The 72,089-nt window shown below is 41.4% G+C and overlaps 1 protein-coding gene across 1 annotated transcript; it reads left to right on the top strand.

Moving 5' to 3' along the window:
* Nucleotides 1–48,442: 48,442 nt before the first annotated feature.
* On the top strand, nucleotides 48,443–49,138 carry LOC145401272 (uncharacterized). Its single transcript, XM_080273600.1, has one exon. It carries the CDS (start codon nucleotides 48,443–48,445, stop codon nucleotides 49,136–49,138), a length of 696 nt encoding a protein of 231 aa, XP_080129726.1.
* The last annotated feature ends 22,951 nt before the right edge of the window (nucleotides 49,139–72,089 follow it).

The following is a 72,089-nucleotide window of genomic DNA, read 5'->3' as shown; positions in this document are numbered from 1 at the left end:
GATTCGCCTTTTTTTAACAGATAATAAAAAAAATATAATTAAGACAATTGGTGTCAGGCACAACAAGGCTTACCTGATAGCAGTTATTTTATTGCAGTTAAATACTGATTCGCTTCTCCCATTAGTGTCAGCGTACAATTAAAGTCTAAGATAATGGCACAAATGTTTTCAAGTTATGCCTACTGAAAATCCGTGATCTTGCATGTGACCTTTCAAGGTTACTCAAGGTCAAGGTCATGCTGCCAAATGAAAGCCCATATGAGAATTCCAAATCTTGGTAACATTAAATATCTCTATCTTCAACGAGTTTCGAGTTATAGTCTCCTGGATATCCGTGACCTTGAGTTTGACCTTTCAGGGTCACTTACTTTGACTTTTCAAGGTCACTTACTTTGACCTTTCAAGGTCACTTACGGTCAAAGGTCAAGGTACCAATTAAAAACCCATATGGGATTTCCTTTATGTTGATTCATCCATCCATTATCCAGTCCTACGTTGCCCCATGAGGAGCGTAGGAGCCCGGGGCTAGGCAGTTGGTCCTGATATTTAAGATGAGAATGACCAACCTCACTCATCCCTGAGAGGCATACGTGAGCAATAAACCCCAACCACCCCTTGGATATAAACCTTCACAGGCTCAATCTGATTGGAACACAATAATTACCCACTAAACCACCAGGCGCCAAAATTTGGTTATATGGTTACCACCCAGCATAGTAAATAGTTTCCTGGTGTACAGGAAACCATTTGTGTTTTCACTCAGTGTATTGTCACCCATAGGCAGAAGAAAGAGGAAAGAATGAAGGAATGAAAGACAGAAGAGGGAGTGTAAAGTCACCCGTAGGCAGAAGGATGAAGAAAGAATGAAGGAAAGAAAGATGGAAGGAAAGAAGGATGGAGGAGAGGACAGGGTAGACACCCAAGAGCAGCACTACACTGATGTTGATAATAGTAATTAAAGTCTAAGGTACTGGCGCAAATGGTTTCAAGTTAAACTCCCTCAGAAATCCATGACTTTGAGTTTGGTCTTTCAACGTCACTTATGGTCAAATGTTAAGATACAAGTTAAAAACCCATATGCGATTTCTTTTAATATGACGATAATAGTAAATATCTCTATCTTCAACCAGTTTCATGTTATAGCCCCCTGAATATCCTTGATCTTGAGTTAAACCTTTCAAGGTCCTTCAAGGTCAAAGGTCTTGGTACCAAATGAAAGCCCATATTACGAGTTCCTATATGTTCATAATAGTAAATATCTCTATCTTCAACAGTTTTCAAGTTATACCCCTTTGAAAATCTGTGACCTTGATTTTTACCTTTAAGGGTCACTTGATTACCCCCATAATTTAATCACTTTTGGGGGGAACCAGTGCCCACATATTCTGTAAGTTTCAGAATAGAATATTCTGGTCAACTGGTCAACTCTCAGTTCTTTCAATAATAACTTTAACAAGTAATCATCCATTCCTCCACTAAAATCTTCAGATGGTAACATCACAAATGACCCACGTAGGAAAGCAGATATCTTTGCCAGTACATTTGCCAGAAATTCTACCATAGAGAAAGTCAGCCAGAACGTCCCAGTACTAGAACTTGACTCCCGAAATTGTTCCACTTAAATTACAGACAAGACACGTAAAATCCATCCTAGACTATTTACCTACCAGCAAAGCTCCAGGCCTAGATGGAATATTTTCCAATTTCCACTCAGTTAATGCCGGCATGCCACAGGGATCAGTTCTGGCACCAACCCTGTTCCTGGTTCATACTAATGATCTCTTATCTGTCACCCATGGTCCCATCCATTCATATGCAGATGACTCAACACTTCATAGTTCATTCGCACTCAGAACCCATTTACGAAGTCTAATATCTCTACTCTCAACTCAGCACAGCCATCTCCATAAATCAAGACTCATCTACGATCAGTGAATGGGAACAAAACAACCTTGTCTCATTTATTGCTAGAAAAACCAAATATATCCAGATTACTAATAGACAGATGTTGCCAAATTCGTATATTACCTTCAATGCTACTAATTTTCCCATCTTCAAAAATATTGAAATTCTCGGCATCCCACTTAACAATGCCCTCAGCTGGACATCTCATGTCAGGTCACTTGCTAAAACCGCTTCAAAGAATCTTGGATTATTATGCAGAGTCCGTAACTTATTCACTGACGAGCAGTTAGCCGTAATTTATAAGTCATGTGCACTCTCAGCTTGAATATTGCTCACCCTTGTGGAATGAATGTGGAGAGGTTGCATTAAAACAACTAGATAAAATTCAGAATAAAGCTGTTGGAATTATTAATAACCCTGCTATTATAAATAAACTACCTCCCCTACAAGTCACAAGGAATGTTGCCTCCCTTGCATTATTTAACAGATATTTGTATGGCAAATGCTCAGATGAAGTTGCGTCCATGGTGCCACCTTTCCATGCCTTCCCTCGTGCTACACGGGCATCTGGTAGCACTCATGACTGGAATGTCACTCAGCCATATTGCAGAACTTCTGCCTATCAGAATTCTTTCATTCCCCGAACTGCATTTCTCTGGAACTCACTTCCCAAGAGTTGTTTCCCTCCAAACTTCAACCTACAGCTGTCCAAGTCCAGCTGTTACAGATATATAATGAATGGAGGGCACAAGTAATCTGGTGTATGGATACTTTTTTATTCTTTTTTTTCTTGCTCTGTTCTATTATAAAAAAATCATTACAGCCGTTTTTCCGTAATGTTGCTAGCAAACAAAGAAACAAACAAACACATACAAACAAACAAACATAGAAACTCGACCAAAACAATACCTCGTCGGACTCCATCCGGGCGAGGTAAAAATTAACGAAAATGTAGGGATATCAGTGTGCCAAAAACCATGGAAGCCAGGTCGAGGCGGTAAAACATGTATTTTCATTCCTAAATCTTCTTCTGTGATACTTTTGTGTCCTGCATGGGACTTAATATTTATGGTAGGGCTGGAATTACTTATCATTTCACTGCCTTGACCTTCTTCCAGCGGTTCTCGGTGCACTATCATCGTTGCATCACCACACATTTTTTCTCAATACTTATTATCCTGATTTTCAAAAAGCCTCTACGTAAGAAAGCTCTGAAGGTTTTAGCAAATTTTTAACAGAAGGGCATCATAGTATTGATGAGATTAACGAAAGTTGTGCTTAACCCACCCCAATTTGAAGAGTCACTCTGGAGATGAATTAAATTTTCAAGAGGAAATAACGAGATAAATCACCGAGAGAAGGCAGCACCCACGTCTTGCTATCATTCTACTGTATGACAGAACTTTTGCGTAGCTCTGTGACCTTGGTTTTTGAACGATTGTCCCCAAACTTGAAATACTTCATCCTTACATGACCATAAACCCTTCATTAACTGTGGTTCAAATTGGATCAGAAGTGTTTAAGTCGACCAGGCTTAATGCCCTTGACCTTTGTCCTACAGTTCTCGTTACTGAGAAATTTACCCTGTGGCTAACCATAATTCTTTCCACCAAGTTTAATCCATATTGACGAATAACTTTTTGAGTTAGAGGGCCGACAGTTTGGCACTGTCCTGTTACCTTATATTTTGACCCTCAGATTTAAAACATTGCCTTTTTTCCTCATTACACCTGCCAAGTTTGTCTAAATTGGATACAAAATGTAAAAGTTCATCTATTCCCAGCTTATTACCTTGGACCTTTTTCAGACAAAATCTAACACACACACACACACACACACACACACACACACACACACACACACACATCGCTTGTACACGCAACGGGCCAAACTTTGAGTGTGGCATCCGTAGACTGTCACAGACCACAGGAAGTATCGGCTGATGTGAGGTTAGGTTAGATTAGTTTAGGCTGGGATTGGTTGGATTAGGTTATTCTAGGTTGGGTTGGGTTCAGTTAGATTAGTTATACCCTGATTCGGTTAGACTGGGTTAGAACATGTCGGTTTAGATATATTTAGGCTGGGTTATATTACGTTAGGGTAAGTTGGGATAGGGTTGATTGGATTAGGTAATTTTAGGCATGACTGGGTTTACTTAGGTTAGGTATGGTTTGGTTAAGTGAGACTGGGTGAGATTAGGTCCGTTTAGATATGATTTGGCTGCGTTTGGATAGGTTAGTTTAGGTATGGGGAGATTAGGTGATGTTATGTGAGGTTAAATGTAATCAGATTGGGTTAGGTGAGGATAAGTTAGATTACGTTGGGTTAATTGAGGTAAGATTAGGTCATTCTAGGTTAGGCAGGATTCAATAAGGCCAAGTATGGGTAGGTTTGGCGAGACTTGGTTTAATTAAATAGGTTTAAGTATGATTAGGTTGGGTTAGGTTAGGTGAAGCTGAATTAAGTTAGGTATGGGTAGGTTCAGTGAGATTATTACTGATTAGACATGGTTAGGAGGGATTCGATCAGGATCGTGCGCATAACACTGAAGACACACACACACACACACACTCACAGACACACACACACACACACACACACACACACACACACACACACACACACACACACACACACACACACACACACACACACACACACATTCATGATCCCAACCTTTTTTTCATTTCAGCATCCGGCTCTCCCCCGACGAAATGTACCCACCCACCCACTCACTTTCCCACCCACTCTCTAACCCACCAGCACACCAACAGAGGTATCAATTTTAGGCCAGGTGAAAGTAAAAAGAGTATAGGAAGCCTGCTATGGTAAGGATAACAGGCAATAGCGTTCGTTCACTTTACCTTATGGTGTCCGCTCCACCAGGTACCGCCCCCCTAGTTGTTCATCTCCACTGTCTTCCATACACGGTACAATAGTCTTTCCATATAGCACTTTTTCGTGACTAGCATCATATTCTAGTTGTAATCTGTAGTAACAAACCAACTTTCAAGATGAAGAGAGGGCAATTTTAGGCCAAGATTGAGTAGAAAGAGTATCAGAGCAACCACTGTCGCAGTTCCTATAGCACTTCTTCGTGATATCATCAATGCAACGATGCAATCCATCAACATAGCACTTGTATTGCAGACACTTTCTGTCAACGCGTGAGAGCCAGAGAACGAGAGGACACGGGCCCGCCTCCTCCAGCACACCAAGGACGAGTGGGAGTTGTTCAGACAAAACCAGCAGACCATCAAGAACATTGTTTCCTCGGTACAGCGATGACTGCAAGAGGTTATTGAGACAGGAGGCCACTAGACTACTTACTAAGACTTTCCTGGTTACTTTGGCTTGACCACTGTCGGTAAACATTGACATAGCTATATTTGGGAATTTGGGTAGGATTTTGCTTCATTTTCCTTCTAAGAGATTATGAGAGATATCGCTATTATATCCACCCATGTGCAGACATCAAATTTACCTTTCATGCACAATTATTTTAAATAGCCTTTTCATATAGAGAAGCCATAAACTAGTTGACATGATGGTTATTTTATATATGGAGTACAGTATATTGCTGAGGATGATCGTATTTACTGTGGACACAGCCGTGCCAAAGGTTGTATATTTTGGTATTTAGTCCAAAAATTTAATTACAGATAATGGTTGAGGACGTTTCATATATAAACATTTACGGAAGTCAAAGCCATCCAGATTCCATTCTGCATCCGAAGTCAAAATACACGGATAAACACAATTATCTGGCTCCATACTTATGTTTGATCTGTCAGGTCAGTATTTTTCTCTCACGAGCCAGCCCTTGATATCACCACCTATCTAAAGCTTGTTATGTGACGCCACTATACAAGGTGTAATGCAGCATTATCTACCGAATATTAACTCCTTTATATCATGCCCTAGATGAAAGAAAACAGACAAATAATGAGACCACCAATTAGCATTTCATTCTCCCTCCCCTGCTAACCATCCCTTCCCTCCCTCACCCCAACCCAGCACCATCGCTCGTCCTCCCACCCACTTTGTCTTCTCTTTCTGGCCTCTCCCTCTCAGCCCTTCTTACTCCACTGTGACTTGCTGCGCATAAAGGAGCCAGCCTGAGGCACGGGGTACCGGAGGATAGGTGATTATTTATGGCCACGACCGTACGTAGCGTTCACCTGTTTCTAGTTTGACGAGGTTGCATCTTACTTTTGTGTATGAATTAAAGTGCTGTATAATTTCCAGTATAACAGCGGACATCCATAATCGGCTGTGTTGTCAATATTACCAATTAGTTCTTCGAAATAGCAAAAGTGATGCATCATTGTACTCACAGGTGGTGGGTAGTCGAGATTTTATTTGTTGTGAACTTTTATGTTGATCTATGAGTTGTCATGTGATGACTAAATCGACATGTATTAATTTACGAGTCGTTACAAACGGCACTGGTTATAGTTGGTAGAGATATGACATGTAATATCGCAAAATGTTATAACTTGTGACATCTTCTTGTATGTTATGCAAAGCCTGTTTATGCACCAACATGAAACAGGAAGTAGACCACGAGACCAGCATGCTAGCGTGAATCAGACTGGAATAATCTTATTGCTTCTAAGGAGACAAATATTAACTCAGGTAACCCGTACAGTCTAATAACAACTTTGGTTTTGCTTTATTCTTGTTACCTTCGGACAAATACTACTTAAATCACGAAGAGAAATGGGCAGTTTTGGATAATAACTTTTAAATCATTCAGCAAAAATGGGCAATCCAAAAAATATTTAAATGGTCTTTGGTGGATAGAAGATATCGGAAAATTCATCATCGGACTGAAGGACTATTCTATACAATGTTAATCCTTTCCATGAGCTAAACGTAATCATCTGTTATTAGTATTAAGTGGGTTTGTAGAGAGTAAAGGGATAACTATAACCCTGTAATGATGGTAATGATAATGCTGTGCGTAATAATAATAATAATAAAAATAATAATAATAATGATAATAATCATAATAAAATTACTACTACTACTACTACTACTACTACTACTAATAATAATAATAAGAAGAAGAAGAAGAAGAAAATAATAATAATAATAATAATAATTATTATTATTATTATTATTATTATCATCAACATAATCATCATCATCACCATTATCATTATCATTATCATCATTATCATTATCATTATGATTTATTATTATTATTATCATTATTATTATTATTATTATTATTATTATATTATTACTACTATTATTATTATTGTTATTGTTAATTATTATTATTATTATTATTATTATTATTATTATTATTATGATTATTATTATTATCATTATTATGATGATGATGATCATTATTATTATTATTATTGTTATTATCATTATCATTATCATCATCAACACCATCATCATCATCATCATCACCATTATCATTATCATCATTATCATTATCATTATCATTATGATTTATTATTATTATTATTATTATTATTATTATTATTATTATTATAAATATCATCATTATCCAATCACTTATTCATTAATTTTTTGTGTCCCATCAAAGGAGCCTACAGGCCTGGGGTTAGGCTTCCCAATCTCAAATTGTATATCTAAGGTGACCTGCCTCACAAGCCCCTGAGTGACATTATGTGGACAAAAATCTCAAACCAGCCATCAGATATAAACACTTACAGGTTCAGTCCGGTTCAAGCACTTTAGCATAGCACACTATCAGGCGCCATTGGTTATACGAGTATGGTTAGCACCATTTGGCTTGTCATTCAGTGCAAAGTCACTCGGAGGTAACACTACATTGAGTGAGTGTCTCGTGGGGTGCCCCTATCTATCACAGTACCAACAACAAAAACAATAAAACAACAACGGTAGTAGTAGTAGTAGTAGTAGTAGTAGTAGTAGTGGTAACAGTAGTAGTAGTAGTAGTAGTAGTGGTAGCGGTAGTAGTAGTAGTAGTTGTAGTAGTGGTAGTAGTAGTGGTAGTAGTAGTAGTAGTAGTAGTAGTAGTAGAAGTAGTAGTAGTAGTAGTAGAGGTGGTGGTAGTAGTAGGAGTAGCAGGAGTAATAGTGTACGAGTAAGCAACCGGATGTTTTGTGCAGAGGCATCTGTGGACTTCCCGAATCAGGCTGAGGCCAGCAAACCTCTTGCAAATTCTGCTGGAGAGATAGTTCTATCTGTAAACAGCGTAGGGTGACACTGGGCAACACACACGGAGGAAACTCTCTACTTGTGCTCCGAAAGATTGTATGAGAGTTAGAGATCAACTGCACTCCGTGGGTGTAACATCTAAGTTCCCAGTAAAGCATCCAGTAGTAATGCAGAGTCCTCAGGATCACACTGAAATCATGATTGTAACTCTATGGGCTCACATCTCACAAGAGCAGTAGTAGTAGTAGTAGTAGTAGTAGTAGCAGCAGTAGTAGTAGTAGTAGTAGCAGTAGTAGTAGTAGTAATAGTAGTAGTAGTAGTACTGTAGTTGTAGAAGTAGTTGAAGAATGTTTGGATGCCCATCACCTATTCAGCCAATGTAGTGCTGCCTTCGGGTGAAGGGTTTATTCTCTCCTACAAGCAGGGTATGTTTTCACTCTTGTTTGTTTGTGTGTGTGTTAGCAGGATTACCTAAAAACTGAAAGAGAGATTTGGACCAAATTTGGTGGGTAGATAGCTCATGTCCCTGGGAACAATTGATTAACTTCTGGGATCGATTCGGATCGTATTAAAGATTCTGGATTAGGAAAAACTTTTTGCGAAACACGAAACCCTAGCCCATTATGAAAAGTGGTTTGGAAATTACGCTGCTCTTGTCGGAGAGATGTGCTCCACTGAGTGCCCGTTTAGTTGATGGCTATATAACCTCTCCAGTCCGTAGTCTTACCAAAGCTGAGTATCACTTTCCAGAGACAGCAAGAGTAAAATATAAAGTACGTCATAACATGGCGCGCGCGCGCGTCCGTGTGTGTGTGTGTGTGTGTGTGTGTGTGTGTGTGTGTGTGTGTGTGTGTGTGTGTGTGTGTGTGTGTGTGTGTGTGTGTGTGTGTGTGTGTGTGTGTGTGTGTGTGTGTGTGTGTGTGTGTGTGTGTGTGTGTGTGTGTGTGTGTGTGGAATTAAATTCAGATATAAATTTAGATCACATTATCCAGCACCCTTCCTCTTTCATCTCCGGTGTGGTTCCTTACCCTGCCTGATTGCCCATGTCATTAATAATAGTTATCTGCTCTCTTATTTTCCACTGCAGTGCATCATAAGCCTACGGCAGTTACATTATATATGACTCCTGATGAAGTGGTTGTAACACTTTAACCGGAGTGACAGCTTTGCATAGGTTGATTTCCATGAGGTGACTGATGGTTTACGATATTGTAATGACACTCAAGGAGCTAAGTTGGGTTTCTTCCCGAAATATACTTGATTTCGTTAGCCATATCTTGGACCCCTACTCTGATAAGTTGATGGAATGATTAACTTCTTTTTTAAGACTATAATTGAGCGTATGAGCGTGAACACAATCCCAATTCCTAAAATGTTATTTATGGAATACCGGTAAGTGTAAAAAGTGATAAATTTTCACCCACATGAATAGTTTAATCACCAACAACATATAAAGATGAGACGTATTCTGTTATCATCACATCCCTGGGAAATTATCAAAAACTAGAGGCTTGCCGACACTGTTGCTCTCAAGTTTTGATAACATGGAAGGCTTCGGCCATCCCGGAATAGATAGTATGCTTGGTTGCGAGTTGAGCGTATTGATGAATTCAGAAAGGTACATGCAACTCAGTATGATAAAAAATTACACATCGAAATTGATACCCTCGAAGAATATTGTTCAGAACTTTCCTTTCGTCGAGTCTGTTGTATGAGACTCTAGGGCCTGTTCCCACTGAAGCCAGGAAAGGATATATTCTAATGCACAGGATCCAATGGATAGGTCGGGAAAACAGTTGGAATAAGAGTACTTTTATCTTGACCTATTCGATGAGATTCTTTACTTGAGAATATGTCCAGTTTCACCCTCATTCTAGTGAAATTCTAAGAGTGTTTTTTTTCTGGTTTTTAATAATACTCCTATCAACTGTGAATTCAAATTACATAATATGTTCCTGTATTTTGTTCAGAAATATTTGCACTTGCCGCGAAAGTTGTACATTTTATTTCAGCTTCTTCAATAATCCCTCTCTCTCTCTCTCTCTCTCTCTCTCTCTCTCTCTCTCTTTCGTCCATCTTCTCACACATTCACCCTCTTCCCCTTCCCACCTAATTTCACATTCACCCCACTTCCCTTTCCTTTTTCTGTTTCCTATTTCTGTCAGATACCCCCCTCTTCTTCAAATCTTATCCATCTCTCAAACACGCCCTCCACCTTTTAACTCTGTTTTTCTTGTCCTTCGCTCACTTTATATCTCGTATTACCCCTCCCCCATCCCTCCGACCCATCCTACGGGCTCAAGCGTCACCACACAACTGTCTGCATAAGGTATCTATCTCTGTCTAGTCGTTTGGCTTTTGCCTCAGTCTAACATCTATATATATCTCAGCTTAAAATAATATTATTTTCTTGTCTTGATTATTCTCTCTCTCTCTCTCTCTCTCTCTCTCTCTCTCTCTCTCTCTCTCTCTCTCTCTCTCTCTCTCTCTTCATGAAAGAAAAGGAAAAAATAGTACTTTAAGCTGAGATATATAGATGTTAGACTGAGGCAAAAACCAAACGACTGGACAGAGATAGATACATTATGTAAACGATTGTGTGGTGAGCCTGCAGGATGGGTCGGTGAGAGGAGGGGGAGAGAGTAATACGAGATATAAAGTGAGCGAAGGACAAGAAAAATAGGGAGGCAAAGGGTGGATGGTTGTGTTTGAGAGATGGACGAAATTTGAAGAAAAAAGGAATTCTGACAGAAACAGAAAACAGAAAGAGGGGAGTGGAAGACGGGTGAATGTGATATTAGGCTGGGAGGGGAAGATGTGAATGTGTGAGGTGAAACATTGCTCTCTCTCTCTCTCTCTCTCTCTCTCTCTCTCTCTCTCTCTCTCTCTCTCTCTCTCTCAAGATAATATTGACTTGGATGGATTCATCCTATGCAGGCATTCTGTACATTGATCTTTAATTTCGATAGCGTTGCATCAAAGTCATGTCAGTCCCTTACCCTGCTGAAATATGTTTAACTACGTTATGCATATTTTACTACTGAAATACAATATGCCCACAAGGTACATAATGTGCAAAAACAGAACCGTTTTATATTTAAGGAAAGGATTAAAATTATCCCGATTCTCATGACCTAAAGAAAGCAAATGTATGGAGTGTGAAGAAGATAGTACTGTCAAGGGGAACAACAGTACGGACATTATTAAAACATCCTACCAACAAAGAACAGTTCATAGCCGCCCTCCCTCCGGTTGTAAATATTTTAACCTGTATGCAACAGTACGAGGGTGAACAAGAGGGGGTAAGTCAGATTTATAACGACTGACTGCCTTTACCATTCTTATTGATGTTGAATTAAGACAAGGTTTTCAAGGGGCTCCAGTATCGTAGTCTGGTACAAGTCTGGTAGAAACATAAACATTTTCTAGTCAAGACACTTATCCGGATGATCGCAAGTTCTTTGATGCCATTAACTCTGACATGACCATTAATGCTCTTAGTGTCATTCGCCCTGGTGTACTAATGAAAAGAAAAGTAAAGAAGAAAGGAAAGTATTAAAGAAATGACAGTCAACGATTGAATGCAACCATTTCAAGGCACACGAGTTTTAACTTCAACTGAACCTTTATCTTTTACTCTCACAGACGTCTTTTACAGAAAATCCTTTTAATTTCCATGTCCAGACCCATTATACTGTACTTGATATCCGTAGAGTGCTACGAGGATTCACAGTTTCGATGAAGATATCACACTAATTCCTCATGCTAAAACCACCATCTCTGGGATCCAATCCGCATTCACATTAAAACTGTACTGTTGATTATCTACCTTGCTGACTATAGTCAGACGCCTTAAATCCGGAATGGGGTTAATTGTCTCCCACGTTTCGCCTCCATGTCGCCCTGTCCTCCAATTCCTTTTCACACCACTTTCACATTCTCTCTACTCAGAGCTTTCTCCTTGTCTTCGGTCTCCCTTTCCTCTCTCCCTCCACCTCACCCATACTGCATTCTGTCTCACAGTCAAACTTGCACACTCCATTCGCCCCACAAAGCCAGACCATCACAGAGTATCACTCCCGACACTATGAAGCACATCCATCTTAACACCGAAAATTATCAAGTTTCCTCAATCGTTTGTCTGAATTTTCATATAACACCATAGCCTGATTTCAGAAGACTCACATTCCTCTCACATTTGTGGGGGGGCGCGGTAGCACAGTGGTAGCGCGCTGGACTTGTGATCGGGGGATTGCAAGTTCGAGCCTCGCCCGGGCTGCCGTGCCGGGAGGGGTAGCTCCCTCCTGTAACCCTAGCGGGGCTATATAGTCCAATACAGGGCTTAGCTCGGAGGAATTCCATTTCTCCCATTTTTTCTCACATTTGTGTCTTCCTCCCAGCAAAGTTCAAGGATTACTTCCATACGTTAACGTGGGGATTACAAAACTGTCATACAGCAATTCAGTCATTTCCACGTTCACCTTTATTTTATTCTCATTCAGCCTGTACTTGCAACCTACCTCCTTGATTACTCTCTCTCCAATTTCATCCTTTAAATTTCATTCTTGCTCCTCTCAGTGTCCAGATGTTTGAGGGCGCATAGGTCCAGAGTTTTCTTACCAATCATCCTTGCTACGCACTGTATGTCTTTATTCTAAAAAAAAGAAAAAAAGAAAAAGGAAAAAAACAATTCTTTCCTATGTTCACTTTCATTTTTTCAACTACACACTTCCAGACACACTCGCCAAGTCCTGCAACTCTTATTCATCTTCACTTAAGGGAACTGTATCATCAACGAAATATATAATAATAATAATAATAATAATAATAATAATAATAATAATAATAATAATGATGAGGATGAGGATTGCTAACCTAAGCACTATAAGTAAAGCTAGAAAATCACAACCATTATGAACTGAAAATACTGTAGGCAACTCCAACACGCTTATTGCTCTGTGGAAAAAAAAAGATGATGCTGTATGAATAAAACATGAATAAAAGTAAACAAAAAGGAAAAACGGCGAACAGAAGGGGAGGCTACGTATTGTCTACTTAATAAAAATGTATCGACTCACATGTTAATACTGGTCACACCGCACACTGCAAGCTCCTAGTAAAGTCTGAGAGTCAGTGGAGGAGAGAGTGAAGTACCTGTAGTTGAGAAGGAAGGTGATCCTCATAGTGTAATGCGTCAGCAAACAGAGAGTGACTTGGAATGGCAGAATACTTAAAGCATCTTGGTGTGGTTATCGTAACATGTGGAAAGCAGAGATATGTCGAGAAGGACGTAAAGTGGCGATACAATTTAGACCTTGATGCCGGACTGGGGAGTGAATCCAGAGTCTGCAAGATATTTGTCTGAAGGTGTGTCTGTTTTCACATTAGAATAGAGACGTATTGTAAGGCCAGACTGGGAACAGTGGTATTGGAGCTTCAAAGACCACTTAAAAGTTCGTAAAAAACATGAAGATTCGTAAAGGATGAGCTGCCTTGTAAGGTAGTTTGTTGATGGAACGGTTGATACTCTGCTCTGAAATAGTATGGTGACAGGGATAACGTGAGACAGGAGGCACCATGTGGACAGGAAGGCCTAGACCTAATGACAGTTCTCCATGCATTAGGATCTTCAATAAAGTACGTAAATATCCATGTCTCCACCTACATCTCACATTAAAAAAACAAAGTAACGTCGTTCGAATGTATTGCGATGAATACCATGTATCAATAGGTTATGACAGAATATGTAATTTGTTACTACATACTGTCCTAGGTACGCCAGCTAGACGTGACCGAGCGATATCAGGACACTAAAATATCATAACACACTACATAACAGCTAGTAACGTATATATTGTTAATATGTAATATTGAGGTTAGACGAAAGTCGTGCCTAAGCAAGAGATCTAGAGGAAACAGCACTGCACATCTTGCAGCTGGGGAGTTCCGCACACAGCACAGTATGACACCTGATGGAAACTTGCACAGGCTTGGAAAGTTCCACGCACGTGCCCATATGCATGACACAACCAGTCATATACAGAGGAAATGGGAGAGACAAGGCAGAAGAGGTTAAGAGAGAGAGAGAGAGAGAGAGAGAGAGAGAGAGAGAGAGAGAGAGAGAGAGAGAGAGAGAGAGAGAGAGAGAGAGAGAGAGAGAGAGAGACAGACAGACAGACAGACAGACAGACAGACAGACAGACAGATGGAAAAGTCAGGAACAAAGCACACAAGTTAGCAAGTATAAAAACACTCTCGCCTCCTGTGAGATATTACCTCTGTAGAAATAAACTGCATCCCAACCCCAGACTCATCTTAATCTTTCTCCTGGCATCCACGACAAGAACAACGAACAGTCTCTCCTTAAAATCCCTACAATCTAGCACACTTTTGGAAATGCTCTGTGACAGCTACGATACATGATTGGGGATTGGCGAACTCATTGGGTACATTTCATTCACTGAAGGTCATGGGTGCAAAGGTCAAAGGTCACTGGGTACAAATGGTACAAAGCACGGTCATTGCACTTTCAAAGTCATCACGCATGAGTCATAATGTACTCTGCTTATTGATGCTACTTCCAGACGATTTTAGTCATTTTAAAAAGATATATTTATTGAGTGAGTTAATTAGGGCTGTATCTAGCCTCTCCATTTCCAAATATAGCTTCCAAATCCGAATAAAATCGCCTAGGGATAACAAGAAGAAACGAGTACATTAACTGATTAAGAATTAATATGTTATGCATATAAAATACATAGTTATAATGTGCCGCTAGTTCTTTATGCCAGTAGCTTCCATTAGCTTCTGACTGATTTACTCAGCTTTTATTATTTATCGCAGGCATAACGAAAAGATGTGGCGAAAATGAAACTCCCTTTTGAACAGTTGGAAACCGGCAGCTAAGCAAGGACGAGCGTTTACTGAAAATCCTCATCATCTTGGTAATGGAGATTGCATTTCAGATCCACTCCGGGTCGGAACTGTTACTAATTTCATGGTCACACCGAATATGACAGGAACCGAGAATACCGATCCGAGTGGATGCAGGAGATAATTAAAAGTTACTGAATGAATCCGTGAAATGCGTAACACGTGAGGGGTGATGGCTCGGAGGGAGACAGGTTGTGGCGAGCAGGGAAAATGTCAGGGAGTAACAACCAAGAACTGAGTAGATGATGATAAATAAGAGAGTGATTGAGTTGACTATGATGTTATAAACGGTACATAGACCGTCAGTTTTAAGGGTTCTTATTATCTGCATTACACACTCACACACACACACACACACACACACACACACACACACACACACACACACACACACACACACACACACACACACACACACACACACACACACACACACACACCACATTACCTTTCAATAGTGTCAGCTGGAGATCTGGGGATTATAAGGTGAAGCTGTGGTTGTTCGGATCAGAAAAATATATTTTCAGAATTTTCTCTGAGCTGTATTCTTGGCACAGGAAACTCCTTGGCACTTCTGTCTTAGCCATTTATTTAGCATATTCCATCTTATTATATCTTTGTATTGTATTTCTTACTCTAAAATACAGATATCAATTTGCAACATAATAATGCAAGATGGGAAGAAGGGAAATAATTCGCTGCTGAAGAGGTGTTACGAAACCAGGTGAGAAAGCGAAAAATAAAAAGTCCTCCTCTTTCTTATAGCTGCTACAAAAATTCGTTGAGTCAAGGACATAACTATGCCTAACACTCCACCTCACACTTAAGCCGCTTTCGCACGAGGCCACCGGTAGCCGTCACCTGTGGCCTTAACTGGTGCCCCAGTGTGAAGAGGCCGGCAACTAGCGTAGCCGTATGAAAGCTCCGATTAGAAAAAATGCTTTACAGCGAGTGGCAGCAACCGCCAGTAGCGGACACTAGTTGCGCGAGCGAGCCACCGCCGGGAGCTGGTTGCCGGCCGGGTAACCGCAGTGGCCTCGTATGAAAGGCTTCATTGAAAATTATAGGAGGCAACTAATTGCGGCCACCGGTGGCCTCGTGTGAAAGTGGCCTTAGGGCATGTCCGTCACCCTCCTCTCTGCCATATACAGGCAACATCATATGTGGGTAGAGAAGCGTACTAAGTCTCAGTACAGGAATTCGAATTTTTGCCCTCGTAGGAAGATGTGAGGCAGATGAGGTGAAATTACAGTTGTAAAGCATCTGTAGCCCCCTCAGTTTATTAATTACTCTAGTATTTTACTGCAGCAAACTGTCTTGCGGAACTAAGAGTAAGTCCTAGAAGCATTGAAAGAATGAAGCTGAGTTAACCTTCGCGACTCAAGTGAGCCCAGATGATTGTACTACCAAATAAAGGAAGGAAGAAATTAAATATAGAGGAGAAATACATTACTTTACAAGACTGTTTGCTACTTAAATTCGTAACTCCGTTAAAGAATCCGTTAAATTCGTTATTTAAAGTTGATAAACATTTCTATGTTGTCTTCATAAACATAAAGAATTTGCTGATTTCCTGTAACCCTTATATCTCATACTCTGACTCAGATGTGAAGTATTCGTTAATAGCAACATCTCCGCGACTCGTAACTACTTCACTCACAAGGACGTCAAAGTAGGATACAATCTTTTGGCCATTTCCAGACAATTTTATTCAAATTAAGTGAGAGTAACTGAACTAAAGACATTAGACATAGTCTTCATTAATGACTTTCAATACTAGAGATGCATCCTGAATTTAATTAAATCGTCTGGCAACAGCAAGAATGTGTTATTGATGACCCCAAGGGGCATTTTTTTGTTTGATTCCCTCCCAACCATATTAACCCTTTCAAACTGGGTATATATTTATCGTCCGCCTTTAGAAGGTGGAGCGATAATGTTTTTGCCTGTGTGTGTGTGTGTGTGTGTGTGTGTGTGTGTGTGTGTGTGTGTGTGTGTGTGTGTGTGTGTGTGTGTGTGTGTGTGTGTGTGTGTGTGTGTTCCCATTATATCTCATGAACGGCTTGAGCTATCAACATGAAACCTTCAGGGTATCAAGATATGGCCTAAATCTTGGACTTGGTCAACAGCATCTTCTGTCGGGCGATCAGCATTCGGTTCCCCAATGCTTTTCTTTCATTTTATTTTTTTTCTCTTTGCCGCCAGACGATTCTGTTCAAATTGAGACCAGCTTTTCAGACAGGAGGGGTTAGACGTATAGTTTTCATTAACTCTCTTCACCATTTGGGCATTCTCGTAATCTAAAGCAAATCACCTAGTGGCAGAAAGAACATAAAGACTTATACATCATCGGACTGAACTAGTTTGACGTGCTAATAATTCATAAGCAGAGGCAGTACAATTACCTTTATATATATATATATATATATATATATATATATATATATATATATATATATATATATATATATATATATATATATATATTTATATATATATATACTGTATGTTTTTTTTTTCTATGTTTGAGTTCGGGCATAGGGAGTCAGTTCCCTGATGCCCATCAGTCATCGTTCGAAGCACAAAGCTTCATACATTACTGTTCCGGCATTAATACCCACTATTCATGCTTAAGCGTCTACAGTACAGCTCAGCTGCCTTATTCAAAACTGGTGTGATGGTATTAGTGAGTGTGTTTGCGGGACATGTCAGTCCTGCGAAACTTAACCCTGTTTTAACGAACCTCACATTCACAAACTGTTCCCTGGCCCAGGCTTAGATGGATCTCGTGTTGTTACCGAATTTATAGATGGGAATTAAACATAAAAACACCCGATTGCGACAACCACACATATACTTCCGATAGAAAAAGTGTCGGCGCTCATTCTGTTTCAAACGATCTAGCATTACCGACTATGAATGTTGCACAATGTCCGGTATTCCTAGGCCTGCCTCGTGCACAATATCACATCATAGAGGCATTTTCTGTCACTTAAGGTAAGCATAGTAATAATTTTTAAATAGATTAAAAGAGATGAGCCTCTTCAATCCATGAAATGTTTTTTTTTTCTTTACCAATATCGTTGTAGATAATCCCAGATGACTTTTTTTTTTTTCATCTCAGCAGAAACTGGGCAAACATGAGTAGTTGGAAAGAACCTCCCCTAACTCCTTCAGTACCGTGGCACTCTCCTAAGTAATATCGCCTGCAGAAAGCCAGAATTTTACAAAGAAGTAAATCATTGGATGGATGGAATTAACACACATTTGGAAGTCAGTAAATGTATTGCTCATTTACTATAACTACCATCGTTTTTGCGTGATCCTGTTTTGATCGTAGGTGCAACCAAACTCTCTTCTATCTCACACAGCCGCCTTCAGCAGCGTCACCGTCAACGACCAAACTTAAGCCATTTGATCCTCGTTATGAACCAGTTGCCTTCCAAAAAGAATTTACGAAAGAAGCCAAGCGAGAAAATAATGAAGAAAAATCGAATAGAATCTTAAAACTTTCTAATGCGATGCCTGTCTGTCTGACTGTCTATCTGTCTGTCTGTCTGTCTCTGTCTGTCTGTCTGTCTGTCTGTCTGTCTGTCTGTCTCTCTCTCTCTCTCTCTCTCTCTCTCTCTCTCTCTCATGGTACCTCCAGAGGTGAAGACTCAAATGTCTCAGATTGATTAATTTAAACTGAAAATGTGATGCATAACACTACCAAGTCCGTTGGTAGATGTTCTGTCGCATCCCTCTCTAATCATGCTTTATGGTTGTGATTCAGCGTCACTAGGCAGTAGTTTGGAACGGTGACTAAATTCATTCCTAAATGCCTTCCCATATCACAGGGTATCACTAATATGATTCGAGTGTGTAATAAGCTATTACTTCATGAGGGTGACTCGAGACTTGTTAACTGCAAGAGACGTAAACGCCAACTTCAGCTGTCACTACGGACACCGTGTCATGTTTCCCTGAGACTGATCCTGCATATAGTGTAATATCAGAAAGAGGTGACCTGCAGTGGTGGAGATCAAAGGAAAGTAATGATACTTATGGCTGAAGCAAGCCAATCGTCTTTGCTAGGAGTTACTTGGAATGGGAAGAGTTGTTGCCTGCTGAACTGGCGAGATTAATCCCTACCGGTCGAGTCAGAGGGTGTGTGAAGTTAAGCTCCGTGACGATGCGATGTCCGCCCCAAGTGAATGTGTGTGTGTGTGTAAGCATATCCAGACGATTGTATACAGCTCATGCTAGACCTCTTGAATCGGAAGGGATAGATAATGCTTTGTTGGACCCCATCAGCACTACCCTTCCTAATGTGTACACAATCGTCTGGACCTAGCAAGAATAAAATGAACTTGATATTCTTGAGCCAAAAGGTAGAAGCTTATTCAAAGGACTGCAGGTTAATAGAGTCTAGTACAAACAAAAATCACGGAGAATATGTTTGAAGGACGGAAATTTGGAGAAAAGAATTAGGAAAGGGGAAAAAAAGACAAAATGAATCTTTGTTAGTCACACCCAACCCAACCGTACCCACCACACCAACACATCCCAAAAGGTGTAATTTGTTTCGAGATTCACACTGTCATGTCATCCCAAATGTATGTTTCATTTAGTACTACTCCACAAGCCTAGTTTTCTATGAACCATTGAGTATGTCAAGAGGATCGAATCTCACCCTTCAGAATTAAGTGTTATTATATCGATTCTCCTTTGTGTTATGTTAAAGGATCAAGTGTGTTATGTCACATATATTATTATGTCACATATACTGGAAAGCGTGCCCGGCCTTGCCGGTCTTGGAGTACAACAATAAAGGAAAGATGTAATGGATTCCACGTGTTTAGCTATACCCAAGGCCAGAGGCGGATCGGCGACGAATCTGGGATGTTAGCCAGCACCTTAAGGATGCACCTTGTCTACTACATATTCGTTGGTTTGCAGGTGAGTTGAGTTTGTGTCAACCCCCAAAACACAACAGTGGCGACGAATCTGGGATGTTAGCCAGCACCTTAAGGATGCACGTTGTCTACTACATATTCGTTGGTTTGCAGGTGAGTTGAGTTTGTGTTAACCCCCAAAACACAACAGTGGAGACGACGAGTACGGCCCCAGGCAGCCAGGCACAATAGTGGAGGCAAGAGGCATTTTCACTAGGAGCCACGAGGTCCAGCCTACCAAGTAACCTAACCCGACCGCCGGCCAGTTCAAGATGCCTTTGGACGTCAGTCAACCGCCGGCATTCTCCATAACGGAGGAACCCTCTTCAGTAGCCATCAGGTGGAATAAGTGGTATAGTAGTTTTGAGTATTATTTAGCAGCCACAGGTGTAACAGCTGATGGTCAGAAGAGGGCCCTATTGTTGCATGTATCAGGCCCAGAAGTGCAAGAGACTTTCAGCACATTTACAGGTACCTATGACACTTTCCGTGCAACAGTTAAAGCTTTGAATGCCCACTTTGCCCCAGAGACAAATAAAAGGTATGAAAGAGTATTATTCAGGCAGATTAACCAAGAGCATGGTGAAAGCTCGGATAATTTTGTAACTAGGTTATGAAAGTTGGCTGAAACATGTGACTTTCAGGATGTGGAGGATGCTATACTAGATCAGTTCATTGAGAAGTGTTATTCCTCAAAATTAAGACGTAAATTACTCCAGGAACAAGACTTAACGATGGAAAAGCTTCTGCAAATAGCTCGGTCAATGGAAGCTGCAGATAAGCAGGCAGATATCATTGAAGGTGCTAGTAAGAACTTGAACATGGGTCTGTTAGTGCCAAAAGTAAATCATGTTAAGCAATGTTCCAAGTATAACAAACCTTCTCAGAACCAGAAAAAGAAAGACAATAATTTCAAGTCCAGATCAGGAGCAAGTAGTGTCAATAAATCCCAGGATGCTGGTAGTAAGAATTGTACCCGATGTGGTAGACTAGACCACAACTATGCTCAGTTAGACAAGTGTCCCGCTAATGATAAGAAATATTCTGTATGAGGGAAGAAGGGTCATTTTATGAAATATTGTAGATCCCGGAATAAGGTATTTCAGGCATGTGAATCAGGGCCAGATTTCTCATACATACCGGTACAGCCACCATCAGCAGACAAGGAAGTGTTTGATGACACTTCAGACTTTACTTTCAGAATAAATTCAGTCACTTTAAAAAAGACACGAATCATGTTGGACGTATCCCTAAATGGTAAGCATGTTACTATGCACCTAGACACAGCTTCGGATGTCTCAGTGGTGTTTGAGGTAGTGGCTGATTCACTGCCCAATGTCAAGGTCATACCTACAAAGAAGCTTTTGCGAGATTACAACAATCAGGTAATCGATGTAGTAGGCACAGCAGAAGTGGATGTAGAGTATAGCAACAAAACTTACCAAGGACTACCCCTTACTGTAGTGGCAGGAAAAAGGCAGAGTCTTTTTGGGTTAGACTGGTTAAGAATCATTCCCCTTGACTGGAAGTATGTTTTGAAGATCTGTTCTGATGTCCCAAAGGAAGATTTATCCATATTGTAATTGCAGTATGAGGAGGTGTTCAACGAAGAGTTGGGTACGGTCAAGAATCCAGCAGCTACCCTACAGCTAAAACCGGATGCTCAGCCAAAATTTTATGCACCCAGACCAATACCTTTTGCACTGAAATCCCAAGTAGATAGGTGTTGCTGAGATTAGTGGATAATGGGTCTCTAGAGAAAGTAACCTACTCAGATTGGGAAACTCCTCTTGTACAAGTAGTTAAGGGAGACGGTAATATTAGACTGTGTGGTGATTATAAGGTAACTCTCAACCCTCAGCTACAAGTTGCTGAGCATCCCCTACCCAAGCCTGAAGATATGTTTGCTGCTCTAGGTGGGTGTCAAGTATTCTCCAAGACAGATTTGAAACATGCCTTCCAGCAACTTACCATGGACAGTGATTCTCAAAACCTGTGCACCTTAAGTACCCACCTAGGACTGTTTAAACCAAAAAGATTACCATATGGTGTAGCAAGTAGTCCTGGATTATGGCAACAGGTAATGGACAAAATGTTTACTGGTATGCCGGGAACATTTTGTTTTGTGGATGATATTCTCATTGCAGGCAAGGATGAAGCTGAGCATTTAGCCAGACTGAAGGCATTTCTGAAAACCATCCAGGAGAATGGGTTAAGAATCGGCAGACAAATGTCGGTTTGCTGTAGATTCAGTAGAGTATTTGGGTTTTAGGATAGATGGAAGTGGTATTCATAAGACCCAAGACAAAATTCTTGCCATTCAGAATGCTAAAGTGCCAGAGAATGCTGAGGAGCTGAAATCTTTCATGGGATTAGTTACATTTTACAATAAATTCATCCCAAATCTGGCCACAATAGCTCATCCTTTATACAATCTCTTGAAGAAAGATGTTAAGTGGAAATGGACAGACAAGTGCCAAAATTCTGTCACAAGGATAAAGGAAGAAATTTTGTCTCCCAGATTTTTAACTCGCTTCCGGTATGACCTGCCGGTCAAGCTAACATGTGACGCCTCTTCGTATGGTATAGGCGCAGTGATTGCTCATGTAATGCCTGATGGTTTAGAGAGACCCATAGTGTTTGCCTCGCGCTCACTTAATCAGGCAGAGAGAAATTACTCACAAATAGAGAAAGAAGGTTTAGCTTTATTGTATGGAGTTCAGAAATTTCACCTATACTTGTATGCTAAGCCTAGGTCCATAGTAGTTACTGACCACAAGCCCCTTCTTGCCATATTAGGTCCCAAAGCAGGCTTACCTACATTTGTGGCAGCAAGATTACAGAGGTGGGCAGTTATTCTATCAGCCTACTCATATGACTTAGAGTATAGTTCTTCCAGTAAGATAGGTAACGCTGAGGCCCTATCGAGTCTGCCTCTAGAGCCAGCACCAAGTGGTAATGAATTAAGTGTCATGTTAATTGAGAGCCACAATGTCCCTGTCACAGCAAAAGAGATAGAAAATGCTACTAAACAGGATCCAGTCTTGTCTAGGGTTATTCAAGGGTTGGTAACAGGGAGATGTATTGTCAGTAATGATGGGCTCAAACCTTATGTAAATGTTTGGTCAGAATTAGCAGTGGATCAAGGTTGCATAATGAGAGGTGGTAGAGTAGTTATACCAAGTTGCCTCAAGGGAAGGCTCTTAGATGAAATTCATGCTGACCACCAAGGTATAGTGAGATCCAAGGCAGTAGCTAGAACTTTTATGTGGTGGCCAGGCATGGATAAGGATATTGAGAACCATGTCAAGAAGTGTATGTCTCGTGCCCCCCACCAGAATGATCCAAAACCCGCATGAATGCACCCTTGGGAATACCCAAGTCATTCCTGGCAAAGGTTGCACTTAGATTTTGCAGGACCATTCCTAAATCACTTATTTTTAATAATTGTTGATGCTTACAGTAAGTGGCCTGAAGTAATACCTATGTCATCAACATCTGAAGCCACAATTTCAGCATTAATGCCAGTTTTTGTTACATATGGTTTACCAGTACGTGTTGTAACAGATAACGGTCCTCAATTTTGTTCGGACGAATTTGAAGAGTTCTTAAGAGTCAGTGGGATTCAGCATACTAAATCAGCCCCTTACCATCCTAGTACAAATGGTGAGGCAGAGCGCTTTGTGCAGACCTTTAAGCACAACATGAAGTGCAGGGGTGCAGTACTATCCAATGTAATTTCTCATGTCAGTAAATTCCTGTTGTCATATAGAACCACTGAACATAGTGTCACTGGGCAGACTCCTTCACAGATGCTTATGAACAGGAGGATTAGAAATAAATTTGATTTGCTTTTACCAGATTTTAAGACAAAACAAAATAATCGTCAGTGGAAACAGGTGGAAAAACATCAAGAAGTAAATCACTGTGAGAATTCTTCGCCAGTGATGGTCCGCTCATATAACACACCAAATAAGTGGGTGCCAGGGTACATTGATAAGCCCATTAGTCAAATACATTATGATGTCAATGTAGATAGCATAGTATCGCGACGTCATGTTGATCAATTGCGACCATATGCAACTGATGTAGAAAACACAGTACAAGCTCCACATGAATCTCAAGCTAATGCAGTACCAGGACTTAGCCCGAGTTTGCCCAGTAAAACTGATATCCAAGTTGAGGATAATCCAGGAGAGGATCCAGAAGTTCTTCCCCCAAGGAAGACTAGAGGAATCCCTCCGATAAGGTTAGATTTGTAAGGCATAGGTTAAGTAAGCAGTATATATATGTATCTTTTTACAGGGGAGAGGAAGTGTCATGTCATCCCAAATGTATGTTTCATTTAGTACTACTCCGCAAGCCTAGTTTTCTATGAACCATTGAGTATTTCAAGAGGATCGAATCTCACCCTTCAGAATTAAGTGTTATATCGATTCTCCTTTGGGTTATGTTAAAGGATCAAGTGTGTTATGTCACATTTTTTTTTTCTTTATGCGAGGAAGAAGGAACCAAAGGCCATGAGCCCGCAGTAACAGTTTCCTTCAAGAGAAAAACAAAATACAATATAGAGCCAAATTCAAGATCCGATCATTTTGAGATGCCTGGACACACTGCGTTTGAAAGACTGGAGATCATAGGCAGCAGGAAATACAGACAGAGGGAGACAGTTCCAGAGTTGACCTGTTGCATAAATGAAAGACTGGGAGTAACGGTTAACTCTTGCATTAGAGAGTTGGACAGAAAAGGGATGAGAGTTTACTGCCAGACGGGTGCTACGCAACAGTGCGGCAAAGAGACAGAGGTTGAAGGGAGTCAGTAAGAGGACGAGAGTTAATGAGACGAATAGCCTTTGACTCCACCCTATTGAGAAGAGCTGTATGTGGGGAGCCTCCCCACACATGAGAGTTGTACTCCACACAGGGGCGGATAAAACCCCTGTATAGAGTCAACAATTGTGCAGGGGTAAAGAAAGAGCGAAGTCGGCTTAGCACACCCAATCTCTTGGAAGCAGATTTTACAAAAGATGTAATATGATCTTTCCAAGATAAGTCCCGAGTAAATGAAATCCCAAGCATGTTCAAGGATGATGCAGGATTAAGCTGAATATTATTAAACATTAGTGGGTATACCTGTGGAAGATTCTGTCGGGTTGATAGGTGTAAGAACTGAGTCTTAGATGCATTAAAAACAACAAGATTATTTTTACCCCAGTCAGAGATACGAGCCAAGTCAGATATTAGGTGTGCCATAGCCTCATCCCTTGCTTGTTGAAGTAACTGCTGAGATGGGCATTGCGGGAACCGAATGGAAAGGTGAAGGGTGGAGTCATCAGTGTATGAGTGGATAGGGTTAGATGTACAGCTTAGATCATTGATGAATAAAAGGAAGAGAGTTGGTGATAGGACAGAGCCCTGAGGAACACCACTGTTGATAGATCTAGAAGAACGAAGGCCGTCTACAACAGCAGCTATAGAACGACCAGAAAGGAAGCTAGCGATGAAGGCACAGATAGAAGGATAGAAACCGTAGGAGGGTAGTTTGGAAATTAAACATTTATGCCAGACTCGATCGAAAGCCTTTGAGACGTCAAGTGCAATGGCAAAGCTTTCGCCAAAGTCCCGAAAGGAGGATGACCAGGAGTCTGAAAGGTAGGTGAGAAGATCGCAAGTGGAGCATCCCTCACGGAACCCGTACTGATGATCGGAAAGAAGGTTGTGATAGGAAAGATGCCTTAAAATTTTTTATTGAGAAATGACTCGAAAACTTTTGAAATATAGGACGTTAAAGCAATTGGACGATAGTTGGAGGATTGGGAGTGGTCACCTTTCTTTGGGACTGGCTGAATGAGAGCAAACTTCCAGCAAGAAGGAAAGGTACAAGTTGACAGACAAAGGTGGAAGAGTTTGCCTAGGCAGGGTGTAAGCACAGAAGCACAGTTCTTGAGAACAACAGGAGGGACCCCATCAGGCCCATATGCCTTGTTAGTACTGAGGCCAGTGATGGCAGAAAATACATCAGCTGAAGAAATTGTAATAGCCATGAGGAAGTCAGAGGGGGGAAGTGATGGAGGAACAGCACAGGAATCATCTAAGGTGGAATTGGAGGAGAAAGACTGTGCAAAGAGATCTGCTTTATCAGTAGAAGAAATAACTACAGAACCATCAGAGTAGAAAAGAGGAGGGAAGGATGATGAGGTAAAGTTGTTAAAAAGGTTTTTGGCAAGGTGCCAGAAGGAGCGGAAAGAATTCTTGTTGGAGAGTTGAGAGCATTTAGTATGGATGAAATTATTTTTAGCAGAGCGAAGAACAGACTTAGCATGATTCCGGGCAGAAACGTAATGATGATGTGATTCAGTGGTGGGTTGGCTTCGGCACCTTTTGTAGGCCCTCTCCTTATTGCGGACAGCATGAGAACAAGCGTGATTAAACCAAGGCTTTCTTGCATTAGTCAAAGGATATGAGAAAGGAATGTATGCTTCCATGCCTAGAGAATAACCTCCGTAATGTGCAAGGCACACTTAGATGGCTCACGGCCATGGAAGCAATAATCATTCCAGGGAAATTCAAAGAAGTACTGCCTGAGGGCCTCCCAGTCCACGGCTCCAAAATGCCACAGACGACGTTTCCCTGGAAGGTCCACAGGCCGTACCAGAGTGATAGGACAGGTTAAGGTGATAAGGTTGTGATCGGAGGAACCCAACGGAGAGAAAAGATTAACAGAGTAAGCAGAAGGATTAGTTGTGAGGAAGAGGTCAAGTATGTTGGAGCTCTCTCCAAGGTGGTCAGGGATACGGGTAGGGTGCTGTACAAGCTGCTCTAGGTCATTAAGGATAGAAAAGATGTAGACTTGTTCACCAGGTGGATCAGTGAAAGGAGAGGAGAGCCAATGGTGGTGGTGAACATTGAAATCTCCTAGAATGGAGATTTCTGAGAAAGGAGAAATGGATAGAATGTGTTCCATCGTAGAAGATAGTCGAAGAATTTTTGATATTAGAATTAGGGGATAAGTAAACAGCACAGATATATTTAGTTAGAGAATGACAGGAAAGCCGAAGCCAGAGTGTGGGGAATTCAGAAGAATCGAGTTCAGGAACACGAGAGCAAGATAAGTCGTTGCGTATCTATACACAACAGCCACCTTTGGCTTTGAAATGAGTATAGAGAAAGTAGGAGGATACAGAAAAGGATTTGCTGTCAGTTGCCTCAGACAGCTGAGTCTCAGTTAGAAAAAGAAGGTGAGGTTTAGAGGAGAGGTGGTGCTCAACAGAGCGAAAGTTAGAGGAAAGGCTGCGAATGTTGCAGAAATGAAGAAGACGTGAGTCAGACAGCGGTTCCAGGCACCTTGAGTCGTCACCGGGAGAGGGGCGGATGGTGGGGGCATTTATGGTCCCCCCCCCCCGGGGACTCCAAGGCTTGGTGAAGAGATGCCATAATTTTTTACATTTTGGAAAGGGAAGGGTAGTGTGTACTGTGCATGTAGTTTGGTGTAGATAGTTAGAGAAATTTGTACTGGAGAGCATGCTGGCCTACTCTCTGTGTAACTGAGACACTGAAAAAGTTCAGCAAAGGGGGATGGTCAGGAACTAGTCCTGAGGGCTGATGAAACGGGAGCTCCAGCACTCCCTGTCATCAGCTTTCCATATATTATTATGTCACATATACTGGAAAGCGTGCCCGGCCTTGCCGGTCTTGGAGTAAAACAGTAAAGGAAAGATGTAATGGATTCCACATGTTTAGCTATACCCAAGGCCAGAGGCGGATCGGCGACGAATCTGGGATGTTAGGCAGCACCTTAACCCGTCACGTCCCGAGCCTTTCCGCACCTATGACATCCCCCAGTCCCGAGCCTTTTTGGAAAATTTTTTTTTCTTATGAAACTTCCGCTTAGGTCGAGAAACTATGGAAAATCTTGAAGAAAGTGGTCTCTGCAGTCTATAAGTGGTCTATACAGGTGCGGTTTCCCCCCGCAGGTATCGTATTCTGTAATGGGCTGGATATGCGTAAACGTTTTCTATGGTAAGGAGTAATGGGACAAACAACACACAACACCTCTACATTTATTGAATTTGTACTAATAAACAATAACAGTAACAATATAATGTATTTCAGACACATATATAGGAAAAATAAGCATTGTACCATCGCGCGAGCATAGCGAGTTAGGTCCGAGTCGTATCATGCTATCTGCTAATTTTCTGTTATGAGTCTACCGATCATTTTTTCTACTTGTATACTTCTGTTTCAATGACAGTTTACTAATTACAACTGTTTGTAAGTGATTTCAGATGTTTTCATTCATTTTGATGACATGCAGCATAAGTTTAGCGCACATCAGCTTAGTAAGCGCACTCGCTATGTCTCGTATTTCAACATACCAAATTGTTTTATCACTTTCTAATTATTTTCCCATTTACATAGAACCTTTCCCCCACCACTGTGAAGGTTTTCAATTGTTTTCATTCATTACGAGGGCATTTAGCGATATGCTAGCGCCTATTCACGTAGCAACCACGATCTCAAACACTCGTGTTTCATCATCTACTTTATTTATTCACTCCAATTATATTTTCCCACTTACATTACACACATTTACACCCCTCCAATGCACTGTACATACTTACTGCCATTATTTATTCAAGTGAGCGTGAGAATATCGCCTGAAAATACCCTCGCAAGGAATGTTACGTCATACATAATACTCACACACTTATATACTAATTCACGCACACACTTATATACTAATTATTCACTTTATCACTTGCTGACTTTTATTTTGACTAATACGTGCCTTATTCATTCGACTAGGCGTCAGGAAATCTTATCTTTATAGACACGCTATGAATATTTGACTTAGGAAATACATCATCATATACAATAATTTGAACTTATATTATACCCGTAAGAATGTCACATAATAGAAAATATATAATAAGGGGCCGTATTTATTGCACTGAGCGACAGAATATCGCATCAAACAACCCTCTCTATGTAAGTTTCAACTTAGGGCAGATTTATATACTTACACCCAATGTTTGCACTTATGTTCTACCCGTAGGCACTTTATACTAATATTTGGCGATCCACATGACTGATATTTTCACAGAGCGTCTGTCTGTCGCATGTACATCATAATTTCTGCGTCCTTTCGCAATCACACCATGCTAAAATTGCAGCAACGTGTGGTATTCACTAAAACATGGGTGAATACACAGACCCACGTCACACTGCACGCACTCATAGCGGGTGTCCTTCCTCTGTGTCGTGAGTCTCACCTGGGAATGACTGCACACGTGACACCTGCGCTGGGGCCTAGGTCTGTTGGGCTGGGGCGGGATAGGAGTGGGGAAATGGCGGGCGGATATTCTCTGGGGAGTGTGGGTAATAGGGGCAGTGCGGGGGCGCTGTTGGGGCCTTTCAACCGCATATTTTGCAAAGATTTCTCGTGTGAGCTCCCTCACAAACCCTTCAAAGGTTTCCTGAACTCCTGTGGTCATGGCGTGAAGGTGGTGGCAATTCAGAGCAGTGATATCTAGCAAGTGAAAGAACAGTTTCTTATACCACTTCATCGTGGTCCTGGCACACTCTACCGTCGATATCATGGAGTCTGACTGGTCCACGAGGCGCATGTTTATATTATAGTCCATGACACATTCAGGTTTCCAAACACGACGCCTGCTCTCGCTATGGTAATCAACAGAATCAGTACGGTGCATCAAGGGGCGGTGAACCGTGGACAAGAGGCTTACTTCTCTGTTGTGGTTCCACATTGTTGCAAGGATGTTTGCTTTGAAGAAGACAACCTCACTCCTTGCAAGTTTCCGCCCTACCTTGACCATGTGACGCCGGTTCACCTTTACGGTTCCACAGACTCCCGTTTCATGTCTGTGAAGATAACGAGCGAGAAGAGGGCTAGTGTACCAGTTGTCGAGATAGAGAACGTGACCACGATGAAGGTAGTCTTGTATCATCGTCTTTACCACTGCTCCAGAAAGTCCTATACTTCGATCTTCTATTATGTCTGTCTGTGCACCGGTGTACAAGACTATGTCTTGCACGTATCCAGTCCTACAGTCACACATAACAAAGATCTTGAACCCAAAACGGTGCCTTTTGCTGGGTATATACTGTCTGAATGAAATATTGCCTCTCCACAACACGAGACTCTCGTCTATGACGAGATCTCTATAGGGATAGAATGAGGATCGAAAGGTTTGCCTGAGGTGATCAAAGACCAGCCTAATTCGCCTCATTTTGTCAGTGTTGTTTGCATTTGCAGGGTCATTAGCATCATAAAAATGGAGGCGACTTAGAATTTGTTGAAACCGATTACGGCTCATCACTTGACCAAATATGGGGGTAAACATAACAGGGTCCCTAGTCCAGTAAGCAGGAATTCTATTTTTTCTTATTATACCCATCAAAAGGACAAGGGCACAAAATAAGAACATTTCTGGAATGGAGACAGGGTAATCATAAATCATTGAATGCCTACTCCTTGTTCCCAATCTTTCACTTTCTAGCCGCTGGCCGCTTGCAAACAGGTTTGTTTGAAGCACGATCTGATCAACGAAGGCCTCACTGAAAAACAGGTGGAAAAATCCAACCTGCTTGAATTACAGTGAATACCTGGTGAAATGCAGCCAGATCGCCCCTGCTCAGTGAAGGGGTGAATGAGGGAGAAAAATCACTCCCATCCTCCCAATCCCACGACACAAATCCCTCGTCCCCATCACCGCCTTCGTCTGGGTGGGGAGGAGATCCTGGTTGGGGAGGTTGGGGAGAAGGAGTACGGAGGGCTTCCCCACTGTCACTCCTCTTCCCTCTGCCTTTACCCTTTCCCTTTCCCTTACCCTTACGGCCTTGAGGAACATTAGGGGGCTGTGGGGATGAAATAGTTTGATATTGGGGAGCAGAAGACGTGCTGGGGAGTGGTTCCTCCCCACCTTCCCCCTCCATTACCACACCACGTGCTCTCTCACGCAACCTTGCTCGACCACGTGTTAGGGGATATTGGGGAGCATAAGACGTGCTTTGGAGTGGTTCCTCCCCACCTTCCCCCTCCCTCACAACCCCACGTGATAAGGAACGCACCCGCACTGGCCCACGTGATCCACTCTGCCGCCTCACACTGCGTAGGGAGAGCAATGACTCACCCACCTCACTCTCACTTTCCCTAATCCCAGGAATGTCCATTTCACTCCCCACTCCCTCCACTTCACTTCTTACCGCCCCAAACAGAATGCTTGGCCCATACCTGCTTAGACGACGTGGTGTGCGCTCTGGGCCACGATGCGTAATCACCTCCCGCCCATACCACGTGGCAGCACGTCCCACGTCTCCGTCCTCGTCCTCGTCCTCGTCCTCAACCTCGAATTCGGCTTCTAAGGCACGCTGGGGATAGGGATATGATATACCACGTGCCTTCTTTGCCTCCTGCCCCTCTCTAGCAGCACGGTAAGTCACGTACTGCCGCTTCCTTGGTGACGGAACTTCCTCGTCACTGCTGGTGGTTTCTTCCTCCTCTGGCTGCACATAATCTTTGTCCATCTCCTCATCATCCAGTGGGGAATCACTGTCGCCGGTAAAGGTGTCCAGGGCGACTTGAATTTCGCTCTCTGAGAGACCTCTCTTAGCCATGTCTGAGCAGGACCGTGGCTACCAGGTGAGTGGACGAGTGGCGGGCTAGCGCGGGTCGCGCGGGGTCGCCGAGTGTCCCCGCCTGGTGGCAGGTAGAGGAAGGTCAGGCGAGGGTACGTACCGCAAATCAAGCGCGAAATTTGAAAATTGTCGAAATTATGCACATTGCAATTGCACGACGTACTAGTACGTCGCCGGGACTGGCAAATGCAAATCGTGGTGACGTACCCATACGTCGTCGGGACGGGGCGGGTTAAGGATGCACCTTGTCTACTACATATTCGTTGGTTTGCAGGTGAGTTGAGTTTGTGTCAACCCCCAAAACACAACACACACCACACGCACCTTGGACACATCCCGGACTTACACCTGACACACCAACTGTATCCTCATTCCTCAGTACAAATACTCTTTGTGTTTTAACTCTACATGTGCAAGTTACCCTACAGTATTTTGTTTTTCAAATTACAGTGATACAGTGGGTGAGTGAATAAGTGATACAGTTACGGAAACATGATGGATTTGGCCGTCCCTATGGGTGCTGGAAATTAGAGGAGGGATGAAATGACGGTTATGAATGAGACGAGGAAGGAATACCTATCAACTTACGCTAAGTCAATATTTAGCATAGAATAGATTAGATAAGACTAGTTGAGTGTTATTTTTTATGCGAGGAAGAAGGAACCAAACGCTGAGCCAGTAAAACAGTTCCCTCCAAGAAAAAAAACAAGAACAATACAAAAGAGAGTCAAATTCAAGATCCGTTCATTTCGAGATGCCTGGACACACTGCGTTTGAAAGACTGGAGATCATAGAAAGTAGGAAATACAGAGGGAGACAGTTCCAGAGTTGACCTGTTGCATAAATGAAGGACTGGGAGTAACGGTTAACTCTTGCATTAGAGTTGGATAGAAAAGGGATGAGAGTTTGTTGCTAAACGGGTGCTACGCACACGTCGTAGTGGTGGAGGGATGCAAGCACGCAGTTCAGAGGAGCAATCACCATTGATGTAGCGGTAGAAAAGACATAAAGATACAACAGTGCGGTGAAGAGACAGAGGTTGAAGGGAGCCAGTAAGAGGAGAGTTAATGAAACAAAAAGTCTGATTCCACACTATTGAGAAGAGCTGTATATGTGGAGCCTCCCCACGCATGAGAGTTGTACTCTAAACAGGGGTGAATAAAACCCATGTATAAAGTCAACAACTGTGCAGGGGTAAAGAAGGCATGGAGTCGGCTTAGCACACCTAATCTCTTGGAAGCAGATTTTACAAGAGATGCAATATGATCTTTCCAAGATAAGTCCTGGGTGAATGAAACCCCAAGTATGTTCAACAATGATGCAAGATTGAGCTGGATATTATTAACTCGCCCCATCCCGGCCATTTTTCCACCACTGACCCCCCCCCCCAATCCCGGCAGATTTAGGATTTGTGTGTTTTTTTTTTTTTTTTGGCTCAACCCTCCGCTCTTGGTGGGAAACGATGGCAGATCACAGAGAAAGTGCTTATCTGAGAGTAGAAATGGTCAAAACAGGTGAGCCATCATGCACCTGGTACCGGGTTCTGTAAAGGCGCGCGACTGCTGTCCCATTTTCTATGGCTGAGGTACGTATTGGAAATCACTCAAAATTGGTAGGTCTTTATTAATTTGGAACAAAATAGCATGTAGCACAAGAATATATTGGTTTTCACACAGAAATATAGGCGAAATAAGCATTGTTCCATTGAGTGAGCATAGCAAAATCGCCCAAATCTGTCACATACGATTCTCTATGTTGTTTCAACATCCATTTCATTTTCTCTACTTACATAATACTTTTCCACTAACATTATACTAGTTTCCACTTTGTAGAATTATCATCACATATTTTACAGGCCTTACGATTATATTTAGCGTAATATTGGTGCATATTTACATAGTGAGCCAACTCTCTATGACTCCTGTTTCAACTTACTCTTTTTTCAACTTATATTTTACTTTTCCACTAACATTACACCTGTTTCCACTTTATAGAAATGTAATCACATATTTTCAGGCCGTACGATTATATTTAGCATAATGTACAATGAAAGAAAAAACTGTCTTCCCAGTTCGGTCCAAAGATAATTTACACCTGGCGAAATACAATGAAAACCCAATCTCTACTACTGCATGTTTCAAATGGTTAGATTTTTCCACTATATGTTTGTCAAACTTTGGGAAGATATTTGTGTCTGTACGTAGTGAGTGATCTTGCTATGACTGTTGTTTCAACTTACACTCTATTTTTCAACTAATATAATACTTTTCCACTAACATTACACCCGTTTCCATTTATATAATTGTTATCACATATTTACAGGCATTACTGCTATATTGAGCGTTATATTATCGCATATGTAGGCTACAATGAAAGACAAAATCTTTCCAATTCCGTCCAAATATAATTTACACCAGGCGAAATACAATGAAAACTCAATCTCTACTACTGCGTGTTGCAAATGGTTCAATTTTTCCACTATATGTTGGTCAAACTTTGGAAAGATAGCTGTCTCTTGTAGGGGGAGGGCGATGATGGTTTTGACATATTTTTTTTTAATATAAAAATTCAGATTTAAGCAGGAGTGTAATCTGGTTTATGTTAAAATGTTGCCACATCATTTGGCTCTTTAGGTTGGTAATATGAAATTCTTAGCTCTTTTCAGCTTTAAGCTATATTTAACGAAACACAAGTGACTAAATCGTCCGAACCATCCCTTCCAGTGGTGATGATTCGGACAGTAGGGTGGGATGGTTCGGCCAAATGTATTACTCAGCATATTCTTAAAATTATGTTAGTTATATTTGATAAAAGCAAATATTTAATAATTTTAAGATATTTCATTTTCCTAAAGTACAATATTGAACTTCAGAATCCAAATGAACTGCTTGATATATGTTTAAAATATGTATATAACTGAAATAACCTTCACCAGATTTAATAATAAGTGATTTAACCTCTTACTTTCTGCTACAAAATGATGCGTAATTAGCCTCTTTCTCTCTCTCTCTCTCTCTCTCTCTCTCTCTCTCTCTGGAATATTGACTTCACTTTTCACTGTCTAGGCCTTATTTCAGACGGACTAACTTGAGACTTTTAATGCATATTGTAGCCTGCAAAACTGAAATAGAAGTTGTAATACCCCTTCCTTCTTTTAACATTTTGAAGAATAGGTTAAACAAACAAAACTATTAACATAAATTCCATGATAACTATTAAGAATGGTGTTTCACTATGTGTTCAGATATAAATGATCAAAAGTAGCGTTATCATTTGATAAGGTCATGACTTGGTAGTAGTGGAGGGATAGTTAGGACTGTGTGAACCATCCCCCTCCTCAACTGTCTGAATCATCCCAAACCTATGTAATTAATTGACGGGTACTCTCAAGTTTCATCTGAGAGAGTTTAACATTCGTTTTTCATAGCAATATGTTCTACATGCAGCACAGATTCACCGTGGTAATGCACAGTTCAATGTTTGAAATATTCATAAAGATAGAGCTTTTGATAAACACTCAAATTATTACATAGGAAATGCAAAAAAACATAAAATCTGACCTGCATCAAAAAGAGAAGGGTTACGAACTTGGAGGTTCTGTGTGGGTTAAGTAAACAAACTCTTCCACTTTCACACAAGATGACACGGCCCTAGGTCCCATAAGTTTCTCAGGGAATGCACTGTCGAACCATCCCACTGTCCGAACCATCACCACCCTCCCTTACAGTGTGGGTGTACTCGCTATGACTGTTGTTTCAACTTACACTCTATTTTTCAACTTATATAATACTTTTCCACTAACATTACACCTATTTCCACTTTATATAATTGTTATCACATATTTACAGGCCTTACTATTATATTGAGAGTCATACTGTACATAGTGAGCGAACTCGCTTTGACTTGTTTAAACTTACACTCTATTTTTCAACTTATATAATATTTTTCCACTAACATTACACCCGTTTCCACATTATATCATTGTTATCACATACAGGCCTTACTCTTATATTGAGCATCATATTATCACATATGTATAAGCCTTACTTTTACAGTGAGCGTCATATTATCGGAAGTACACACAGTATCAGTAATGTACAGTAACAAGGTGTGATATTCCTTGTCAGGGTGGGAAGGAGAGGGTGGTGGGGGAGGTTGGGGAGGTGGAGAGCAGCGCCCTTCCCCCCTCACACTCCTCTTCCCTCTCCCTTTTCCTTTCCCCTTTCCCATCCCTTTCCTTCCATTCCCCACATCACGGGGCTGTGGGGAGAAAGTGCGGGAATATTGCGGGGCAAAAGACGTGCTAGGAAGCGGCTCCTTCTCGCCTGCATGCTCCCCACATACACCACGTGCTTGCACTGCCACCCTCCCACTACCACTTTCCCTTTCACCCCTCACTCCCGCCACACCACTTGTGCCTTCCCCAGACAACACAGAAGGACCATACCATATTTTCCCTCTCACCACACCTTGCCTGCATATACGCACCAAAAATTACATGCAAAATTTGAAAAATGTGCAAATGACGGACCTTGCAATTGCAAAACGTATGGATATGTCGTCGGGTGTCACCATGACAAAACGTGGGAACTTATCCATATGTCATTGGGACGCCTTAGGTTAAACATTAGTGGATACTCCTGTGGAATATTCTGATGGGTTGGTAGGTGTAAAAACTGATTCTTTGATGCATTATCCCGAGACGTCCCCATCAACGTATGGATATGTTGCAACATTTTGCATTTGCCAGTCCTGTCGACGTACTGGTACGATTTGCAATTGCAAGTTGCATAATTTCCACAATTTTCAAAATTCGCACGAGATTTTTGGTACGTAGCGTCACACGACCTTCCCCTACCTGCCACCAAGCGGGGACACTCGGCAACCCCGTGCGACACGCACTCACCTGCGGCTCGGTCACTCACCTGTTAGCAACGGTCCTGCTTAGACATGGCACATAGAGGTCTCTCGGAGGAGGAAATTCAAGCCGCCCTGGATGCCTTTACTGGTGATAGTGATTCACCACTTGATGATGAGGAGATGGACAAAGATTATGTCCAACCAGAGGACGTGGAAAGCAGCAGCAGTGATGAGGAAGTCCCGTCCCCCAGGAAGCAGTGCTACGTGACTTATCATGCTGCAGGAGTGGGTCAGGCTGCACAAGAACAAAATGTAAGATCCTCAAGCCAGCCCCTACGTGACGTGGAGCCTGATTTCGAAGACGAGGACAGAGCCGTGGGACGTGCTGCCAAGTGGTATGGCCATGAGGTAATTACTCATCGCGGCCCAGAGCACACACCACATCGTTCTAACAGGTATGGGCCTAGTGTTTTGTTTGGGGATGGCGGAAGTGGCGTTGAGGGAGTGGGGAGTGAAAGGGAAAGTGTTGGGAGGAGTGTGGACAGTGAGAGTGGCGGGAGTGAGTCATCGCTCTCACGTGGTGGTGTGAGGCGGCGGGGCGTATCACGTGGGGCAGTGAGGGTGGGTGGTGAATCACGTGGTGTGGTGACGGAGCAGGGAGGCGAGGAGGAGCCACTCCCCAGCATGTCTTATGCTCCCCAGTATTCCCGGGCTTCCTCCCCACAGCCCCCTGATGTTCTCCAAGGCTGTAAGGGTAAGGGAAAGGGGAAGGGTAAAGGCCGAGGGAAGAGGAGTGCGAGTGGGGAAGCCCTCCGCACTCCTTCCCAACCTCCCCCACCATCATCTCCTCCCCACCCCGATGAAGGCGACGATGGGGACGATCGGGACGAATTTGTGGCATGGAATTGGGAGGATGGGAGTGATTTTACTCCCCTCATTCACCCATTCACTGAGCAGGGGCATGCTGGCTGCATTGCTCCCGGTATTCACCCTAATTCTACCAGGCTGGATTTTTTCCACCTTTTCTTCAGTGAGGGTTTTGTGGAGGAAATAGTGGATCAAACAAACTGGTTCGCTACCAGCCAGAGCCGTGAGAGTGAAAGACAGGGCACAAGGAGCAGGCATTCTATCCTATATGATTACCCAGTCTCCCTTGCAGAAATGTTTTTGTTTTTGGCCCTGGTACTGTTGATGGGTATTGTACGAAAGAACTGAATTCCTGCATACTGGACAAGGGACCCTATTATGCTTACACCAATATTTGGCCAAGTAATGGCCATAATCAGTTTCAGCAAATTCTAAGCCGCCTCCATTTCTATGATGCTGATGATCCTGCAAATGCTAATGACACAGATGAGGCGAATTAGATTGGTTTTTGCACAAGAAGAGAAACACCAAAGCAGCAACGAACAGCATCTTTATTTGTAGTACCAACGTTTCGGCACAGAGACTATGCCATTATCAAGGTTTACTGAAAGTTAAGAAAAGTGTGCTACAATAAATAAAGAACATATTATAAAAAATTATTAACACTGCAAATTTATGCTATGTACAGTGGGCAGGCTGATGTATTATTATTTAATCTGGGGGCATATTTCTTGATGTAAAGTGACTCTAAAATCCTAATGTCAGTATTGGAACAAGAATCTAAGATAGTAAAATGATCTTTTTTCGGAGGCACATCACACTCTAACAAGTGCTCCCTTACTGCAGAGTGAGGAGGGACTAGCAGAGGGTGACCGGTCCTGCTCGACTGGCCCAAGTGTTCATCTGTCCTGATTTTATAGGCTCGCCCTGTGCTGCCTATATACCCCGTCTGGCAACTGGAGCAGGTGAACTTATAAATGGCAGATGACCTTAGGTCTGTTGGCAGGCGGTCCTTGAATTTAAAAAATGAACCTATTCTAAAATTATTGACAAATACAAATATAAAGTCGATCTGAGGGTAGAAGGAACTTAATTTATTACATAGGCGATGTTTCGTCTCCGAGGAAGCATCGCCTAAATAGGGCAGTCTAAAGAACATAGATTGTTTCGGAACCGTATGAACAACAGGCCTTTGCTGGTACCTCATATTCAAAAATTTGTAGACTAAATTATCAAAAACATGTGTCGGAAAGCCATTCGTTAAGAAAAAAGATTTTAAAAATTTTATTTCATTGTGAAATCTGTCATAGGTTGAAGTTAGATTATAAGCTCTATGTAGCAAGGTTTTGATGGCGTTTATCTTGAATTTATGACAACAATAACTAAAATAACTAATACCAAGTCCTGCGAATGTCGTTTTACGAAAAATACTAAATTATAGTTTACCGTTATATTTTTCTATCATAAAATCCAAAATAGATAGTTTACCATTAACTTCAATGTCTATAGTAAATTCTATATTATTATGTTGTTTATTAATATACTTCAAAAATATATTTGCTTGACACTTATTTTCAAAAATGGCAAATGTATCGTCAACATATCTGCGGTAAAATAATGGTTTAAAATTATCCGGACAATAAGGCTGCAGTAGTGAGTGCTAAGGCAGTGCATGCAGAGGAAATGCAAATGTTGGGCTAGATGGATAATTGAGAAACTATGCTAGTTAAGGCTGAGACAAGGCTAGATGACAGTAATGGCTTCCAGCCAGTTAAAAAAGGCCGCAAGGCTATGGCAAGTAAGAATAAGTTTCAGGAACTAAAGAACGAGGTGCAGGGTAAGCCTAGTCCTTTACTTGTCGGGGAGTAAGTGATCAGGTAACAGGAGAAAGAATTTTATACTAAGAGTTCTAGAATGAAGAATTTTTGTTTTCCTGGTTTTAGGATACAGGATGTGACTGATACAGAAAATGACCTAGTCAGCTACACGTCAGAGGACTCAGTCTTTGTTACAGTGGTGGAGAGCAGTAGTGTAGCTTCAGGCAGCTCAGAGGAGACACTTAGAAAGTATAGGGACCCTATGAGGTGGTTCAAGGAATGACATAGGAAGGTAGTTGTCTTTTTTTTTTTTTTTTTAAATAACAGAACTGAGGAAGGAAAACAAATGAATAAAAAAAATAATCCATACACCAGATTACTGGTGTTCTCTGTTCATAAAATATCTGTAACAGATTTGAACAGCTGCGGGTTGAAATTTGGAGGGAAGCAACTCTGGGGATGCGAGTTCCAGAGAGATGCAGTTCGGGGTATGAAAGAATTCTGATAGGCAGAAGTTCTGCAATATGGCTGAGTGACATTCCAGTCATGAGCGCTACCAGATGCCCGTGTAGCATGAGGGAAGGCATGGAGAGGTGGCACCATGGACTCAACTTCATCTGAGCATTTGCCATAATAATACCTGTAAAAAATGCAAGGGAGGCAACATTCCTTCTTACTTGTAGGGGGAGGTAGTTTATTTATAATGGAAGGGTTGTCAGTAATTCTAACAGCTTTGTTCTGCATTTTGTCTAGTTGTTTTAATGCAACCTTTCCACATCCATTCCACAAGTGTGAGCAATATTCAAGCAGAAAGCACACATGACTCTTATAAATTATAGCTAACTGCTTGTCAAGCGAAGAAGTTTCGGACTCTGTACAATAATCCAAGTTTTTTTTAGGCGGATTTAGCAAGTGATCTAACATGAGAGGTCCAGCTGAGAGCATTGTTAAGTGAGACGCCAAGAATTTCAATACTTTTGGAGATGGGAATATTAGTAGCACTGAAAGTAATGTACGAATCTGGCAATATCTGTCTATTAGTGAATTGTATATATTTAGTTATGATAGCATTAAATGAGACAAGGTTGTTTTGTCCCCGTTCACTGATTGTAGATAGGTCTTGATTTATGGAGATGGCTGTACTGAGTTGAGAGGTTGAGAGATTAGACAGTGTAAATGGGTGTCTAAGTGTGAATGAACTATGTAGTGTTGAGTCGTCTGCATATGAGTGGATGGGATTGTGGGTGACAGATAAGAGATCATTAATATGAACCAGGAATAGGGTTGGGGCCAGAACTGACCCCTGTGGCACGCCGGCGTTGAGTGAAAATTCGAATATACATCATCTATTTTTACTCTTATTTTCCTGTCACTAAGATATGAAGAATCAAAGGAACAAAAGACATTAGTCCATAGCAAGGGAGTTTGAACAGCAGGGAACGGTGCCATACTCTGTTGAAAGCTTTAGAAATATCAAGGGCTACTGCATGAGTTTCTCCATGTAGGTCAATTGATTGATGGATGGTATGAGTTAGGAGATTGAGTATGTTAATGGTGGATCTTTCGTGCCAAAAACCATATTGTCTATCACTAATTAAGTTGTTGGATTCAAGGTGTTTAACTGTGCTTATTAATTAAAGTTTCAAATACCTTATCAAGAGATGTGACAGCTATTGGTCTGTAATTAGAGGGGTCAGAGGAACTTCCTTTCTTCAGAATTGGGTGGATATTGGCTTCTTTCCATGAATTTCGGAATGAACAAGTCTGTAGTCTGTTACCAAAATTTTATATTGGTTCTGTATTCCCAATAGAATTAAATGAGTCAGTAGTAGGCTTGAAGGTCTGTGTAGAAAGGAGAGTGCATGTTTCTTGATGTTTAGGACAGTTCTGGCCACAACAAGAGTTTGTATGGTAGGGGTGGCCTTCAGCTCAGTAGGGTAGGCTAAGCTAGGTTAGGTAGAGTTCTAGATGACAATGGTAAGCAAGCTAAGATAGTGATAAGGAGGTGGAAAGAAGTAGTGTTAATGGAGTGGTGGTAAATAATTCTGTCCCTCAGGCCAATGATGGTAGGGTAAGTTATATGAGACCAGATCATCGTGTGCCAGGTAGATCTGACCTCACCTCCGGTACAGTACAAGTAGACCATCAGCGGATTTGTGGAGAGGGAGGGAGTTATAGCTCAGTGGTTGGTAGGAGTGTCACCACATCGACTAGGGATTTAAGCAGTTTAACAGGGCTAATTTTAGTGTCTCATATCCGTGCAATGAATATTATGTATATAAAGGTGAAAAGTATTATTTCAAAGTGAGAATAATTACAGATGCAACTACTGCAGATCCTGGCATAATTATGAGTACAGAATCATGGTTTATACATCGTGAGAAGCCTTTTCGGAGAAGTATCACTACAACTCTATAAAAAAATAAATATATTTCGTGACTGCAAAATACTAGTGAGGGAGTTCTTGTATAGATTAAAAACAACATAGATGCAATTCAGATCTGTAAGCTGGACACTGATACACATGATTCGTTGTCAAAATATTCAGTGATCAATAAACCTTTGTGTGTGTGTGTGTGTGTGTGTGCAGTAATATACAGACGGCCCAAGTTAAACAAAGAAAACGGTAAATTTTTCTACAATGAAAGAAAATCAGTAATAGAAAACAAACATGGCGATAACTGGAGGGGATTAAAAATCCAAATATTGACTGGAAAAGCCAGTGTGCAGACAAAGAAGAGAACAGGTTGTTAGAAATGGTAGATGATGCATTTTGAAGTCAGGCAGTGAATACACTGATGCGCAATAATAATATATTCGACCTTGCCTTAGCAACAGTAACCTAAAAAATTTGTGTGATGGTGAAAATTTTAGAAAGGATGATCATAATATAATTTGGCTTGAAGTTAACATCAGCTGTAAGACCAGTATAAATAGCATTTAGTTCCTGACTTTAAAAAAGCTAACTTTGATAATACAGTATGAGAAAGGAAATTTCCAACACCTACTGGATTAAGTTACTACAGATGGATAATTTTTAAAGAAATATGGGAAATAGTCACTAATCGATTGATGTCTATTCAACAAAAATGTACCGAGAGCTACCAGAGGGAAAAGTCACACTAATAAACCAGCATGAATGTTGATGAATACTGAAGAAATTGTCGGTCGCAAGATTCGTCGAGAACCATACATTAACAAGCCAGGCAGTTAATTAAAGGTCACTGAACATTTCAGGGTTTCATTCCATCTAGGGACCGCTGAGGTACACTTCCATAACATTGTGACTTTTCTCTCTTATGTTACCTCACCGTTTCACTCAAGACTACATGCTCATTGCTTGTTCACTGACAAACTGACTCACTGACACTGTGACTGACAACTCCGTCCTTCAATTGATTTTTTCTCATTGTGTGACACAATAACTCTGTCACTGACACTCTATCACTGTCCATCTGCCACTGACACATTGTTCTCTGACTGTCTGTTGCTGACTCCGACCCGCTGTCACACTGACTAAACTGAACTGAAATCTCTCACTGGTCACTACGTGCTTACTCACGCCATCTGTTACTCTTGGCTAACTGCCAGCAAGCTGGGCAGGTACAGTTTAAATACTCCCCCCCCCCCTACCTACTAGCACAGTCCAGAAAATTCTAGAGCCTAGGAGAGAATCAAACCCGACATGCTGAATTATCCAAAAGGAACCTCATGTCTCCAGATACAAACATCAACCTAATCTCACGGCATAACACTTAATTTTAGAATGTTACTCACATCTCCAGTTACAAACCACTAAACTAATCCTATAACATTACATGTAAATTCTTGAATGTTCCCCTTATTACCAGATGTATAATCACTAACCTAATCCTACCAGCATAACAATAGAAAAATTATAGAGGAAATCGTGATATCATCAAATATCTAAAATTGAAACAGCAGTGTTACAAAATTATTTGGAAACCTAAACAAGACTATGAGGCAAAAGTTTCCCATGATGCAAAATCAAATCCTAAATATTATTTTTATTGTGTGAATAGTAAAAAACATGTAAAGGGTAACATAGGCCCTCTACTTTACTCGAAAGCGATCTCATCCATGATAACCGAATGATAGCAACAATACTACAGAATGACTCCATTGATAGTATCTTCACAATAGAAAGAAGTATAATCATTCCTATCCCACAATCAGTTTTCTTAGGACCAGAAAATCTATCAATGACTTTGCAGGACATCTATCTATCTATCTATCTATCTATCTATATACCTAGGCTGCTTCCCCCAAGGAAAGGGAGGTAGCCGAGACAGGATGACTCACTCTCCATTTACTCATCCATTCAAACACATTCATTCGCATCTTAGCCCCAAAGGGGAGAACGGACAGATCCTCACCGCACCACACCGCACAAGGGTCAACTGGGCAATGCAATCAGTGACATCCGCAGCAGGGCCTGACAGCAGAACTGGTTTACCCCTGCCACATCATAACAGACCCATCCCCTTACCCGCACCTGACCTGACTAGCTGATCAGACCAAATGCGGGAGAATATCCCCTCAGGGCTGCGTCATCACTTATTCATTCACAATTTCTCTCCATTTATTTCTGTCACGCACAGCCACTCTTCCTTGCTCAACAGACATCCCTCTCGCATCCAGCGCTCTCTTCACACTGTCCATCCATCCTATTCGTGGTCTTCCTCTCAGCCTTACACCTCTCACACCAGATCTAGTTATCTTTTTCACCAATCGCTCATTATCCATTCTCTCCATATGCCCAAACCATTGCAACACCCTCTGCTCAACTCTGCCAGCCATCTCCCGAACAACTCCAGTTCTCCTTCGCACTTCATCATTTCGCACCCGATCCATACGCGTCACTCCACACATACTCCTCAGACATCTCATCTCCATTACATTCAAACTTTTCCTCTCTGCTACACCCATATTCCATGTTTCAGCCCCATATAATGCAGTCGGTACCACAACACCCTCATACAGCCTTCTCTTTACATCCATTCTAAGCGAACGACATTTAAACACTTTTTTCATTCCTCCCAGCACCTTTCCTACTTCATTTATTCTAAACTTCACTTCTGCATCTATTCTTCCATCCACAGCAACATGTGACCCTAGATATTTAAAACAATCTACCTCCTCAAGCAACTCACCATTCAAAACTATATTCATCCCCCTACCATCTATCAACCTCGTACACTTCATCACTTTACTCTTATTCTCATTTACTTTCAATTTCCTCCTTTCACACACCCTTCCAAACTCCTCTACCAACTGTCTCAATCTCTCCTCTGAATCAGTCACCAGTGCAGTATCATCTGCAAACAGCAGCTGCTTCAGATTCCACTCTCCTCCATCAACATTTACCAGACTCAGACCACCTAAAACTCTTGCATTCACCTCCCTTACAACACCATCCATGTAAATATTAAACAACCAAGGCGACATCACACATCCCTGTCGCAGCCCCACTCTCACGGGAAACCAATCACTCACAGCATTTCCCACTCTTACACACGCTCTACTATTTACATAAAAACTTTTCACCCCTTTTAGTAACCTACCATCAAGTCCATACAATCTTAAAACAGTCCACAAAGCCTCCCTATCAATTCTATCATACGCTTTCTCTAAATCCATAAATGCCCAAAACACATCCTTGCCTTTCGCTAAATACTTTTCACACACTTGTCTCACAGCAAACACCTGATCAACGCATCCCCTCCCTCTCCTAAAGCCACACTGCTCATCACTAATCACTCCCTCTGTACCCTCTCTCTAACTCTCATAATTAACACTCTACCATACACCTTACCTACAACACTCAACAGACTTATACCCCTAAAGCTAGTACATTCATACTTATCACCCTTGCCTTTATACAACGGGACCACACAAGCACTTGCCCAGTCAATTGGCACCATACCTTTCTCAAAGCACACATTCAACAATCTTAATAACCAGTCAACAATAGTCACTCCACCACCCTTCAGGCATTCCACAGCACACCCATCCATACCTGCAGCTTTCCCTGTTTTCATCTCCTTTACTGCCTTCTCCACTTCCTCCTTCGTGATCAAGGAATCATTCAACTCTCCCAACACATTTATACCTTGCACCCTTCCATCCGCCACAATCTCAGCCACCCTTTCCTCCTCTACATTTAACAATCTTTCAAAATACTCTGCCCATCTCTTCCTTACTGCATCCATCTCAATTAACATCCTTCCATCCTCTGATTTTACTCGTTCTTCCTTCCCAGACTCTCCTTTTCGCACCCTTTTCACCTCCTTCCAAAACATTTTCTTATTCTGCTGAAAATTCTCTGTCAGCCGCCTACCCCACCTCTCATCTGCTGCCACTTTAGCATCACGCACAGCCCTTCTCGCTCTATTCCTCTTCTCCTTATACCTTTCATATGACATCTCATCCTTCCTCTGCAGCCACACTTCATATGCACGTCTCTTCTCAGCCACAGCCATACTTACTTCCTCGCACCACCATTCACTTCCTTTTCTTACACCACCACCCACACGTCTCACACCACACACCTCTTCTGCATGCCCCACCACAGCACTCTTAAACAACTGCAATTCCTCCTCCACGCTGCCATTTTCCCGATCTTTCACTGCGTTCCACTCATCTTTCAATTTCTCCTGATACTCTATCTTTTTCTCTCTTTTATCCAACTCACTCACTTTCAAAACCTCCCTGCCACACCTAACCCTCCTAGCTCTCATCCATCTCTTTCCTACTTTTAACTTTCCTCCACCAGGTAGTGGTCAGACATACCTCCACCCTCCCCTCTCAGAACTCTCACATCCAACAATCTTCCTATTACATTCCTAGACACAACCACATAGTCCATCAAGGCTCTATCAACAACCCTTCCACCCTCCTGTCTCACCCATGTATACTTATAAATATCTTTCTTCTCAAACAGCGTATTCCCAATCACCATCTCTCGCTCAACACACATCGCTATCATTCGTTCCCCATTTTCATTTCTTCCAGGCACACCATGCATACCAACTACACCTTCAACTGCTACATTTCCCACTCTAGCATTCAGATCTCCCATCATTACCACATTCACATTCGCTTCAAAACTCTGCAGACACTCATCAACATCATTCCAGAAAGACTCCCTCTCTTGTTCATCCCTTTCACTACCAGGCCCATATGCACTCACAAACACCCATAACTCACGTTCAAATTTCGCTTTCACCCACATCAGTCTCGATGACACCTCCTTCCATTCAATCACACATTGCTGAACTTCCGGACTCACTAACAAGGCCACACCTTCTCTTGCCCTTCCTCTATCAACACCTGACAATCTTCCATTCACACTTCCAGGACATGATGCATTAAATTTTCTTTAGAAAAATCGACCGAAAACCATCAGCTGGCCCAGATCAGATATCTCCTCGAATACTGCATGAATGTTACAGTTAGTTAGCATGAATGTTACAGATGGTTAGCTTTTCCTATAGCTAAAATATTCAATAACTTAATCAATGGAAGCTCGCTAATTTCTCACCTGCCTTTAAAAAGGGCGGGAAAAAAACAAACGCGCCACAAATTATTACCCAGTAAACCTAACATCAGTACTTTGCAGATATTGGGACAAAAATGTTGGAGATATAATTACTGTGTTCCTTAATAAGCATAATCTTATAACAGATAATCAACAAGGGTTTTGTAATAATAGATCAAGTCTTACAAATTTCTTTGATTTTTTAACAAACATGCAATAACTGGGATGCAAAAATATCTTCAGATGTCATATAAGCCTACCATGATTTCCAAAAAGCCTTTGATAAGGTCCCCCATCTAAAACTACGAGAAAATCTAAATGTCCAGGGCCTCTCTAACAAATTATGTTCATGGATTGGTGATTGGTTAACGAATCGCCAGCTGTGTTTAGTAGTATAACGTAAATCATCAGACTGGCTTGAAGTAACGAGCAGAGTTCCTCAAGGGTCATTTCTAGGACCAGCTCTTTTCACCATTTGTATCAGTTAATTAGAAAATTAATTCGCTTCTATGGTAGCAAAATTTGTAGTTGATACTAAAATTGGAAGCAAAGTAATTACAAAAGCAAATTGAGACTCTTTAGAACACAATCTTGGTATATAATAAACTGGAATGAAGAATGGAAGATGAAGTTAATGTAGATAAATGTACACGAATGGATTTTTGCGACAAAAATATTAAATATGAATGTCATACGTTCAATACCCCACTGCCGGAAGCAAAGAACGATAAGCATGTAGGTGGTAATATCAGTAAAGACCTCAAATACTCAAAATAGTGTATAGCAGCCAGTAACATGGGAAACAAAATGTTTGATTTCATCCCAAGGAACTTTGTTACCAAAAATGTCCTATGTAATCTCTAAGCTTTATACACTGTTAGGTAGACCCCACCTAGAATACTGTCTGTTGCAATGATTGCCGAATCTTATTACCAACGAAGACATACCCGGAAGAATGTAGCATGGAGCCACAAAAATTACCCCATCACTGAGGAAAATACCCTACAAAAGGAAACTAAAAAAACTCATTATGTTTTTTCTAAAAATGTGACAACTAAGAGGAGATTTAATATAAGTATTTAAAATTCTAAACAGATATGACGATTGGAGAAAGAAACACCGATATGGGACTTAGTGTGTATTGACATTTCGCCTCATGGCTTCCTCAGAATACAATTGCTGAATATACACCACATTTCCTGTATGTATAGCAGAAGGCAGTGGATGTATGAGGCAATTATCAGAAGAAACTACACTCGCCTTCGAGACAGCGCGTCAGTTTGGGAGCACAGAGGTATAATATCACAACAGGCAGCAGCGGTTATAAGGAGAGACATAACTCATTTTAACGAGTTACAGTACAGAAACGAAGGCTGGAAAGGAAACTTAATGCCTTATGCAGAGGACGTAGGTGGAAGGAAATAAGCAGACCTGACTTCATTCAAAAACCTATCCAGAAGACAACTGAACCCTTGGATATTGAGCCTCTAAGTCTGGGTCTCAAATTTAGTACCGGCCTCTACAATCAGAACACCATCATTGACCTGATTAACAAGAATCACTGCCACAATGACAGTGATTTCCAGCAAAGCTTTTGTTCAGGGAATCATCAGCTACAGTGGCTGACAGCATCAACGGATGTCGATACCCAGGCGCCACTGAAAAGCCCTGAAGGACTTTGGTGAGGAAGCAAACATCAGGATTTCATCATCAGATAAGGAAGGAGGAGTCGTCATCATGGATAACAGTGCATACACAGATAAAATGGGTGAACTTCTAGCGGACAGAGACACCTACACCGTCGTAGAAGAAGCAGAGGTTAAAAAGACATCAGGGGATTTTAACAAACAGCGCAGAATAATACTAGGGAAGACAGAGAAAGGCAAGAAGTTGCTTCACCTCATATGCAGCTACCCACGGCCTGCCATGTTGTCTGCTCTCTCTAAAACACACAAGCCTGGCATTCCCATGCGACCAATCACTTCGGGAATTGGAAGTGCACCACACCAACTGGCTGGGAGACTGGCCAAAATACTTTCTGTTAAGCTTGGAGCAATAAGCAAGGCACATTTAAAACACTCTGGTAACCTTAAGATGAATATAAATGACATTATCGTCAAAAACAAGAAACTGCCCAGTCTTGATGTGAAATTCCTCTTCACAAAAGTGTCCACGGATAACGTAATATTCCTACTCCACGAAATAATAAGTGATAATGAAACTGACCTGCCCGTACCGAAAAACGATTTCCTAAAATTGGTCGAAATGTGCATAAACCTTAATTACTTTAAATTTCATGATACCTTCTACAAGCAAAGTTTTGGAATGGCTATGGGGTCACCACTGAGTGCTGTGTTAGCTAACCTCTTCATGGAATTACTCGAGTCTGGTCCCTACAAACGGTTCATCCCGAACACCGCCAAGTGGCTGTGATATGTTGACGACATCTTGGTCACTACACCCAGACGTTTCAACGTAGACAATCTGCTGGACAGAATTTATGAAGTGGAACCGTCAATTTAGTATCCCCTTGAAGAGGAAACTGACAGTTACTTGCCCTTCCTGGATACCCTGCTCATTAGGACCGACAGTAAGTTGGCATTTAAAGTGTATAGGAAAGCCACAAATAGGGATGACCTTATTCACTACTATTCCAACTACTATTCCAACCACTACTAGCCTAACCAACGTTAGGCTAAAGAAAAGTGTATTAATGGGGTTCTACATCAGAGCCTTGAGGATTTGCAGTGAAGATCATTTGAAACAGGAATTCCAGTACATAGATAGCATATTTTCTAAACTGAAGTATCCAAAACACATGTTATCCAGTGCCAGAAAACATGCCAGGGCTATCAGGGAACGGGCAATGGCTGAGAAATCCAGTGATGTGACACGTATAATCCTGCCCAATAATAATATAAGCAACAACATTCCTCGGTTTTTAAGAAATTCAGGAACTGAGGCAGCTTTAAAGACATCTCAGACAGTAGGTGATCTGGTCAGACACAAGGTACGAACCAGCAACACAGGCGAGAGAGGTGTTTACATCACTCCACGTACAGTATGAGAAAAGGTCTATATAGGTGAAACAGGGCGTGATTTGGAAGAGAGAAAAAAAAAAAACACAAGTATGCAATGAGCATATCCAACACCAACAATGCATCTGAGGCTCACAGATTTAATACAGGTCATGTAACGAAATGGGAATATGCGTAAATTTTGTACAAGGAAGCAGACTTTAAAAGACGCAAATGTCTGGAGGCAGCTATTATGGTATGTTCCAATACCATTCAGCAGAACAGCGGATCTTATCACTTATCGGATTCTGTGGCCAAATGTATTGACAATAGGATAGCTTCCTCACACCGTTACCCCTATACTCAGAACATCACCCCTCCTTCTTTCCCATCAATCCCCATCCCCACTCTTCACCCCAGCTTCTTGCCCACATATACAACACTTGTGCAAACACACACACACACACACACACACACACACACACACACACACACACACACACACACACACACACACATTTGGATACTTATCTCTCTCTCACACACACACACACACACACACACACACACACACACACACACACACACACACAAATGGAGACATATCTCACACACACACACACACACACACACACACACACACACACACACACACACACACATTTGGATACTTATCTCTCACACACACACACACACACACATTTGGATACTTATCTCACACACACACACACACACACACACACACACACACACACACACACACACACACACACACACACACCTGTACTGGGATCGGCAATCACTTTCCCCTTGTGACCTCTATTTCGTTACCCAACATTCCTTCCTTCTCCCTAAGGACTTCCCACTTCACCTCTTCCTTGTTTTTCTTTCCTCCTTGTGCTGTGATCTATAATCCCTTCCCCGTGAACCTCACCTTCCTTACCCTAGCCAATCCCACATCCCCCCCTCACACCCCCACTGCCTTCTGCTATATATACTGGAAATGTGGTGAATATTCAGCAGTTGTATTCTGAGGAAACCATGAGGCGAAACGTCAATACTGTATATACTAAGTCCCACATCGGTGTTTCTTTCTCCAATTTGTCAACGAACAGTGAATCAAATATGGCGAAATATATACAGAATGATACTTTGACTAGAAATAATGGGATGAAGCTCAAAAGCAAGAGATGCAACACTATTATACGGAAGTTTCCTTTAATATTCGTTTAGTGGAGCAAGGGAATATGCAGCCAGCAACAATAGTTAGTGCAAAAACTACTGATGCCTTTAGAATTCGTTTGTACAAATGTTTTGAGATTATAGGCTACAGCTAACTTGGTCTTGCTTACTTCCAGGATGAAATGGATGTTAAAGAACATTCGGCGACTGTGTGCGCTTTTTTTTTTTTTTTTTTTTACAGATCTGTTGAATACATATTACACAGTGCATAATTGTTTCTCTTCTGCCTCTCCTATAAAATGTTTATGCTTGTTCTTCCTAATAAGCATTTTTTTTTTTTTCCTGCCGGTTTTTACCGAACGGTGTGGTGGGTGGGGAAAAGCTTCCTCTTTTCTGTCTTTTTTCTTACACAGCAGATAACCTCGTCAGGACCAACAGGCCTCCTGTTATGTGTACGAGTACTTCCTATGTATTCTAATGTGATCATGGCAACAAAATGAAAACTCTCCGTACTCTAAAACCTATACAGCGGATCAGTGATTTCATACCTCCCCCACATGACCCTCCAGCCTATATAATACCCATTACAACACCTTGCAAGACATGCAGAACAACATTCTACGCATCATCTCTGGCTGCACTAGTACCACGAACACATCTCACTGCTCCTGTGAAACCAATGTTCTTACTATCAAAAATGTGTTAACATGAGTGGTGCACAGTTCTAAATGGCAACCTGTACTGACACACAACAACCCTGCATATATTAGAGTAAAACAACGCAACCAGACACAGAAAACGATAACCCCTGAAAGATTCCTAGACCTTCATCAATATCTAACCTCCAGATACTTCAGTCCAAGGAATGAAGAGCCACCTTCATATTCATTTCAACTCAGTCAGTAAACCACACATCCAGTCTTTCTGCCCAACTCCACCCATCAGAGGTATCGGGCACTTATGTGATGAAGTTCATCTTGATAGACTTAGATTAGGATATCACCCAGCCCTCCTTGGGTACGACCTAAAATTTAGGTTGGGTGAAATCACAGATGGCAAGTGTCTCGCTTGCAGTTTAAGTAGAAACATGATCCTCTAAGTAGTCCAGTATGACACATGCCACACTCAGACAGAAACACAAAATTAACTGCAAGAAGAAGCTATGGGACGACTCCACAAGGGCAGTTACTTGTCTGTTGTTGATGGGCCTGCTGCATGAGGTTTGACAGGCTTTCAACAACAACAACAACAACACCAACCCTATCCCTTCATACTGTCCCCTCCTCTTCTTTTACCCAGTTCCCTCCTCTTCCCATACTTTCTTCTCTACCGGCCTTCTCTCCCCACATTTCCCCCTCACTACTCATTCCCATCTCTCTCTTTCTCTCTCTCTCCAGATATGTAGATAGATTAACCCGCCCCGTCCCGACCACTTTTCCACCACTGACTCCCCCCAATCCCGACCATTTTTGGAATTTTTTTTTTTTTGGCTCAAACCTCCGCTTTTGGTGAGAAACATCGAAAAATCATAGAGAAATCGCTCACCTGAGGTTTAAAATACTTGATACAGGTAGCAGTACCTCCTCACTTTACTGTGTTTTCTATCAGGATGGCTCCAAAGAAAACAAGTTCTATGGGAGGGTAACCACTCCACACCACTCATAAACGGTATTTATTTATATAATTGGTACAAATTTATATGTACAAGAGTATATTGGTTTTCACACAGTAATATAGGCAATATAAGCATTGTTTCACTCATGAAACACATCAACAAACCTGACCTTTTTTGATGACATTACCTGATCATCATTTCTGACTGTTTCTTCTTTTAATGCTATGTAAAGTTTGTCCTCCACATTGTCATCAATTAGGGAATCACTCTGGCCCTGAATTTCATACAGTGGCACGACATGTCTTTACTGGCCAGGTCACTGGTAACAGGTGACTTGCTGAGACAATGGCGTGCGGGGGGGGGGGGGAGGTCATGCTGGGTAAGGCATTGTCCCTGCCTGGCATCTTGTAGGGGAAAGTGTCTCGTGTATACGTACCAAAAATCACTCGTGAAAATTTAAAATTGTGCAAATTAGGGACCTTGCAATTGATTCGTGTTTATGTACGTCAACGGGATTGGCAGTGACAAAACGTGTGGACGTTCTTTCACATCAACGGGATGCGGCGGGTTAATAGATAGATAGATAGGTAGATTAACAGATAGATGCATGGATAGAGAGATAGATATGTAGATAAATAGATAGATACAAAGTTGCACAGTTAGATAGATATAGATATGATTCTCTGTCAGGAGTGTATGGACCCAAGGCTTGCCTATGCAGTCCATACATTTATGACAAGGATGGCCATCCTCGCTTGCCCAGGCAGTATTACATGAACATTAAATTCCAACAAAGTGACTTTATTACCTGGCTGCTTTCAAAAAACAAATGAAAGCCGACTGTCTTGTGAAAGCACCAATTATGTTCCCATACAATTTTTAATCTTTAAGTTACAATGAATGCCCTTTTCATTGTTTGCTTCTTGCTCTTCATATGTCATTTAGAAACACAATAATCCCTGTTTAATAATGATCATTATTAATTGTATTATGCTTATACAGCAAAATCTCTTTTATCTATTGTCGCAATATCCAGTCCAATGCAATATCCGGCGCTGCTGGCTCGGCACTATTAACCCGCCGTGCCCCAGCAGATTTTTCACCGCTGACCCCCCACAATCCCAGCAGATTTTTGAAAAGTAATTTTTTGGCTAAAACCTTCACTTTTTATGAGAAACATCGAAAATTCTGATAGAGAGTGCTCAGTTGAGTTTAGAAATACCAAATACAAGTAACTGTACCCCCACCTTGGTACTGTGTTCTCTCAGGCCAGGCTCCAGAGAAGACATTTTCTTGGGAGGGGTAACTATTCCAAACCACTAATTATATGTAAATAATTATTTATTTGGTACGGATTTATATTTATTACATGAGTATTTTGGTTTTCACACAATAATATAGGCGATATAAGTGTTGTTCACTCACCAAAAACATCAATATATGGCACCTTCCTTTACGATGTTACTGCCTTATCACTTCTGCTTGTTTCTTCCTCTGGCTTGTTTCTTCCTTTGTCCTCCACCTCGGGAATCACTTTTGCCTTGAATTTCGTCATTGGCGAGACCGTGGTGCTACATGTCTATACTGGCCAGGTCACTGCTAACAGGTGAGTTGCCGAGAAAATGGCGTGCGGGGAGGGAAGGGGGCTCAGGTGGGGCCAGGCACTATCCCCATCTGGCGCTGGGTAGAGGAAGGTCTTCCACATATGCCTACCAAAAATCACCCGTGAAACTTGAAAAATGTGCAAATGACGGACCTCACAATTGCAAAATGTATGGATACGTTGTTGGATGTCACCATGACAAAACTTGGCAACGTATCCATATGTCGTCGGGACGCCTCGGGTTCAAGCAATATCCAGCGAAAGTATGCAATATACAGCACCAAAATGGGACATAGCCAGTGGTTCTATGCAATATCTGGTGCTAAAATGGGACATAACCAGTGGTTCTATGCAATATCCGGAGCCAAGGTGTATCAACACACAGGAAAATGGTAGCCAACCAGTGCTGTATTACTGTATTGTATCATTACTTTATTGTATTTTATGCTTAATTTTCATCTTTTACTCATGGGGAAGTTTATGGATACATGGCCGAGACAGACAGTAACACATTATCTAGCTCGATGCTGAATGTTGAGCCAATGATGGGTTGGTTCTATGAAATATCCAGCATTCTGCAATATTTGACATAGGGGTTGGGTGACTTTTACTGTGTGTGTCTGTGTATTATTGGTCATCTGGACTACGAGGAAGTTTGAGATATCATCTGATTAAGGATTCTTGATGGTCTGGGACAACAAGGTTGTGGATATACATTATGTGAATTGACATTCCTAGTGAGAAACTGTGTATGTCCACAGCAGACACTACTTTCTGTACCTTGTGTTTATGAGATCTATACTAATGCCTATATAATGTCCACATATATATATATATATATATATATATATATATATATATATATATATAGAGAGAGAGAGAGAGAGAGAGAGAGAGAGAGAGAGAGAGAGAGAGAGAGAGAGAGAGAGAGAGATAGGTAGACAGATAGGTATAGATAGATAGATAGAGATAGACAGATAGGTATAGATAGATATAGATAGATAGAAAGATAGATAGATAGATTGATTGATTGACTGACTGACAGATAAATAGATAGGTAGATAGACCAACAGATAGATAGACAGATAATGGCCATACATACCGCTGAACTACATCGTCTCAAACACCAACACAACATATGGTCATAAACAAAGCAACACATGGTCATAAACAGCACACCACCACTTGGTTATTACACGGTCATTAAGAACACCACTCCATATGATCATAAACTACAACCACCCCACATGGTTATAATAACTACAGCACAGCCATAAACACCAATATTTTTTGTTTGTGTGTGTTCGACTCTAGGCATGGCCTTCACAGCCTGCTCCCAAGGCCCAGTAGTCCTCCTACATTCCATACACGTCCACATGTCACTACTTCGGCTCTAACACCCACCGTCCCTGTCTCATACAGGACTGGTGTACTAGGATTAGCGGGGGTATTTTTACGACATGTCGGCGGGTCTTCTGGTAGATCAATAAAGTCTGATTTTATTAAATTCAAATCCGCAAACTGTTCCCTGCCCCAGCGGGGATTTGAACCTGGGTCCGTTAGGACTGCGGACCATCTCTCTACCGACTGAACCACCACCTCCCCCAAATTATATGGTTATTGGAATGTTCGAACTCTCAATCAGGCTGGTAAAATGGAAGAACTTATTTCAGTGTTCAAGGAATACAAGATGGATATTTGTGCTCTTACAGAAACGAGGTTGCTTGGAGTTGATAAAATGAATTTGGAAGATGGTATTACTATGTTGGTTTCTGGCAGGAGTGATGGAAATCATTACCAAGGAGTAGGCTTACTGCTGAGTAGAGATGCTTGCAAGGCACTATGTGAGTTTGAACCAATTAATGAGCGCTTGCTTTATGCTCGCTTAAAATCTGACCATGGTAATATCAGTATGGTTGGAGGGTACGCTCCGACAAATGAGGCTGCTGATGAAATGAAGGATGACTTTTATGAGAAGAAGCTGCAGGATGTAGTGAATAGAGTGGCAAGACATGATGTGTTAGTTTGCACTGGTGATTTTAATGCGATTGTTGGCAGTAGTAGGGATGGCTTTGAAGATTGTGTGGGTAAGGAGGGTGTTGGTATAAGAAACGAAAATGGGGTGCGACTTGCAAGCTTTTGTTTGGCAAATGACCTTATCATTGGTGGAACTATCTTTGAGCATAGAAAAATGCATAAGACTACTTGGATTTCACCATGTGGAAAATATTGTAACCAGATTGACTACATTGCAATTAGCAGAAGGCATAGAAGTTATTTGCAAGATGTTTGCGTAAGGAGGGGGGCAGATACAGGTAGTGATCATCAACTTGTTGTGTCAAAGATTAAAATAAAACTTAAGAGAAACGTTAATGGTAATTGTACAGGAGGTAATAATTATGATTTTGATGAGCTGAGAAGTGATGAGAGCACGAGGGAAAAGTTTCGGTGCGAATGTAGAAACAGGTTTCTAGTCCTGCAGACTTTGATGGAATCTGAAGACAATGATATTAATCAAATGTGGAGAGAGGTAAAAGAGGTTTTGCATGAGAGTGCTAAGGTTACTATTAAGAAAAAGGGAAAAGCGAAACGGAAAAACTGGATGTCAGATGAAACATGGAATGTAATTCAGAAAAGGAAAGAGGCTAAGTTAAGAAGTGAAGAACAACATGTTGATGGCCAGGTAGTTGAAGTACTTAGAGCAAAGTACTGGAGTTTACATTCTGAAGTAAAAAGACTCGTTAGACGTGATAAGAGGAGACTATATGATGAAAAGGCGACAGAGACAGAAATTAAATTAAGTAAAAATGACGGTCAGAGCACAAGAGTAGCGTATCAGGCCATAAAGGAGTTAACTGGGACTGAAAGGAGAAGGAAGGAAATACCTGTACGAGATAGAAATGGTAAATTGATGACTAAAGATTTGGATATAAAAGGAAGATGGAAAGTGCACTTTGAATCTGTTCTAAATAGACCAATCCCAGCTGAAGAGGACATTTTGCCAGCCGAGAGAGATTTGCAGATAGAAACAGGGGATATAACTTTGGAAGAGGTAGCAAAATCCATAAAGGAGTTAAAGAATTTTAAGGCTCCAGGTGAGGATGGAATATTCCCTGAAATGCTTAAGGTGGAAAATTACGAGTTGATGAATGCGCTTTTGAAACTTTTTAATGTGGCTTGGGATAATGGTGGAATTCCAGAAGAGTGGAAAAATGGAGTGATTATAAAAATACCAAAAAAGGGAGATTTAAGTGTGTGTGGCAATTGGAGGGGGATAACTTTGACACCTGTAGTTGCAAAAGTCTTTTCCAAAATCTTGTTGAACAGAATAGAGTCAGTAATTGATAAAATTTTAAGAGAAGAACAAGCGGGATTTAGAAAGGGTTGAGGTTGTAATGATCAGATTTTTATTGTAAGGCATCTAATGCAACAAGCTAATGAGATGAAAATGCCACTTAACATGTGTTTTGTGGATTTTGAAAAGGCGTTTGATAGTGTTTCACGTGGAGCTATGTTGAAAATTATGAGATTCTGTGGTATACCAGAAAAGTTTGTAAATATTATTAGAAGCCTGCATGAAGGTACTTTTTGTAAGGTAATGGTGGGTGGTTCTTTGAGTGATCCATTTCAAGTTAGGTCAGGAGTGATTCAAGGAGGAGTTCTTTCGCCATTGTTGTTTGTTTTGGTTATGGATTATGTTATGAAAAAGGTTGTAAGGAGAACAGGTGCAGGAATTAACTGGACAGAAAATAAGAAGCTGATGGATTTGGACTATGCTGATGATATTGTACTGATTTGCGGAAGTATTTACGAGATGCAGAGGGTGCTCGATTGTCTGGTGGAGGAAGGAGAAAAAGTGGGATTGGTAATAAATTGTGGAAAGACTGAAATTATTAATATGAACGTGGAGAACCAAATCGATTGTGTAATTGGGAATAATGTGGTGAAGAATGTAGAAAACTTTAAATATCTGGGAACGATTGTATCATCTAATGGATCATTAAACAATGAAATTGAGGAGAGGATTAGACAGGCTTGGCGAGCTGTTGGAATGTTGAAATCTGTTTGGAATAATAATATGCTTTCGGTACATACTAAAGTGAAAATTTACAAGTCCATGGTTAGACCAATTTTAATTTACGGGCATGAGTCATGGTACAGTACAATTGCAACAGATCAGAAAGTATTAGGATTTGAGAATAAAATACTGAGAAGGATTCTTGGGGTAAAGTGGCAAGACAGAGTTACAAATGAAAGAGTAAGGGATATTACGAGAGTGGAACCAGTTAATGAATATGTGAGACTGTCTCGCTGGAAGTGGCTGGGGCACATATACAGAAAAGAAGGTTGTTTAATACAGGATGTGCCAGAGTGGATTGCTAGAGGAAGAAGAGGTAGAGGTAGGCCGAGGGAAACCTGGTTGAGGACAATGAAAAAAGAAGCAGGAGAGGAGTGTTGGTGGGACCTGAAGGAGATGGCAAGAGACAAATATTGGTGGAGAGAGTTCATTGAGGCCCTATGCATCCCGTGGGGTGCCACAGGAAATGATTGACTGATTGATTGATTGGTACCATTACATCACATAGTCATAAACACCAACACACTACACGGTCCTAACCACCAACACACCACATGGACATAGACACCACCACAACTAGTGGTTGTAAACATCACATCAGATGGTCGTAAACACCACAACATCACATAGTCATACAAACCAACATGCCACATTGTTAAAAACACTATTCCATTGCATGGTCAGAACTACCACCACACCACATGGTTATAAGCACCCTCAAACTAAATGTTCATAAGCATCAGCACTACCACATTGTGTTAAGTACAAGCACATGCTCGTATTCAGGTCATGCTTGTTCATAACCCCCCCTTCATCGGACAAACTTCTTCCTCTTTACGAAAAACGAACAAAATAGCAAATGTTTTCAAATTGGAGAAGCATCACTATTTTTTACTAAACACAATTGAAAGTATTCCAGCTGAATGACGGAAAGCATAAGCATGAGCGACAGGGAGCTATCATGTGTGGACATGGCTGACGACTGGCACTTAAACTTGTTGCAATTTGAAATTTTAAGGAAAAAAAAAAGGATGCACCTGTAGATTGGCGGGGAAACAGCAACCAGTCCTGATGGCAGCACACTTATTCTGTTCTTAAGCTTTGAAAAACTGGTGTTTGGTCTACCCTATTGGTATAAGTCTTCTTGGAATGTTTGTCTTCCTCTCGAGACGACAAGTAGAAAGAAGAGAGGGCGCACTGTGGCTACTGTGCGACGGACAAAGGAGAAAATGAACCTACATCACATTGGTACAAATGAAACATGCATCAGAATTTGAAGCAGAGACAAAATATGGACTGAATATAAATTAAAGGGTCATCATGACAGGCACAAATTATTCGACCCTATCGTTACAATCCTCTGGGTTCTCCCCCCTCCCCTGCAAACTGCTCACGTCCAGCTAGGGGGAGAGCGCCCCCAAGGTTGAGAACCACTGCTGTATCTTTTTCTGACATGGTTCTATCCTTGACGTGAGCTCGCCTACCATACTTTTGTCTAAAAATGCGTTTTTAATAATAGCTGAAGCTCGACGTTTTTTTTTTTTTTTTTTTCATTACTGGAAATATATAATAAATATTTTTTCTCCCCACCTTTTAATTAATGGTATCTCAAGAGCCAGTTAAATAGATTCTCTCAAAACATGGCCTCGAGCTTCTTTGAGAGAGGTCGGCCTCGGCCTCGCCCTCGACCTCATGGTTTCTTGAGAGCCTCGGCCTTAGAAAGGCCTCACTCCCATGCCTGAATATCTATATACATACATACATACATACATACATTAATAAAAAATATATACAGAGAGAGAGAGAGAGAGAGAGAGAGAGAGAAGAAGAAGAAGAAGAAGAAGAAGAAGAAAGCGGTAGCAATATCCAAGAAGCATGTGATGACAAGTATGTTGTATAGGCTACCTAACAGAACAATAAAATAAACAGCACCACCGAGCTTTCGTCTGCATTTCAAGACATCTTCAGGGCGAACCAGTGTAAAGGGGCAAGTAGCCTAAATATATACAGCAGGACCAACATCCTCAGGAGAGTTACCAAGGGAGTTAATGCGTGGTTAACCTGATCCCTGAGGTTACCCACGCATTAGTTGGTTTGGCAAGTCTCCTGAAGATGTTGGCCTTACTTTATGTATATTGTATAGCCTACTTGCCCCTTTACATTTGTTCACCCTGAAGATGTCTTGTACAACAGACGAAAGCTTGGTAGTCCTCTTTATTTTCCTGCGAATTAGATCACACACACACACACACACACACACACACACACACACACACACACACACACACACACACACACACTGCACATGTTGAGTAACACTTCGTGCTTGCGCGAGTGTAATGGATAAGTAAAAAAGCAGTGTATGGGATGGTGGTATGCAGTGTATGATAAGGTACCTTTATGTGTAGGTGCCTGCGAACATAATAACAACAAACCCCACTTTACCTCCTTCGATGCCTTGAGGTCCCGTTAAGCTTCCGTAGTTCAGTAGGATAATTTTGAGGAAAAGTATGATTATAAAGACAGGGAGACAGGACAAGAAGTGCTGGAAGGACTTGGAATGGAAAGCAGATATGGATTGGTGAGTGAAAAAGCTGTATGTATTAAGTGAAAACAGAGGAAAAGCATGAGTGGAAGTAAGTAAAAAAAAAACAAAAAAAGGACAGGAAGAGGAAACATCAAGTGATAGAGGGGGCCGGGTTGGAACCTAAAAATGGAGAAGAGGAGAAGGGTTCATTGTTGGCGTGGGACAGGGAGAAAGTTAGCACCAAAAATGTGTATTGAATGGCAGGAGTAACGGGGAGTGTGGGGAGAAAGTATGTTTGAAAAACGTAGAACGTGAAAGAGAAAACAATGTCAGAAAAAGCAATGACAGACGAGTGAGTCTGTGAACGTGAGACTGCGCTGAAAGAGAGGAGAGTCTGTGACTGAAATGACAGGCAAATCAAAAAGTATGAGTATAAACGCAGTAGGTGTCAAAGCTTCAGGGGGCTTCGGTCAATGCCCTTGTTATGGTGCGGTTTGGGAAGGTGATTGTTTGTGGTGTGATGCAAGAGGGTGCTGTTATGATGTATTGTGTAGTGTGGTGTGGTGCAATGTGGTTTAGCTTAAGTCAGTGAAGTTTACGGGAGTGAAGCATCTTGCATCAGGAAATTGTTTGGGGAAAACATTGTCAGAGCAGCTCCTGGAAAAGCTTCCGCATCTAAAATTGTGTGAAATGTAAATCAGTGAGTCAATATGAAATAACGAGTTTGGTAACAGAATGGGACTGGAGAGTACAAGTCTGATGAAAGCAATTTAATGTGAGAACATAAATTATAATAAACAAAAAATGGAAGAATTTCAATTAAAATAGCAGGAATGTACAATACGTGAAGAGGAGATTTATGTGCAGGAAAATAGAGGATAATGGAAGGAAATAATATTAAGAGTCTTGGAAGCATAATATATGAAATACAATAGGCTGAATGGTACAGAAATGAACAAGAAAGAGCACTGGGCTACTGAGACACCTGAGCCCGGCAGCTGATCTAGACAACGAACATTTAATTTTGTCCTACTCCAGAAACTAATTAGTCCTAATTCTTTCCGAACGCTTCGCAGATCCATCATATTTGAGCCAAAGAATATTTTAAAGATATTTGAGTTGATCTCGACCTATGATTTTGACTTCTCTGTGACGTTGAGGTCTGACTGAGTGACCTCAGAATCGAATCCCATTGTAATAGCCGTCCACCGAATCCTGCCACAGACATTGGTGTAGACCATATACTCGTAAGAACTGTTTAATTTGACCTTGTCACGATGGGACCTTGACTCTGGCATCTTGTTTTCAGTAACAATTGATCAGTTACTTGACTGATTCTGAACCCTTCCACCAACTTTCGTCGATATCGGATCCAAATTCATTGTTTATTTTGTTCCCATAAACACGATGATAGGAATTTGACATAGCCCTGTGACCCTGACCTTTGACTCGTTCTCAAAATGGAACATTATTGTTCTCACATTCCCTCATCCCTTCCACCATGTTAGATATAAACAAGATAACGTTCTTGCTTGGTCAAACATTGAACTAGGTCTATGACCTTGATCTTTGACCATTGTTTATCATTTCTAGCTTCCATACGCCAGATTGCAGGTGTCCTCCATTCATTAATTTAAAAATTTTTTACCGCTGGACATGAACTGGTGTAGGATGAAGTTTAGGGGAAAACTTATCTGGGGAAGAAAGGTTTAATGAGAACCAGTTCGGGGAATAAAGGAATTCCGAGAGGCAGAAGTTCTACAATATGGTCGCGCGAAAAAAAAAAAAAAAAAAAAACGAGATCAAAACTTTGATTCTCCCTTTACCTCTCCACTGAATCTGGTTGAAATCAGATTATTCTGTTTCAGCTATTTGATTCACACACACACACACACACACACACACACACACACACACACACACACACACACACACACGTCGATCAAAATATAACGCTAACTCTCCCAACGCAAATCGCAGATGTGAAAATGTACAGGAGATGAACTATTTTGGCAGTGTAGTGAGCAAAGGTATTAGTATGGGGGATGAACTGTGAGGAAAAGTAGAGCTGGAAGAAAAGAGGCAGCGGTGACGTGAATTATGTATACAAATGCATGTAGTATAAGGGTTCTAACGATAACATAGAGAGGTAAGGCGTCCACAGTGCCGTAGACACATCAATAAACAATCAAATGTTAAAACGCTTACCTTAGAGGTGCATTTGGAGAGACGTGGAAGGCTACAGAGACATGATTTGCGGAGATTTTGGGGTAGTGACTGATGTGAAAAAAATGAGGGTCTTACAGCGGTCAACGCATTAAGGACCAAACTTGTGATGTAGAAGAAATTTAAGGTTATGTAGCCAAACGGTTTCCTGTGCACCAGGAAACCATTTACTACGCTGGGTGGTAACCATATAACCAAATTTTGGCGCCTGGTGGCTTAGTGGGTAATTATTGTGCTCCAAGCGGATTGAGCCGTTGAAGGTTTATATCCAAGGGATGGTTGGGGTTGATTGCTCATGTAATGCCACTCAGGGATGAGTGAGGCTGGTCACTCTCATCTTAAACGTCGGGACCAACTGCCTAGCCCCGGGCTCCTACGCTCCTCATGGGGCAATGTAGGATTGGATGATGGATGGATGGATGGATGGAAAAATCCTAAGAAAAAAAGATGGATATACTAGGATGCAATTGGAGGAATGAAAAAGAAGTGGAATAAAAAGGTGTATTTCGAATTAATGCAGCACTGGAGTAAGTGGTTCAGTGGTCAGCACATCTAGTTCGCAACTGAAAATCCCGAGTTCAGTTCTCTGGGCAGCCAAACCAGTAATCGTTTTTCCTTTTTTTTTTGGGGGGGGGGGGAGGCAAAAATTAGACACTGAATGTGTTAGTTAAATATACACCGAATAGAAATAGTGTGTAAATCTAGTGCTGGGACTGTGTGTGTGTGTGTGTGTGTGTGTGTGTGTGTGTGTGTGCATAATAACTCGAACAATTTATCTCATTAAAACCCGCGGATTGCTGCAAGGAGAATGCAAAACAGGCTCTGGTGAGGCAATAAGGCCAATTTAGCGACCATTGCTAAGTGATTTCCAATGTACACCAGCGATGGTCTGAATGTATGTTTTTCAACATTCGTGAATGCGAATGCGAATATGATTTTTCAATTTTCGCGAATCCGAATGAGAATGCGAATATTCTGTTTGATGACATAGAAAAGTGAGTTATTCATATTTTTTGTGTGAATTAATTTCACTATAAGACTTTAGTTATAAAAAAAATGAATGAAGAAATGTCTATCAATTTTCTATGTTATCAGGATGCATGGAAGAGAACCCAACTCTTAAATGCATCCCCGGGGATGTCAGATGCATCCTGGACAAACTTCGAGAATACCCGGAATACATCACTCCAGACAGGAGTTTCTCTCTCTCTCTCTCTCTCTCTCTCTGTCTCTCTCTCTCTCTCTCAAGATTTAGAGTATAGTTTCTGGTTATGAGCTAAAAATCAGGAGATTGCTCACTTTTTTATTAGGAAATCTGAAAATCTGTCATAAGGCAAAAAAAATCTGGAGGAATCCAGACTTTCTGGGAATCTGGCAACAGTGTATGACACAGCAAGCAGCTCTAGCTAGCTTGGCACAGCTGCTTGGTTGGCAACACTAGCCTAGAAAACTCATTCAACTCATGTTTTTAACTCTTTATTTGACTTTCTATAAACTTTTATGAAGTTACATTATTAATATAGCTAGACAATATTAATATAGACATTATTTATATTATTAATACTTGCAAAATATTTGCATGACATGTGAATGGAAATGTAAATATCAAAAAAGTATTAGAATATTTGCGAATGCTAATGCGAATATTCGGACCATCATCAATGTGCACCATCATCATAGAAGTGGTGTTACGTGCTTATCCATGAAATATTTCTGCTCATCTCACCATATTATTTAAACTGCAGGGTTCCTTGATACATCAGTACTGACATGTAGACAGGTCAGGTGTTAATCAAAGGCAGATGAACACTACTGGGTTTTATTTCTTCTAAGCACAGCTAACATACACTTGCAGAACACTGACTTTTCTCTTCTACGTTAACTCTGTCCATCACTCACTGCTACTGGTTCGCTGGCTGACTAACTCGAGCTTGCTCACTCTCTTTTTAACTACTCCATCCTTCACTCATTTCTCTCACTCTTTGACAAGCTAACTCTGTCACTGATTCACTGACTATTAACTGGCGAAAACACAACTCACTCCGTGTATCACATATGGCTAGCTGACTAAAACTCCATTGTCTGGCACAGTCTTAGCTCGCTCACTCTGTCGCACTGCCTAAGCTGAACTAACTGATTCGGTGATAGGATGGTGGTATGACCTCCCCCTCTCCCACCCCCTTCCAGGCACAGTCCAAAATATTTTAGTAAAGAATTCACATTTTCTGACACAATAATGCACATTCGAGATCCTAAGAGAGAACTCACATATTCTCAAACACAAATACACTCAAACATTATAAAAATAACAATAATGACAAGAACTAATTCCTAATGTAAGATAGAATGAAAACAAAACAAATGCCGAATTCTTCAGAAAGTTTCTCATATTTCCAAAATCAAACATCAGCCTAAACCTAAGACAAAACAATTTCTGGAATGCTCCTCACATCTGCAAATATAAAACATTACACTATTCCTACTGGCACAACAGTGCCCTCCCCCTCAAAACTGTGCCATCTCCCACACAACCACCTGATCCAACCATTATATAAGTATATACAGCATAAATTTCCGGGCTAAATGGTCACTGCCATCACCTCTGCTGTCCAGGTCCCACTGTGTGAAGAACTGGATCTCTATACTGTCAATTCCATCATTCTCCTGGGCCCTCCTTTCATCGCTGGTGTCCAGCAGGTCCATACTCCACTCAAAGAGCACTTCCCAGGTCCATGATATCCCCTGAAGAACATACATCAGTGTGCATCACCAAGAGCCCCCTCAGCTGCTCCACATATGGTTTTTCTAGCCACTGTGCACTCTTGGCAAACAGATCCCACCTGTGGTATGGTAGTTCTTCCTGGAGATCAGCTGTAATCCTCTTCAATTCACGGTTTGGTAGCTCCTGATTGACTTCTTGGCACAATCCTACAAATCTGCCCTGCTGTATCTTCTTAAAACGATGTGAAAAAATGGCTATGAAAATGAGTACTTATTCTGTGGTAGGGTCAATTTAGGTCCTTCCCACCATCACTCCCCCTTTCCCATGCCCTGGCTCCTGTGCTCCACCAATCCCAGGGAAGTGTGCAGCGTGTCACAGATCTTGCAGGGCAGAAGCATTTCCGACCCAGGGGGGAAAAACTGTAGTCTCTTTGGTCATCTTTAGTAAATTTCCATGCCGAACGGTCATCAGCAAAACAGTCCTTCCTTCTAGCCGCGTTTCCATCGATTGGAAGTCAAGTAGGCAGTGACGGGACACCAGGCAGTCCACTCCCAAGATGAAGGGATAACCAATGTCAGCAAAACACACAACCAGTGTCTCTTCCTTACCTCCCTGCCGCAATCTGACACCCACCGGTCCCCCAGACCTAGTGCAATATCCATTATCTCCTCGCAACTGCTGTAAACCCTCTGGAAGCTGCTCATGATCCACCACTTCCAGCTGCTTCTCTGATCCTGTATCAACGACCATTTGACATGCTTCTTCCTCAATCTCACCATCCCACTCCGCACACCTCTCACTGGCACCTAGGGGGTGTGGTGGGTGTCGACCTTCATCCAAACACTGTTCAAGGACTTTTGCCCCATTACTCACTTCATGTATTTCACATCTCACTTTATCCTCCACTGTACAGGAACTCACTTACCTCACTTCTCTTACCTGGTCACTTTTTCTCTCTACGTTCCTGTACATCACTTCTTGTTGTGCTTTTTCATATTTACTTTCTTTTCCATAATATTTCTTTTCGTTTTCTTCTCGATGTGGTTTTAGATATTTTGTTTGTTCTTCATTATATTTCTTATCATCTTGATAATATTTCTTTTGTTCTTAATATTTCGCCCATTCTTCATGCATTTCTCTCAACACTGCGATTATGTCTGCCAGAGGTCTGTCTTCCGTTTTGCCAACTTATCCTTGCTTTTCCAACACTCAGACCGTACCTCCCCACCTGATGCCAAATACACCGCTAGTGTTCCTTCCACTCCTGACATCAGTTGTTACAAATGTGGGATTCATTCCACCCTTTACACCAAGAGATACAACCGTAGGGTCAGTTCATATGTCTAGTTTGACTTGTTGACAAGTCAGGCAGTTAATGCAAGGCAGATGGACACTTATGGGATTTATTCCTTTCAAGCACCTCTGAGGTACAGTTGATAACATTGACTTTTCTCTTCCCCGTTAACTCTGTCCCTCGCTCACTACTACTCATTCATTGCCTGACTAACTCTCACTTACTAATTCTCTGTTTAACTACTCCATCCCTCACTTATTACGCTGATTGTTTGACTCACTAACTCTGTCATGATTCAGTGACTCTTCACTGGCAAAAAACAAAACTCACTCCGTCTGTCACTCGTGGCTAACTGACTATAACTCCACCGTCTGGCAGACTCTTGGCTCACTCTCTCTGGTACACTGCCAAAACTGAACTAACTGACTTCGGTTCGGTCGTTCGTTTAAAGTTTTCTGCACCTATAGAGCAGGCCGGGCCATACATTGGCCCGGTCAGTGGGGTGTGGGCTGACTTAAATATAGTAAGGGGGAAGACAGGGCCTGGGGACCGTCCAGCACACACGCCCTGTCTTCTTGCTGGCTTTGTGGTGTGTGATGTGGTAGGACGGTATTTATATTCTTTAATCCTCCTGGCGCCCCCTACTAGCACAGGTCAGATTACTCCAGTAAAGAATTCTTATTTTCTGGTGCAAGAATGCACATAATAGATGCTAGGAGTGCGTGATTATTTTTTTGTTTTTTTTCAAACAATCATGCACTTAAGCTTACAATATACAGTAACAATAAAGACAAGAATGCATTTGTAAGGTAAGATGGAATGAAAACAAATGCCGAAATCTAGCGGATGTTTCTCACATTTCCAGATACAAACACCAGCCAAAACCTACGACAGAACAGTTCATTTGCAGAATGTTCCTCACATCTCCAGACAAAAAACACAACCCTGTCCCTACTGGTATAACAGTATTGGCGAGGTTACTGTGGTCAGTAATTTCTCAGATGCTTGGCAACTACACGACGGTGATTCACTCCTGTCAAAACTTTAGTTTCCAGTTAGTCAAAGCCATAACTTGAGCGTGGCTTGCTACTTTCGATAATTCATTCCATAATTTCTTCTCTTCCTTTAGCCACTGTCGGTTGTACATTCAATATTTCCTTATTAAAAATCTTTGTATATACTAAAGACAAGTTTAAGCCTTTCTTGGCTGCTCACGCCATGGTAAATTGACTGGGAAGTGCATGAATTTCAGTCAATAGTACTTACTGTTAATTTTTTTTTCTGAGCTAAATTTAGGAGGTAAACATGAGAGATAAACTCTCCAATATCCCATAAAAAGTTTAAAATGTTGCTCCAGTGAGAAGCAGCTAGTTGTTAAATCTCTCACTCACATGAGATAGGTAGCATGTCCCAGAGCTGACTACGAGCTGGACTGCCATCACTCCAGTCCACTATCCATGAATTGAACGTGTGTTCGAAATAAAAGGCATTTTTCCAATTACAGCTTCCCACTTAGACACCGGACTTATAATCAGGTGTCTTTTGAAAACATTTTCCAGTCAAAGGTTTTCCCTATCATTTCCGTCTTCATAAGATTGAATTATAATGGGCTAAGAATATAGTTTTATTGGCTGGATATCCGTGCGTGCAGGTATGTACGTATATATATTGTTACGAAACAGAGAAAGATAATGTACACTTTAAGTGAGAATGCTAAAAATCACTACTGTCCCGTAAAGTTCCAGGTTCAAAACAAAAGAGTTAGGTAAAATTACAAGTTAAAGTTTAATGCTCAAACTAACAACAAAACATTCAGGACTCATAAGGATAATGTAATGGCAAATAAACAGGTTAAATATATGGTTAACTGCAATAGCCTCTATTAACACGAAATTAGCAAGAGTAAATTTATCTAAGTCAGCCCTGATAAAATGAGATACCAGATAATACTCAGTGAATGCCAGATAAATTATTACAGATACAAACTATTATCAAAAATGGCTGATAGTAAAACTTTACGTAAATTACAAAAAGAACTCACTAGGCCTACAAATCAACACCTTATGCTATACAGTACAAGGAAAAAATGCAATAACAGTTATACTCAAATTACACACAGCTGCTAGATGTTTGGAGATTTCTTGAGCACTCACAATAATAATATCTGTACAGGGGAGGACAGAGATGTGAACAAAATGAGGAGCAGATCTAAGTGGCAATGATGCAGAGACTGAGCTCATTATATAGGGGCCGGCAGAGCCTGATACAACTTGTAAGAAGGACGCGCAAATGAATCCATGGGGACAAAGAGCTGAAAATCCTGCTTTGAACTCCAGAAATGACGACTTTACTATAACGGTAGAAGGGGGGAACTGAGGCAGAACACGCTTGTGATCAAACATGCAGCACACTGTGCGTTAAAATTACACAAAGGATGATGAAATCATAGGCTATGTAACACCTCCCCACAAAGAAAAAAGAAATTTACAAAGGAAATTTCTTATTACTCTAAAACAATCTGTCTAAAGTCTAGATAAGCAATCTGCAATAACATTTTCTTTCCCCTTGACATGTATGGCTAATGAATACTCCTGAAGAAGTAGACTCCATCTTGTCAATCTCTGATTTTTATCTTTAAACTTACTAAGGAATTTCAGTGGGTTATGATCGGTATAAATGACTATGGGGTCAAAACCAGAACACAAATAAAATGAAAAATGCTGTAAACCCAAAATCAAGGCCAAAACTCTTTCTCAATAGTTGAGTAGTTCTTTTGAGGTGGAGTGAACTTCTTACTGTAATAAGATACAGGATGTTCAATACCCTGATCATCCTCTTGGAGCAAAACAGCCCCAGCTCCTGTATCACTTGCATCAACAGCCATCTTAAAAGGCTTAGCAAAATTTGGAGTAGCGAGCACTGGCTGACTTAATAGAATAGCTTTAAGTTTGTTGAAAGAGGATTCACAGTTATCGGTCCAGACAAATTTAACTCCCTTTTTTAGTAGGTCTGTAAGTGGTGATACAAGAATAGAAAAGTTAAGAACAAATCTCCTGTAATAACCTACCATTCCCAAAAATCTTTGTAGCTCTTTCCTACTTTTAGGTCTGGGAAGATCACTTATAACCTGAACCTTAGCTCCTGGTGGTGCAACATGTCCATCACCAATTACGTACCCAAGGTACTGAAATTTAGCTTGACCAAACTCACACTTTGATAAATTAGCTACAAGATTAGCCTGAACTAAACGGTCAAGAAATTTACTGACATGGCATAGATGATCTTTCCAGTTGTCACTGAAGATTAATACATCATCAATATAAACAACACACCCTGCCAAACCCTCTGTTACAACATTCATGAGCTTCTGAAATCTGCCTGGTGCATTCTTCATACCATATGGCATTACCGAACATGCAAAAGCCTTTCCTAGTGTTACAAAACATGAGATCTCCCTAGCACGTTCAGTCATAGGTACTTGCCAGTATCCCTTTAACAAATCAAACTTACTTATGTACCTAGCCTTTCCGATCTTGTCTATGCAATCTTCCACACGAGGGAGAGGGTAAGTGTCTGTTTTAGTTATCTGATTAACACGTCTGTAGTCGATGCAAAGCCTCTGTGACCCACCTGGCTTAGGGACTAGAGTGACAGGAGAACTCCACTCGCTCTGACAGGGCTCAATCATCTTGTGGTCCAACAGGTAGCCAAGCTCCTTCTGGATGAGAGGAACTTTCACTGGGTTCACACGGTAAGGAGGCAATTTAATTGGCTTTGCGTCTCCAACATCGACATCATGCATCAACACAGTGGTTCTTCCTGGAGTGGCACGGAACACTTGCGGGTACTCCTGCAGTAATGCCGAAAACTCCTGCCTTTCCTTGGGAGGTAGATGAGAAAGCTTAGTCTGGAGATCATTCATGATATCAGGATTCTTCCCCAAACTATCACTCAGGCTCATGCTGCATGGGAGAACTTCACTTGTAGACTCGGGTGGAACAGCTACAGTGCAGACTGGATTATTTTCGTCCCGCCTGTGATATAACTTTAGCATGTTGATGTGACTTAGTTGCTTGCTCTTTCTACGATCTGGTGTGGCGATGACATAGTTGACATCACTGAGTTTCTTCTCCACGAAATAAGGACCACTAAACTTGGCTTGAAGAGGTTGCCCATGAACTGGTAGCAGAATCAAAACCTGATCTCCTGGCTGAAAGTGGCGTAACCTGGACTTCTTATCATACCAAGTCTTCATCTTCTCCTGAGCAGCTCCTAAATTCTCTCTCGCCAGCTGTAAAGCAGTGGACAGCCGTTCTTGGAACTTCATCACATACTCCAGCAGGTTGACGTCATCTTCCTCCGACAGCCAGCATTCCTTGAGTAGCTTAAGGGGTCCTCTTACTTCATGGCCAAACAGTAGTTCAAAAGGTGAGAAGCCCAGTGATTCATTTGGAGATTCTCTTGCAGCAAATACAACGAATGGAAGACCTTTATCCCAGTCTTTCTGATGTTCCAAACAGTATTTCTTGAGCATCGATTTGAGTGTTTGATGATATCTCTCCAACGCTCCTTGGGTCTGGGGATGGTAAGCTGAAGACGTGATCTGGGTGACGCCCAACTCTTTCAGAGACTGCTTGAAAACGTTTGACATGAAATTACTTCCCCGGTCTGACTGTACCTCCTTAGGCAGACCAAACTTTGTGAAGAACCCTAGCATTTCCTTAACCACGTTCTTTGCTGAGATGTTTCTAAGTGGAATGGCTTCAGGATAACGAGTAGCCATATCAATCATGGTCAACACATAAGAAAATCCTGAAGAAGTCTTAGGAAGAGGGCCCACAATATCCACCAACACACGGGTGAAAGGCGCCTCAAAAGGAGGAATGGGAACTAGAGGTGCAACCTTTTCAGTCTGATTACACTTCCCCACAACTTGACAGGTGTGACAAGACTTACAATACCAGGAAACATCCCTGAAGATACCTGGCCAGTAGAAGTGTTTCAAAATGCGTGCCACAGTCTTCCTCACTCCAAGGTGTCCTGCCAAACTGGAATCATGAGCCACTCTAATGATATCCTGCCTACAAACACGAGGGATGACAACTTGATGTACAACCTCC

This window comes from Coenobita brevimanus, chromosome 55, assembly GCF_032717465.1.
Source record: "Coenobita brevimanus isolate Jiangsu-jjx chromosome 55, ASM3271746v2, whole genome shotgun sequence".
NCBI classification, from domain to species: domain Eukaryota; kingdom Metazoa; phylum Arthropoda; class Malacostraca; order Decapoda; family Coenobitidae; genus Coenobita; species Coenobita brevimanus.
Note: the sequence above shows the minus strand (reverse complement) of the source record. Positions and strands in the feature narration are given on the sequence as shown.

Excerpts from the sequence above, each read along its gene's own strand:
- LOC145401272 (XM_080273600.1), top strand. The coding sequence starts at position 48,443 with ATGGATAACAGTGCATACACAGATAAAATGGGTGAACTTCTAGCGGAC.